Source organism: Leptonychotes weddellii, chromosome 1 (assembly GCF_054177405.1).
Source record: "Leptonychotes weddellii isolate Sample4059 chromosome 1, ASM5417740v2, whole genome shotgun sequence".
Classification (NCBI taxonomy): Eukaryota; Metazoa; Chordata; class Mammalia; order Carnivora; family Phocidae; genus Leptonychotes; species Leptonychotes weddellii.
This window is the reverse complement of record NC_138369.1, coordinates 75,907,595-75,979,683: the sequence shown is the minus strand read 5'-3', so window position 1 is coordinate 75,979,683 and position 72,089 is coordinate 75,907,595. Positions and strand designations below refer to the sequence as shown.

General features: G+C 39.7%; 1 protein-coding gene across 2 annotated transcripts; it reads left to right on the top strand.

Moving 5' to 3' along the window:
• The first annotated feature begins 17,189 nt into the window (after positions 1-17,189).
• On the top strand, positions 17,190-56,528 carry MRPL3 (mitochondrial ribosomal protein L3). 2 transcript variants are annotated; one of them, XM_081802147.1, is made up of 10 exons: positions 17,191-17,439; positions 18,449-18,633; positions 19,868-19,959; positions 21,863-21,961; positions 29,947-30,046; positions 32,130-32,190; positions 43,835-43,943; positions 48,952-49,029; positions 50,945-51,022; positions 55,810-56,528. In XM_081802147.1, the coding sequence occupies exons 1-10, from the start codon at positions 17,348-17,350 to the stop codon at positions 55,960-55,962; spliced, it is 1,047 nt and encodes a 348-aa protein (XP_081658273.1). In that variant the 5' UTR covers positions 17,191-17,347; the 3' UTR covers positions 55,963-56,528. The 2 variants fall into 2 exon arrangements, with proteins under 2 accessions (XP_081658279.1, XP_081658273.1); XM_081802153.1 differs by lacking the exon at positions 50,945-51,022 and having other exon boundaries at positions 17,190-17,439.
• Positions 56,529-72,089: the final 15,561 nt, after the last annotated feature.

The following is a 72,089-nucleotide window of genomic DNA, read 5'->3' as shown; positions in this document are numbered from 1 at the left end:
CACTCCCAGGAGCTGAGCGAGCCATGTGAGCAACTGAGGAGGAACAGGTTTAAACAAGGGACATAAAGAGTAGAGTGTGGTGAGGATGGAGAGAAACTGGAAAGCAAGTGTCCCAAAGAGGGTCCGGCCCCGGGGGCCCTGCACAAGTGTGGACCCAATGCAGCCAGCCCATCAGTTTCCCAAGTGAATTGGAAATTGTGGTATTTCATATTTATTCAGGATTCAACAATTGTTTTAAATACTACAAGGGCCAAACTGTAGGACTCAAAGGAAAAATACCTCTGGGCTTAAATTGGCTTGGAGGGCAAATATGGACCCATGTGCGGTCTGCGGACCACGGGCCCTCAGTTGATAACATACACTCCAAAATTCTTGGGGACCCCAAAGAGATTTTATTTCTGTGGTTTATATCTAGCAATATTTGCTGTATTCAAAATATTTATTAATTCATTTACATAACAATAATAAACCCATTACACACTAACATAAATAAAATATTCATATTTTAAAAACTATTTCAAAATAAAATAAAATAAAATAAAAAACTGTATTTCTGGGGTGCCTACTGGCTCAGTCAGAAGAGCGTGCAACTCCGGATCTCAGGGTCATGAGTTCGAGCCTTACGTTAGGCGTAGAGATTACAAAGAAATGAATGAATGAATAAATGAATAAATAAATTTTCAAAACCAAAAATAGCGAGGCAAGCAGCATTGTACGTCTTGCTTAATAAAAGCCAGCTGGATTCTCATATCTCCTTCTGCACTCACCCTGCTGTATAATGATGTTTTGGTTGAGGTACAACGAAGAAACTCTAGCCTTGCATGGCTAGGTATGTGGTAAGGGGAAGAGTATTTTCAGCCTTCTCAAATAACTGTGCTAATTCTTTTCACCACACCAAATCTCAACAAGTTTCTTAAAGGTTAGTTGCAATGTGAAATATGAAATCACGTCAATAAACCCTTCCTGGCATTTTCAATGTTCTTTTACCCATGCATGACTTTGTAACATCGTGCACCAGTCACTTGGGAAATATTGATCCGCTCACTTATTTAGATGTTCTAAATGCTTACATAGTTTAGTTTACCACACCAAAAAACTCACATTCTTTTGCTGCAGAACATCTCTGCTATCTCATCAGACAGACTATTGAGAATCTGTCAAATTATAGTGCCGGATTCAGGGTTTCCAAAATTCTAATCTTTGCTAGAAAGCTCAAATGTTTTCACCGGCAACAAATACTGTCAGTTGTTTTTGTTGAAGTGACAGATGCATTTCATTCATTTTCAAGAAAGTATCTTCCAAATACCCACATCTGAATAACTCTAGTTTATATCAGTCTTTTTTTTTCCCCCAAGTATAAATGGCGTTCTGTGAAAAAAACAAAACCAAAAAAAGCAGCCAGTTCAGGTCACAACAGGAAGGCACGCATGCCTTCATTTGAGGCAACCGTCTTTGGTCAGACTACAGTAGGTATGCTGTATGTGTGCTTTGCATTTTGTCACCCAGCATATGAAGAAGCCATGGACTCAAGGATCAAGACTTGATAAAACTACTCACTTTTCTGCTCCATCAAGAACATCCTTAAATGAAACCGTGCATTCTTTCCTGGTCAAGTGTGGTACCATCTTCTTGAAGTGAGCTCAGATTCCAACAGTTTGCCCTCCAATGCTTTTGCAACATTGGTACAAAGATCAGCACAGTGAAAAAGGCATTTTATATCTTCGTGTTATTATGAAAAGAGTTTTGACATCACAGACTCCCTGGAAGGGTCTCAGGGACCTTTGGGAACCACACTTTGAAAACTGCTCGCTCTAGACCACTTGACAAATAGTATATTAGTTTGCTCTTCCTGCAGTACGGATTACCACGAGCTTAGTGGCTTAAAACAACACATATTTATTATGCCACAGTTTCTATAGGTCACAAGTCCGGGAAGATAGCTAAGTCCTTTGCTAAGGCCTCATAAAGCTGAAATCAAGATGTCCACAGGATTGCATTCCTTACTGGATGCTCTGGGAAGGAATCTGTTTCCAGGTATATTCAGGAGGTTGGTTGCCGTTGTAGAACTGAGGTCCCATTTCCTTACTGGCCGTCAGTTGGGGGAGGGGGAGTGCTCTTGACTCCTAGAGGCTTTCCACATAACCCCTCCAGCACCGGTGGGTCAAGTATCTTCAAACATTGAATCTCTCTGACTTCTGTGGCATCCCTCTGACTCCAGCCAGAGAAAGTTCTCTGCTCTTAAGCGTTCACGTGATTAGACTGGACCACCCAGGTAACTCAGGATTCACTATCCTGAGACCAGTACCTTTAGTTACATCTGCAAAGCCCCTGATGTCATGAAATATAACATGTTTATAGTTTCCAGGGATTAGGAGTTGGACATGTTTGAGAGGCCATTGTGCCTGCCACAGAGAGAATGCAAGATATTGCCAGATGATTCAAAAACAAAATGTGGTGTGTTCAAGAACTGTAAAAGGGTTGCCCGTGGAGACAGAAGGAGACTATCGACGAGGTCAAGGAGTGGTGGTATAAATACCTGCCGATTCCAAATCTCTGCCCAGGAGAGCTCATTCTAAATATGTTTGAATAGCTCCCTTTTTCAGTCTTTCTAGCACTTGCTAAATACCAACCCTGCACTAGGCTTGAGGGCGAGGATGAGGAGTGGGCGGGGGGTGGCTTGGAAGAAGCAGGAGGAAAAATACATGGTGTCGGCTCTGCTCGCAACCTAGAGCTGCCTTCTGATTCTAGGACTTTGGAATCTTATTGCACATATTTTCCATGCCTTAGTATTTAAGACCTATAATATCTAAAGACTTCCTCATGAGGATGTTCTTCAATACTAGAAGTAGAAGAGTAGAGGGAGAAAGGTAGGGACGCATGTGAGAAGAAACAGCAAGCCTGCCAGCCATTTGCAGCATCATCCTCCGCTTTGCCCCACACGTGACCTAGACCTTCAAACTAGTCCTAAACAAAACTAAATACCTATACACTCTGTGCCCTCCTCTTGAGCACGGTTCAGTGGAAATACCGAGTGTTTTCAAGCCAGGGTAAGTGGATCCAAGTCCAATCTTTGCTACGTAAGAGTTGGATAATCTCTCGAGTCTTCAGTTTTCCCATCTGTGAACACAACATGCATCTGACGTCCACTGTCCCCTATCTGATCCTTGCCCACCTCTGGCCACCCCACCTCACACTGTGATCTAGCCACCTCTTCTCGCTGCATTTGTTGAAGCGTCCCCTGCCATCCCTTCACTCAGTTGACTTCTACTCATCTTTGAAGCCTCAGGTCAGGCACCAGCTCCCCTCAGAAGCCCCTGGATTTGGCCAAGTATCCCTCCTGCCCCTTCCCTCGTTTAGCCTGTACATGCCTCTCTCAGAACCTTTCTCTCCAACTAGAACTAAGTCTCTCCCACAGAGCAGAGCGCTGTCTCACCCACCTTTGCACCCCAGGTCTTATTATTGGTGCCAATTCATGATGAGAGCGTGCAGGAATAAATCAGGAAAGGGGGGTACATTCTGATGGGAGGGAACGAGGTGTGTGATAGAACCTCACTGAGGTCCTCTGAGAAATGCAGCTGCTGAGCACAAATCAGATTCTGGTGCATTAAGTTCCATTACACCAAAATTCTCAGTATAACACAAAGATTTTCAGGCAAACACCATTAAGGACAACAAACTTCCAAAACAAGAGAATGTAGCCAGTGCCTTAAGGTTTACGTAATGTAATTACATAATCCAGATGTCTCCCAGACTTCTCCAGCCTTTCATTAAAACCCCCAATAGAACAGTCATGGAAATGTCTTGGAGATGGTGGTGCACCACAGTGTGAATGCACGAACCGTCCCTGAATTGTCCAGGTTAGAATGGCTGATTTTCTGTTGTACGTGTTACTTTATGTGCATTTCACCTCAATTTAAATAATTTCTTTTTTTTTTTAAAGATTTTATTTATTTATTTGAGACAGAGAGAATGAGAGACAGAGAGCATGAGAGGGAGGAGGGTCAGAGGGAGAAGCAGACTCCCTGCCGAGCAGGGAGCCCGATGCGGGACTCGATCCCGGGACTCCAGGATCATGACCTGAACCGAAGGCAGTCGTTTAACCAACTGAGCCACCCAGGTGCCCATTTCACCTCAATTTAAAGCAAAGCAAAACAAAACAAAAAAACAAACGTTCTAATACCCCAGCTGATTAGATTAGCAGGCAGTCCAGCCACTCACCAGGCTGCCCTCCCAAACCCAGCCTCACTTCTCACTTTGGACCTGGCTCCAGGTCCTTCTGCTAATCACCTCCTGCCACCCGAATCTCATTAACACATTTCTGGGCTGCTGAATTTTTCTTTAAATCATACTTCACCCCCCACTCCCCACTCCCACCACCACAGACACAATTCCCTCGCTGAGCTCCCTGAAGTCAAGCCAAGAACACACAGCAGTTACTTAACCGAAGCTTTCCTGAATACTTGAACAGAACAAAGGAAATTTTAATGCAAAGAAGATACACTTAAAACTGGATACCTTGTTTGTGTTGAGAACTCGCGGATTATAGAATGCATCATTAATTTAACAACTCATTGGAGGAAAAGAAACACTTCATTAAATATTTACAAAAATTTCATATTCACCAACAATGCCACACATTTATCCTCACAATCCCATTCTCCTTTTTTCTTTGGTGTCAGAATACATCTAAGCCTTCTTCATATTGTGGCTTTAAAGGTTCTTCTGCCATTTGCAGTTACTCAAAGAAATGTTGGGATTTGTAACTATGCCTGGGACCCTGACCTTCTCGGGTCTTCAGGGTGAGTAATCTAACTCTGAAGTTTACCCAAGAATGCTGAGGTTTTGTATGCATTTCCTATTTGATTAAATTTACAGCGGTTTCTATTTTCAAAAGCCCAGTGTGGACTTACAAAGGAGCACCATGCTGCCATTCTACTCCTGTCTGTGTTTCTGATTCCTGGGAGCATAAGAGGATCCCAAAACTGCAGCCTTGTTGATGGAACACAAAAATACTTTTCCCCAGAAAGTAAATACAGCTTCAAGTTCTCGCATGATGAATAATGTCTCTAGTCTTACCCAAGAATTTCTGAAAGAAAAAAAAATAGCTTCAAATAGACACTGATTTCTCATAGTCTATGGAGTGCTCTTTCCCTTTATGCATATATGTATATATATTCATTAACTTTCACTTTTATAAAATTGAAAGCAGAACCCAAGGCTGGCAGGCTCGCTCTAAAATGAACAGACACAATTTCCCCTGTATCGCTCCTATCCTGAAGGCCAGGGTGAGATTTCTAAGAAAGGAAGTTCTTTTGCAGATGATTAAAAGGTATGAGGTTTTTCAAAAGGAAGATCTTTTCTTCTCTCTCACATACCAAATGATTTTTCCAAGTAACCTAGAAGTGCTAAGAGGGACCTCCAGCATTCATTAACAATCCAAAGGTAAATCCTTGGCAATAAGCTGGGATCCACTGGGATTGAAATCCTTGCATCATGGAAAGCAATCAGAACACCAAATGTCAAACCCAGGTGGATCGGAATGTGGGATATTAAAAATACGTACACCCAGAGAGACTGGATTAGGCTGAGAAAATAATTTCATAATTGCAACTAACTCATTTAGAGTTTAATAGAAATTAAATGAATTGAAAGTGGCTAAAAATATCATTAAATATAGCCACGGCCCAGAAATTACCACCACATTACGTCTATGTCTCTTTATTTAATATCCTCAAGATCAGAACAAGCTTAGCTGAGCTGCTATTCTGCAGATCTCAGTTCATCCTAGGATGCACATTTATCCATTCCAGCAAGGATAGTTAACAAGCTGGCCTGATCCTCCTAAAGAAGGCAGAACTGTGATGGTTATGAGCGAGAGCTTTGGTGTCAGGCAGAAATATGTTTCCCAGAGAATATTAAATTGAGTTACCTCCTCTGAAGCTCAGATTCCTCACCAATAAATGGAAGCAATACCCTCTACCTCTTAGAGTTCTCGTGAGGACTTAAGGAGATAATAATATCTTATAAATGTCAGGCTCTGGGGCGCCTGGGTGGCTCAACTTCTGCCTTCGGCTCAGGTCATGATCCCAAGGTCCTGGGATCGAGCCCCGCATCGGGCTCCCTGCTCAGCAGGAAGCCTGCTTCTCCCTCTCCCACTCCCCCGCTTGTATTCCCTCTCTCGCTGTCTCTTTCTCTGTCAAATAAATAAATAAAATCTTTAAAAAATAAAATAAAATAAAATGTCAGGCCCAATGGATGGCACACAGGAAGTGGTCTCTAAGTCGTTATTTATAGCATACCAGGCAAGTTGTGTAGCCTAGAAGACAAAAGCATGGCAATAATAATAATTATAATAATAATAATTAAGGTAGGCTAAAAAAAAAATGTGAAACCCTGAGACATTCAATGGTCCTCGTCACAGTGACTGGCTCAGGGATGTACATGTGACCTGAGCCAGGCCAAAAAATCCCAACCCAGAACTTGCTGGAGCTCTCAGCAGAAGGTAACTTTCCTTTGATGTGGCTACACTGAGAGGACAGGAAGCTGCGTGGGAAAGAAGGCATCCTGCCACCTTGTGGGAATGAGGCCAAAACAGAGGAAATTTTAAGAGGTAAAATAACAAAAAGAATAAGATATCCACTTGATGACCTCCATCAGCCTCTGGATCCCGCCTTGACGCTGGAATTTTCAGCCACCAAAGCCCATAAATCCCCTTTTCACTTAATCCAGTTGAAGTGGGATTTCTGTTGCTCGAAACCAAAGATTTCTAATGCAGCTTGACCTTGGGCAGACAGGGAAGATGGCAGGAGAGAGGGAGGGGGAAAGGGTGCGGCCCCGCCGTTCTTCTCTATTCCTACCAGCCACAAAGACAACCCGGTTCCCTGACTCCTTTCTGGTCGCTGAACTCTTGTAGGGAGGAGAGGTATCTAAATTAATACAATATTACTTATCCATTAATATTTTATTGTAAGTATTCTGCCTTAGGACATTGGAGAACAGGTTCGTCTTTGATTTTCCTGTAGGATTTAGCACACAGATAGCAGATGGAACATAGGATTTGGAACATGGAAAGTACTTGAATATTTGTTGAATGAAATGAACATTCAACCAGCCTCTACTTCCCTTCTTACATGAGAAGGAAAAGGAACAGGAGAAATGGATCATTTTGTTCCTAGACTGGATAAAATCATTTGAGTTTCCACCACAGGGAAAGGGCAAAAGGACAGGCAACTATAGTCCTCCACCTCTGGGAAACCCACTGTGTTCCTTCCTGATAGTCTATATCTAACCACTTCTTACTATTTCCCTTTGACATTCATTATATGATGAGCCACTGCATTTTTCATTTCAGGACTAGGAATAAGAGTACTCAGATTTATATGCATGGAACAATGGAGAGATTAAGATCAAATCTCTCTCACATTCTTGGAAGCAGAAGGGAAATGGTGATTAAGGTGTTCTCTAAATTTGCTGGAAGTTTGAGGCAAGGGGAAACTGAGGGAACTTTGAGGAAGAATGGCTCCTTGTCCTGTAGGCTGACCTTTTTTTCCTTGGGAAAGACCACTCTGCTTTTGAGTCCAAGAGAGCACCCATTATGACCGCCAACTATTCTGCTTGAAGCCTCCCCACTGCCCAGTACTGGGACCTTACCTGTGCCCCTGGGAGAAAGTGCCAAGTTTAGGTGACAAAATCAACTCCCCCAGGAATCCATTTCTAATGTATTCTATTTGGTTGCCTGACCAAGTCCCAAACTCCCTTTTGCAGAAGGACTTTCGTACTCGAAATGACATTTTACATTAGACACTTCCAATCTGTTGATATTTTGCTTTAAAGATCATTTTTCCCCTCTCCTGCTGGCCATAACTTAAGCAAGGAGACATTTGACAAATAACTTCTCCTTTCACTCATCCAAAACAGCAAACCAAAGGCCCAGAATCATGTAGACTGGAAAAATAGAATGGGAATTGGGAGACCTGGGTTCAAAACCAGACTGAACTAGGTCCATGGCTTTGTTAGGGATGTTTACTAGATATGTGATCTTGGACAACTTACCTAACCTTTCTGGCCACAGTGCTTTCCTCATAGATTGCTCTAGGGATTAAATGAAATAATATTTGCAAAATATTGAGCGTCACACCAGACACTATATAAATGTCCTTAAAATTAAATGTATTATGAGCATTTTTCATTCCTAGTATAACAGTAGTTTCATTTCTGGAGAACACATGTTCTTTCAAACACATGGCTGTTCCCATCATGACTGACTCCCTTCAAGGAGACTGTTTTCCTTTACGACAAAGTTTGCAGACCTACATCTAGCATTCTCTGTAGTGCTCCTGGACTGGGGATTGTGAATTCCAAGGAGAAAGAAAGGGATAGAAGGAGATGAAAGGAAGAGAGAGGAGTGGGCTTGGCATGAACACCTTGTCCAGATGATGACAATGGTGTCTTTAAATAATGGTAGCGTTATTCTTGTACATGTTACATCTCTGTAGTCTTAAGAGGTGATCAGCAAACATGGAGATAAAGGAACTTGAGGCCAAAGAATGATGAAGAGATCCCCTAACGTCTTGTTAGGAATCTGGTATAATTGCATCAAGATGAAATTGTTCGTGGAGAAAATACCAATGGGAAAGTCAAAAAAAGGATGAGTTGAGATTTTTCATGATTATTGTAATATCTAACAGAAAGTGAATGTGAATATTTTTAATAATAAAAGTAGTCAGCACTTGTTTTGTTGTTACTATGTGCCAAGTACTGTGTTAAGCACATTGTGTGCATCATTTCGTTTAATCTGTACTGTTGCCTGGGGAAGGAGGCATTTTTTTAAATCATATTTTACCAATGAGGAAGCTCAGAGAAACTAAGTGATTCACGCGCGTGCATGGAAATAGTAGCAGCAACAGGGTCTGAACCCAGACCTTCCCACTTCTAAAAATAAAGAGTGCTGCTAGCCATTACGTGGGTGTACCAAGTCCTCTGCTTCTCCTCCTGCCGGTGGAGGAGAAGGTGGAAGGAATATGTTAGACATTTGGTGACTCAAGGTCAGGCTCTCTCACCCCAGCCGTACACCTCACGATGTACGAAATCACGGCTCCAGTGTTGCCTGTACTCTGGTTGGCGTGGTAATTCTGGCCACTCTCAGGATTTCACATCCGATTTCCACAGATTTCCAAATTTCTTGTTAATGAGGTGTAGTTCACATCCCAGAGAATTCTCCCTTTCAAAGTGTACACTTCAGTGGTCTTTGGCATTGTCACAAAGTTAAAATTTCCGACTATTTCTGGAGCTTTTATTATAAATGTAGGGTTTCTGGGACAGCTGAGGAGCTATGCATGACCCTGCCTTTAAAGAGTTTGCAGTCTTGTCGCGAAGACTCGGTTTCTAAACTTGCAGCTTCTTGCTACTTATACTAAAGAGAATAATACCATGTAAGAACATGCATGCATAGGGTCAGGGCTAAGAGAGGAGAGGAATTCACTGCCAGGGCTGCCATTATGAGGGGATTGTCATAGAGGAGGCAGGCGGAAAGCAGACCTTGCAGATGAGGGAAAATCAAAGAGGTGATACGAGCTGGGAGGGTGTCAGAGGTAAGGGCTGTCAGGTTAAATGGCCCAAGCGGTCGAGTCTTGCCAAGCATAACTACTTGCCCTCTTGAGAGACTGGGGGAGACTTCAGTAGGAAATGGAAAAGAGACTGGATGGAGCCCAGTGATTTCAGCCAGAGATCGCCTGGTCTATTTGAAGGTAATTTATATAATAGTGACCAGCAGCAACTCTCAGAAACTCGGCGGTGATGCTCATTGGTCACAGCAGGATGCGTGCTCCATGGAGTGAAGACAGCATTTGGCCCTGGGTTGGAAATTCCTGCTTTAAAAAGCCATTTTGTTCCATTTTGAAATAAAGTGGGAGTGAAAGCCATGCCCCGTGATGCTTCATGGCTAATAAAACTGCAAAGGCATTTCTGCCTGGGCATAAAAGATTATTTTAAGCATCATCTCCCGGGCTCCTCGGTTACTAAGGGAATCCTGTCTCAGCTCAGCCACGCGGACAGGCGAGTTGCCATGACGACCCTGCCAGGCCTGGCTGGAGTCTAAATACCACAGAGAGAGGAACCACTGTCCCTTCCTGACTCCAGAGCAAGTCTGGCCGCGCCCTCCCTGCCCCTCGCAGTTTGCCGCTCCTCCTCCCGGACACAGCCCACTGCCCAGGCCTTGCCACCAGGGGACACAGGCACAGCTAGAGGGGCCCTCAGGGTCAGTGGCTCGCCCCGTTCGATGGCCAGTCTCCCCTTCTGCTCCAGAGTGTGTTGTTCACGTGGGTCATATCCAAGTCCTCTTGGGCACACACAGTCCTACAGGCCTTTGTCTCTCTGAACAGAGGATGTACTAGACTCTTACCCAGAAGCTGTACGAGGGAGCAGAGGAAAACCTGGAATAAATCTGATTTTCTTTCCTGTAAACCAGCCAGACATAATCTGGAACTTTTTTCCAGGGTAAATCTGTCATGGTAAATGTGTCAGCCACTGGTCAATTCCTGCAACTACCCAGATGCTTTCCTCTCTTTCACGTGGAAATAAACATGGTGTTTGCAGCAGATTATATTCTCAAAAGATGGCTGTCACAATGTCTCCCATCCCACCTGCTCTTCTTACAAGGTGATCTTGCCATGTTCACATTGAGGAGTGGGTTTATGTTCTTTCCCCCTGAATCTCAGCCGACCTGTACCTGAAGTGAAGGAATACCATGTCATTTATGACGATAGGTCATAAAAGGTGACACAGCTTACATCTGGTTCTCTTGAGATGCTTGCTCTTGGAACCCAGCCACCATGCTGTGAGGAAGCCCAAGTAAGCCCGTGGAAAGACCACATAGAGATGTTCCAGAGAACAGCCTAGTCGAGGTCTTGACTGATGGCAGCATCAAGCACCAAACATGGAATGAATGAGCCTTCAAATGATTTCAGCCCCTCAGCTGACATCACCTCCAGTCTTTGAGTCATCCCAGCTGAGCTCCCAAACATCAAGAAGCAGAAACAAGCCATCCCCTCTGTGCCCTTTCTGAATTCCTAACCAACAGAAGCCCCACAGATAATAAAATGGTGGTTGTTCTCATGCCAAAAACTTTGAGGTAGCTTATTACCCAGCAATAGTAGCTGGAACCATGTTCTCTTTACTTGGAATGTCCTTTCCCTACTCGGTCCCTGAGCACTCTTATTCTCCCCCTCAAGGAGTAATTCAGATGTTCGCTCCCCTGTGAGTATCCCACCTGGGGAACTTTGCACATATACCTTTGCTCTGGCACTTATCCTTTTGGTTCTTGACCTCCTCTGCCTTGCCTGCTGCACTGTGTTCTCCTCAAAGACTGAGCTTATTCTGTCTTGCTTATTTGAATTAAAAGGAAAAGAGTAGAATGACTGGAGATTTTGGAGTCAAACAGACCTAAGTTTTGGATTCCAGCTGGACTACTTACTAATTGGGCAAGTTATTTACTCTCTGAGCAGTCTCATATACAATCACCTATGTAAAATAGTGACCATGTCTATCACTATTGTCAGGAGCAATCTTGACGGTATCTATTCTGAGCCCAGTGTTTGGCATGTAAAATGCCCCATACAGAGCAGGTATTATCATTATTATTTTATTACTCCCTGCATTTAGTGCAGTATGATTTCAATTCATTTGATCATTCAACCAGTATTTGCAGAGCACCTAACATGTGCCAAGCACTATATGTTTCATAGTTGATATTCAATAAATATTTCTAACATATGTGTGTACAAAATAATGTAATTGGCAATGGACATGAGGCTTCTTACCAAGAATTCTTTTTCTCAGACTCAAAAGTAAACTTGAAGATACAACAGGGATTTTAATCTTTTTGTCACATCTCAAAATGGTCCAAAATCAAGGTCTGTTTATTCTATGAATTGTCAGCCTTTAGGACTTTGGGCTTAAATGTTTATATTCATTTTCTATTGCTGCCATAACAAATTACCACAAACTTAGTGGCATAAAATGACACAGATCTATCAGCTTATAGTTTTAGAGGTCAGAAGGCCAACACAGGTTTTACTGAGCTAACTTGCAGTTGTTGGCAGGGCTGCATCCATTTGTGGGTGAGAGCACCCACTCCTTGCCTTTTCTATCTTCTAGAGACCATTCACACTGCTTGACTTGTGGACTCCTTTCTCCATCTTCCAAACCAGCAGTGGCCGGCTGTACCCTTTCCACATGACATCTGTCTTACATTTTTTTATTCTCGCAGCCAGGAAGGTTCCCCGAATTGAAATTGAGAGAGACTCACGCGATTACATTTAGGGCCCACTTAGATAACCCAGGATGATTTCTACATCTTGAGGCCCTTAACTCTAATCACATCTACAAAGTCCTGTTTGCCATGTAACAGAACACATTTACAGGTTCCAGGGATTCAGATGTGGATAACTTTGGAGAGCATTATTCTGTCTCCTACAAAGAATTTCACTTAAAAAGCCTGGAAGGAGCCTCCGCCGGATAAACCCTGCTCCTCTACCATCTCACAGATGAAGAAACAGAGAGGGAAGTGACTTACTCAGTGTCACTTTGCTAGTTCAGTTTAGAGCAGAGGTTGGATCCCAAGTCTCTTGACTTTGAGTTCAGAATTCTTTCTGCTACTCAAAGTTGGTCTGCTCACCAGCAGCTACATACATGACCTTGAGCTTGTTAGACATGCAGACTTTCAGGCCCCACGCCAGACCTACAAAATCAGTCTCTGCATTTTATCAAGATCCTCAGGTAATTTTTAAGTACCTTCAGGTTTGAAAGGCACTGATCTAGGACATCACAGAGCCTCCTGTTTCTTTCCTGACAAGAAAGTTGTACACAATCAATAGGTAAGTATCTCAAGAAGTTTGGCCTCATTGCTCCCTCCTGAGCCCAACTGATTTTGATCCAGGCTAATCAAATCTCTAAAGATGCAGATTTAACACAACCATCCCCAGTCCTTGTTTGTCTGGGCAACCTCTGAATGCCAGGTTCAGCGTTCCAATGTCATGCCGTACAGCTTTCTCTTCTTGAGAAAGAGGCAGTACAACAGAGAAGTTGGCACTTGGGCTCTGGAGTCACCTTGCCTGGGCGCAACTCCTAAAACTACCACTTATTTAACAAACTTAAGGTCTGTGACCTTGGATGAGTTGCTGGTTTTCTCTGTGCCTCAATTTCCACATCTGCAGATGAGGATGAGAATATAGTACCTACATGATAGGTGAGTAGGGACTTGACATATATAAAGCACTTAGAACAGTGCCCGCCACTCAGCAAGAGTGATGTGTTAGTTCTTTCTCATTCTTCTGGGACCCCTTCCAAGAATAATCAAAATCCCAAATGAACTCAGTCTCTAGGAATTTCTCAAGACTCTGTATCTTCTGGGCTCAGAGGAGGCACCCTGACCATGGTTCCAGGTGACAAGAATATTCACTGGTTTAGAACCACACTCCAACCATCAGAACTACACTGGCATCGGGAGAAAGACCAGGAAAAAGGACCTAGCTTTGGGTTAGAGTATTTGGTCCCCTCGCATGTGATGTTCCACTGCCTATAGCTAACGCTTCTGTTCAGTCATCAAAGAATTTTAAAGCAACGTAGATGGGCTTAATTACATTACGTTTCAGAACAATTCTGAATAAAACAGAGGAGGGCAGGATGCTGAGAAACTTCAAACCCACATCATTACAGGGGCACACTCCTCTTTTTCCTCCTTCTCCTCCTCCTACTTTTACTCCTCCTCTCTTCTTCTTCTTCTTTTTTTTTTTTTTTTAGGCTTTCCAGTATGGTCATCTCTTGGATCCCTATAATATCTGGGCTGACTTAAGAATTTATAAATAAAAATTATGTTTTTAAAAGCACCATATCGAAGTTGAAAATTGTAACTTGGCCTTACTGGAGGACACTGAAACAGAATTCATCATCTTACTGAATGAGCATCTGTAGGTTTTGCAATATGGCCTTTTAAGTTTTCTATTCAGCTAGCAATGGAATCTCAATGTTCAAAACTTCTTAAAGTTCATGTTATCTATTCCCCCATCCAATGCTCAGATCACCTTCATAACATCTTTCTTGATTTTAGAACTTGCTAAATTCTCACAGCTTTTAGAAAAATGGAAGAAAGCCAAAGATAATTTAATGGAAAGTTTAAACTCACCTCAAAAAGATTTTTAATTTCAAATATGAGGCATGTTATGAACTAAGAGACAGCATAAATGAATGTAAAATGTAAGTTAAACAACAATGAATAATTAATTAGTCTGCAATAAGCCAACCATACAGGATATATCACAAACATTATAAGAACTAACTAAAGAGGAGCGCCTGGGTGGCTCAGTAGGTTAAGTGGCTGCCTTCGGCTCAGGTCATGATCCCAGGGTCCTGGGATCGAGCCCCGTGTCAGGCTCCCTGCTCCAGTGGGAGCCTGTTTCTCCCTCTCCCTCTGCCTGCTGCTCTGCCTACTTGTGTTCCCTCTCTCTCTCTCTGTCAAATAAATAAATAAAATCTTAAAAAAAAAAAGAACTACCTAAAGAGCCTAAAAGCAGAAACACGTAGAAAAGATATTTCTAATAAACCATTGGTTTGAAACCTACTGTGATGATTCCCCTTTGTTGGACATGGCTTCAGAAATTCAGAAATGAATCTATTCTTAATGTTTTACTTAAAAAGGGGAACATTTGTTAAATCAGCTTTTTGAATTATAGAATTGTAGTACTAAAAAGAGATTATAGAGGTTATCTTTGTTCCAATGTGGAACTGACGCCCCAGAGAGGCAAAATGGTGTCCGAGGTAGGGCAAGATCTGAAGGATGACATCAGAAAGTATAAGAATCTTGAGCATGGTCCTTGAGTGCCCTAAAGGAGTCCGGGCTGATTTCTTCGAGAACTGGGCCTGGTCATTGTCAATTAGCAGCATATTGCAGTGACAAAATCAAACATGATGCCATCTCCAGGCCCAGCTTGCAATCAGGCGATGTGTGCTACGTAACAGGAGACAAAGCACATTTTCCTTAGATTCAGTTAAGCAGTGGTGCCTGCTAAGGGTTTCACTGACTCAAAGTCTCTACTATGGACCTGGTGAGAAGTGGCACCAGGGGCAAAGGCTAGACTGAATGGCTGCCTCCTCAATACTCACAGACCATGGTGTATGATATGTTTACTTACTAACTTTCCCTTTTAGCCCTAGAGAGATTCTAATGCAGTATCTGTCACAGAGAGCCAAAGGAACTAAATGGCTAAGAGCACAAGCTTTGTGCTCACACTCCTGAGATTTAAATCTTGGCTCTACCACATACTAGCTGAGTGACCTTATTTAAGTTATGTAATCTCTCTGCCATTTTTTCCTTGACTGTAAAATGGAGATAATTATAGTATTAGCACATAAGGTTGTTATAAAGATTAAGTGGGAAAACAAACTGAAAGAGTGAAAATGAATTCTGTTAGTAATCAGACTACAGTGTTTATAATGGAACATCAATACAAATTTTCTAACAGACCATACCCAAGGCCACACCACTGCTATAAAGTGACTAACAGTTCCTTCTTCTGAGTGAGTTCTGCCCTCATACCAACATCATCCCAAGTCTCACTTTGTTCTTCCTGCCTCCAGAACAAAATTTCCCAGATGCCCAATTGCTGAACTGTCCTTGCTTCTTGATAGTGTCCCAAAATAAGTCCCAGCTTCCCTGATGCCAACTTAAAATCACCTGGCATAAGTCCAAATCTTATAACAAGCCCCTCCCAACTCATAGAGACATTGTCAGGTGTATGCTTTCTCTTGTTGTCACAAGCTTACTAAACTTAACCTTGTATGAACTCAGGTGTGCTCCCAGTGGTCTTTGATAGATTTCCACAAGAGTGAACACATTCCATATGCACAAGAAATGCTAGCTATTGGCAGTGACAGGAAAGTCGTCTTTCCTCCAGCTTTGTACATGTACCATGCCTCGAGGTATGCTTGTTCAATGAAGAGCCTTTCTTATGTAACTGGGAAGCCAGGTAGCCTGGCTAGAATTAAGAGATGCAATTTTTCCTCCAAGGCCCAAAATATTATTTGGAAGTGTCCAGGGTAACCGCAATAGCAATTGGTTGAATGGAAGAGCAAACAAAGCAAAGATTTTGAGCCTACTGAATTCCAAGTAGTAACCAGGAATTGCCCATTGCCTGGAGATTTTAAGTCAGGCTAGCCAGATCACTAATAAAAAAAGACAGTTGAAATAGCTAAATTCTTAAGTTCTTGTGTCCAAATTTCTACAAACACCCATTTAACAAATAAGGAAATGGACTCTTGGAGAAGTAGAATGAGTGCTGATTAGGCTGGGTCTGGAACACAGGACAAGGCTTTATTTCTATAGAAGGTATGTTAGCTACTTACTGCTGCATCACAAATCACCCTAAAACTTAGTCAAAATAAGAGTCGTCATTTATTCTCTTTGGCAATTTCTTCTGGTCAGGAACCTGTGAGTTCCTTGGCTGGGCAGTTCAGGCTCAAGGTCTTTCATGAGATGCAGTTATCTGAAGGGTTGCCTGGGACTGGAGGATCCACTTCTAGGTGGCTCACTTCTGGCTGGCAAAGAGCCTCTCCACAGGGTTGTTCGAGGGTCTGTAGGACATGACCGCTGTCTTTCCCCATAGGGAGCAATCCAAGGGACCAAGACAGAAGTAGCAGTACTCTGTATGATCCAGCCCTGCAAGCCACGCATCATCACTTTGGCCGTATTCTATAGTTAATACATGCCGGCCCGGTTTCAGTGCCAGCTCTGTCCGTCTGCCAGATGTACTATTTTGGACCAGCACCAAAAGTCTGAGTCTCTGTTCCCTCATTTATAATATAAAAATAACAATTTCCTTTTGGGGCTGTTTCAACATAAACCAGTATAACAATATCAGGGTTTGTTTAGTACAATGAGCTGCCCCACAACGCACATTAGTTAGAAGTGATTTCGCTTCCTTAAGGAGCCTGTCTCTAGTTCGCCTCATTCTTGCAAAGTTTTAACTCCAAACATCCCTTTTTTTCACCCCCTGGAGAGACAAATCAGTCGTCAGTCCCTGCCCAACCATCTACTGATCTTAACCCGGATCCAAGGTAGGACTATCCGGAAGCGGAACTCTAGTTCCAGGGATGACCCTGGTGCCCGGAATGCATTGGGAAACGGACCGGAAGTGGCTCCGGGGCTCTCTTCCGATCACTGAGGGCAGCGGGAGACACCGGGCGGGACGCTCCCGGGAGGCTGTGGCGGACTTGCGGCTGCAGCGTGGAAACGCCTTGAAAGCAGAGCGGCGGGGCGCCGGAAAGAAGAGCGTGACAAGCCCTCCCCGGCCACTCTATGCCTGGTTGGAGGCTGCTGGCTCAGGCCGGCGCCCAGGTGCTGGGTTGCCGCGCGGGCGGCCTGGGTGCTGCCCGGGGCTCGGCAAACAGGTGGGTGGGCTAGAGACAGGGTGTGGGGTTGTGGTCCCTGCAAAGCACAGACCTGGAACAGTGACATGGCCCAGTGCGGAGGGGTCTGCCCAGGGTGGAGGAGGAAGGGGCGCAGTACCAGAACGCAGGCACGGAGGAGTGAGGAGCGTTACTCCAAGGAAGTGCCCATTAAAGGAGTGAAGGGGTGATTTTTTGTTTTTAATGTTTATGAGCCAGCGACTGGTAGAGAGCATTACCAACAGCAATAATATCTACCAATTAGTGGGCGTTTTCTGTGTACTGAATGCTTTGTTAGGTATATTAGGCGCCTTAGCTCGTGTAGCCTCACGAGATAGAATTGCTATTGTTAATCGTTTCACAGACACTGTCATTATTCCGTACTGTCATGATTGCAGTTTGCAGGTAAAAGGAAAGCTTGGGGAAGTAACTTACCCAGAGTCACTCAACTAATTCGTGTAAAATTGGGACTCTAACCTGGATGTACCTGACTACAAAAGGTGGATAGGCGACAGAAAGCCTTACTTCTTTTCTGACCCTCCGTGCAAGAATTACATACCTCCTTCCCGACACAAGGTCTTCCTTGGTGTGTTCACGTGCTCAGAGATCATGTCTTTTATGGATCTTCTGAGCCTAGGCCTTGTCATTGCTGGGAAGAGGTGAGCTTATCAGAGATCAGCATCCCACATTCTGCCACCTCCACTGGATGTAAACTATTAAAGTACACATACAAATGGGTCAGCTGCTCCTCTGTCTAGGTAGGACATCTCTGTTAGAAATTCGTTTATTCCAGAGGAGAAGATGAAGACCTTTTACTCGAGTAATCATTAACAGTTAAAGTGTGAACCCCATTATTATCATAAGGAATGTCAGGAAAAAAAAAACTTGCACAGATACCAAATCCTTCCCTAAGGCCCAGACTACACTTTCCAACTCATGTGACCTCCCTTCCCCACATTAAATGGAGGAACTTTTTATATTGTGATTTCTTTTATAATTTTTATTTTTACAGAACGGTCATCTGGCTTTTGGTTAGAGGTCTCCATGGCAGGAGTGGTACTTGGTGGGATGAGCATCTTTCTGAAGAAAATGTCCCATTTGTTAAGCAGTTGGTCTCTGATGAAAATAAAGCCCAGTTAGCAAGTAAACTGTGTCCTTTGAAAGATGAGCCATGGCCTCTACATCCTTGGGAACCAGGTAGTTATTTTATATTTGATGGTTTCTCATTTCCTAGTTACTGTGTGGCTGGAACATTCAAAATCATAGTGACTGCTTGATGAATGTATCATCTCTTGAATTTACTTTTCGTGTCTTAAGTGAGTCTGTTTCATTGTGGTTTGGTTTGCAAGGTTATTTCTAGCATGCTAGTCTACTATTAGCAAATGTCTGATGGTAATCAAGACTTCCTCAAGAAGCTGTTTTGTAGGTGAAAGGAAAATCATTCTGCATATGTTTTCTTATTTCCTTCAGATAAAAAAAAGTTATATAAAATAAATCAGGGAAGAAAAGCTGGAGAAGTATGATCTAAACTACACTGTGTCACACAGATGTTTTCAGTTGGAATGTTCTAGCACTCCAGGTTTGCCAAGCATAACCCCAGAATCAGCTCCTTGTGCTTTAGTAGAGTAGTAAACCCATGTGTAGCCAGACCAAAAATAAGGCCTGTCCTTATTTGAGGTTGAGAGTGGTCTTTGCTTGGGGTTTATTGTGACAGTTGAATTATATAGTGATCAGAAATTCTAGGGATGCCTGGGTGGCTCAGTCGGTTGAGCATCTGCCTTCAGCTCAGGTCATGATCCCAGGGTCCTGGGATCGAGTCCCGCATCCGGCTCCTTGCTCAGCGGGCAGCCTGCTTCTCCCTCTGCCTGCCGCTCCCCCTGCTTATGCACTCTTGCTGTCTCTCTGACAAATAAATAAAATCTTTTAAAAAAAATTCTTAGTGGAGCAGCTTTACTAACTTAGGCAAGAAATCTAAGTGGCATGGTGGAGGCTGACATATTTTAGCAACTTGACCACTTTTGTCATCCCTTAACGCCAGCTAAGTTCTTAGATTTGAGATGTTTTCTAATTAATGACGTTAGATATGACTTGATACTAGGAAAGCAAAGCATAATGATGGATTTATCATGTCCTCTATTAATACCATTATTTTAAAACCAGAATATATCAGTTTACCTATTTTCTTTATTTTGTACAGTTACCATATATTTATTCATTATACAGAGATTTATTGAGTAACAGTGTGTTACCCAGCCATGGTTGAAGTCTTTTACAGCTCGGAGGAATAGTAGTGTTTTACTCTATGAATATATTAGCATGTTTCTTAACTGTCTGTTGCTCATAATGAAACCACAGTGTAGAAATACTGTTGCTTCATGTTGGCGAATGTTGAAAAAGTTTGTAATAACACTGATTTGTTTTTAATTACCAGGTTCCTCTAGAGTAGGCCTTATAGCACTGAAGCTGGGTATGATGCCTTTATGGACCAAAGATGGTCAAAAGCATGTGGTTACATTACTTCAGGTAAGAAAGAAACAGAGGATGTAACAGATCTGTATGTGTGCAAGATCTATTTGTGCAAACCTGCATGGACAGTATTTGTATCCTGAAATACATGACTGTGATGAAGAATGGGCTAATGTCAAGCATAAATGCTATTAAAGAACTTTACTTCTGTTTCAGTGAATGTTTCACTCTTGCCTGAGGGATGGCCTTCTTGATACTGGCATAAGGATAACTACAACCATGAATAAAAAAAAAGATTGTAACCTAGCTTCTTACAGCTGTACCAGTTGAATTTATAATTGGAAAAAATCTTAGTTCCATCTTATTTTCATTCTTTCAACTCAAAAATAAAATTTTGATCTCTTTGCTAACTTAGAATGTAACATTCATGTCTGGGGAAGCAGCATTTTGTTGTCTGAGATAAGACAAACTAATGGTTAAGAATGTGGTCCCTGAGACCAGAATATCTGACTTTAGATCTTGTATCTGCCACTTCCTCGCTATGTTCCTTGAAACATTCTGCCTCCTCTGCAAAAGATATAATTGTATTTGGTAAAAGAAATAGTTATTACCTACCTCAAAGGTTTTTGTGAGGTTTGCACAAGGTAATAAACATCAAACACTTATAACAGTGTTAACTGTCCAATATACGTTAGCTGCTGTTGTCTTTATGATTATTATTAGAGAAAGATTACTGAGTTAGGAGACCATCATTCCCCAAATCAGTTTGGACACCTGCGTTCATCTTTGGGGCCTAGTCTTAGACAAGTGATTAGACAGATGTTGGTGATCGAAATGAGAGCTCATGCACATAGGCCCAGGGGGCCTACAAGCCTTAGGACATTTTTATTAACTCCCAATGATCAAAGAGAAGATTACAGTTTCTAAAACTCTAATGAACTTGGGGAGCTTTCAGGAATGACTGGTGGAATTGTGCATTGGTACAACCACTTCAGAAAACAATTTAGCATAATTATGTGGTAAAGTTGAGATAGGTGAATCTTGTAGTCTAGAAGTTCCACTCCTGAGTGTTAATAGAAAACTTGAACTTTATTATTTTACAAGAATGTTTATAGCAGTATTGTTCTTAATACTCCAAAACTGGAAATAACCCAAATGTCCAATAGCAGAATGGATAAATAAGTCGTGGTATTCATGTAATGGAATGCTGGATAGCAATGTAAATGAATAGAAGAGAGTTACACACAGCAATATGGATGAAACTTAGAAATATAAACAAGTGAAAGAAGCAAAACATGGAAAAGTACATACAATCTGATTCTGTTTATACAAAGTCTAAAGTAGGCAACAATAAACCACATGCTTTCAAAGGTAGCAACTGTAAGGAAAAGTAAGTAAATGATTACCATGTGTCAAGAATAGTATTTATTTCTAGGGCAGTGCTTCTCAAACTTTAGCAAGCCTTAATCACCTAGAGGGTTTGTAAAACGAGATTCTGATTCATTTGGTCTGGGCTGGGCATGAGGATCAGCATTTTCACCAAGTTCCCAGGTGATGTTGATGCTGCTTGTTTGAGGACCACACTTTGAGAACCACTGCTCTAGGGGTTAAAAAAAAAAAAAAGGTGGGGAGGGAAATTACTAGAAAGAGACAGAGGCTTTGTGGATTCTACTTCTTGACCCCGGTTGGTGGTAAATGCGTATTTTCTTCATAAATACTCATTCTGTTGTATATTTATGTTTTAGGCACTTTTCTATATGTGTTGTCTGTATGCTCTGTCTGTGCTTGACATTTTTTTTTTTAAGTTTACTTCTATATTTTAAGATTGTGATTGGTGTTAGAGGAATGATGAGATAACTTTAGGGAATTCCTAATTGTCCTATGGCTTCAGTGTGACTGGTATGATATGTTAAAGTGTATCTTAGCACATACTTAGTTTTTTTTATATTTGTTTCCTTAGGTACAAGACTGTCATGTTCTAAAATATACTCCAAAGGAAAACCATAATGGAAAAATGGCAGCCCTAACTGTAGGAGGAAAAACTGTATCACGTTTCCATGTAAGGATGTGTTTTCATTCTTTAGAAGAGTACATTTCATTAGTTTCAGATCTGAGTTCTTTAGGTTTTGAGGCTATTCCATAGTCACAAATTTGTGTTTATCCATGAGGTACATTATGGATTTGAGGGAAGGCAGTCTAGTGAAGCCATTGAGCCCGGGATTCTGAGAGAATTTGAGTTTGTTCCAGTACCTCTCCTCAGTATTTGGAACAGTAACTTTACCCTCTAAGCTGAAGTATTTGCCCATCTGTACAATAGGGATAAAAATACTACTTACCTAAGAGGTTTGTTACCAGGATTAATAAGATTTTTCATATGTACCTAGCATGTCACAGACACTTAGTAGATGGTAGCTATTTTGTCATTTATGTTTAATTTCTCATTTTTTTCTAAGTTGTCTCAATACCTGACACCAGCAGCATGTGGGGATTAATTTGTATATATTAGAAAGAACTTTCTTTGTGTGTGTAATTTTTTTAATCTGAAATCATCACTATAAATATGAGAATACAGTACAGTATATCATACAATCAGTAAGTTGTTTTTATTTTCACTGTTGTACACTGTGTATAGTGACAAGGAAAGGGCAGTTTTGGAGGAAAGACGTGTGTGAGGTGTTTACAGAAAATTCAGGTGGAGTTGTCCTATAAATAGTGGGATATACTGATTGGTGAGTTTAAGGTGGTTAAAATCATTGGAGTCCTATAGTTTGATAGGACTAGAGGCCATTTAGGCCTGTCTCCTAAGTGTTAGAGAAGTTAGCTACTTTGCATATTATGGTAGTATAGTCTATATATATTTTAGTCTGCTATTGATTCTTGACAGTTTATTGCCTAATAATTTTAGGGTTTAAATAGTTTCACAGTAATGAAAAGCACAGTGAGGTATTTATGAAAACTGTAAAAAAATGTCAGATTTTTTTCAAATGTTTGAATTTTTTAAATGTGTAAATACATGCTAGTCTTCATGTGAATAATTCTTTGATTTGATAGGTGCCTGTTTTCTCATTGATTGTACTTCTGTGCTTTTGTTATGTTTAGCACAATCATCTTTATTTTCATTACCAATTTTGTAAATTCATGACTTTATTGCCTTGATATATGTAAATCAAACATGATGTTGGGGTAATCCATTCTTGCACCAACAGATCTGTAAACATTACTTCCCAGAACTATGAGATAGTGGAAAAACAAGTGGATGTGGGGTCAGAAGAGCTGAGTTCTAATTCTGATTTCTCCCATTAGCTCCCTTCACTCCACTTTTTTTAAATAACCATTTTCTTACACATAAAAACAGGGAATTGGACTTGATGGTTGCTAAATCCTTTTAGTTCTAAAAGTCTCCTTTGGTTCTCCAATATCTTAGTTCTCAAGAAAAAACAAAAGTTCCCCCCCAAAATGTATTTGGCCGCTCAATTTATTCTATTTTACTTAGTGAGGAAAATGTCCTACAGAGTTTATGAATACTAATAATTAAAATATTTCAGAAATGGGGAGCCTGGGTGGTTCAGTTGCTAAGCGTCTGCCTTTGGCTCAGGTCATGATCCCAGGGTTCTGAGATGAAGTCCCGAGTCTGGCTCCCTGCTTAGTGGGAGCCCCTCTCTCTGCTTGTGCACTCTCTCTCTCTCTCTCAAATAAATCTTTAAAAAAATTTCAGAAATAATAGTACTTTCATACTTGAGACTGTGGTCTACATATTTTCAGCTTTATTCTCTTTAGTGAATATACCGCACAGCAAGATGATTTGGATGCCTTATTATGTTGTGGTGGATTTCCACCCACTTACTTACACACATTTTTTATTTACTTCTCTGGTATGGAGAGTGCTACAAGGGTCTTTCTTGTTCTTCAAGATATACATTTTCTACGGGTGCCTGTGTGGCGCAATTGGTTAAGCAACTGACTCTTGGTTTTGGCTCAGGTCCTGATCCCAGGGTTGTGGGATCGAGCCCCCCGTCAGGCTCTGCCCTCAGCGTGGAGTCTGCTTAAGATTCTCTCTGCCACTCTTCTCTGTGCATGTGCGCGCATGCGCGTGCACTCTCTTTCTAAAATAAATAAATCTTTAAGAAAAAAAGAAGACAATAAATTTTCTGGGTCCAGAGGACATGTATTACAATATTAAGAAAAAACTTTGTCTTTGAATGACCTTTCTTCAGAATTAGATGTGAAAATGAAGTTTTAGAATTCTTCATAAGTAAAGAATTTTGGTTCAGAAAGGGAAAAGATTTTCAAAACTAAAAATATGCAAACTTCCTCTTGCATATTGTAACCCTCGGACAAACTGCAAGTAGATTGGTTATAGAAGGTTTTAAAAACAAATATACTGGGGCGCCTGGGTGGCTCAGTCATTAAGTGTCTGCCTTCGGCTCAGGTCATGATCCTAGGGTCCTGGGATCGAGCCCCGCATCAGGCTCCCCGCTCCGCGGGAAGCCTGCTTCTCCCTCTCCCACTCCCCCTGCTTGTGTTCCGTCTCTCGCTCTTGCTGTCAAATAAATAAAATCTTTTAAAAAAAACAAAACAAATAGACCTTTGAATATAAAATATCAAATAGTTAAGTATTCTAAAATGAATTGACTGAATCAGTTTTATTTATAATAGGGCTAGAACTGTTTTGTTTTGTTTTGTTTTACCCTGTAAAGAATTTAGACTTCCCAGAAATTACACTGTTTTGCTTTTGCTATTTTTGTAACTTATTATAAATATAAACATAGGAAGTTAAGTGGCCTTAAAAGTTGATTAAATCAATTCATCTTAGGAGCAGAGAAGCATTTTCATTGTGAGAAGGATAATTGCAGAGAACTTTGAAGAGGGAGAAAAAAAATGCAGCCTCATAGATGGGATTATCCAAGTGTGACACTGCTGTCAGTCTTTTAAATTGCCTTTTGAAATCATTTATTTGGAAGTTAAAAAAAAAAAACTTCAGTTACACTGCTGCTGCTTTCAACCCAACTTGAGCATTTGGATTTTCTCATGACTGATACCTAATTAGTTTTATGATATTTTGATTTTTAAAAGAAAAAATTATTCAGTTACAGTGAAATTGGAATATAATCAAGAGTACGTATTACCTTTTATGTCTCAGTCTGTAGTTACTTAGATCAAGATGTTTATCTTATCTGTGTTGTGTTTCTGAAAAAGTAAAAGTTTTTTCTTAGAAGCTTCCTCACATACTTAGAAACTGATATTAATAAAAGAATATGCTTTTAAAATCATCAGGTAGAATATGTGAATGTCAAAAATAAATTTAAAGTGTTCTAAAATGTAATAAATTTAAATCTGATACATCAGGAAAATAACTGCAAGGAGGCACATTTTTAAATGAGAACTTATGTGTTTGCTTTTGATGTGAAGGAAGTGTGCATGGTTGAAGATGAAAAGTAGGGGCCTAGGGACACCTGGGTGGCTCAGTCGGTTAAGCATCTACCTTTGGCTCAAGTCATTGATCCCAGGACCTGCGTCAGCCTCCTTGCTCAGCGGGGAGTGTGCTTCCCCCTCTCCCTCTGCCCTTCACCCTGCTTGTGCTCTCTCTCTCTCTCCTCTGACAAGTAAATAAAATCTTTTAAAAAAAGAAAAGAAAAGTAGGGGCCTTGATAAGGGTGGTGTTGACTATCAGTGTTAGATTTCAGCATGTGGGAGGCAAAACCATAGGGAATGACTGGGATGAACTTATGTTATTACTCTTGGAGGAAAGGAGGAAAGGATAACTTCTTGAGGGAACACTGTAAGGTACAAAACAACCTTTCGTGGGCATCCAGAGCAGGGCTTCTCAGCATCTGTTGCATGGGTCCACTGGAGGGCCCCAAGGACATTCCCAGGGCTTGTGGGCTGATCCAGAAATTAACTTTCTATGCTTACAGGCCAGTGCCACCCAATTTCATGTCAACCAAAGGCAGCCTTCTCAGTAAGTTACAAAGTGGCACTAACAGTTTACATTTTAAACTGAAATCATCAAGTAACTGAAGATTGCTACATATTCATATAATCTATAATTAAGACTGGCTGTGCAGATACACCATTGGATTGGGGCAGTGATGCTTGGTTATCAGTACATCATCAGCATCGTCTTAAGTTGGTTAGGGTCTTTCAATTGCTGCTGTTCTTGCTTTTTTTACTACAAATTACTCTTGGTTTGGTTTCATAGTAGTTTAGTTTCTTGAAGATTTGTTCATCCGCAGAATAAGATCTTTATTTTAGGCCTACAATTTTTTAATAACTAGACTTGCAAATAACATTGTAGGGTGCCTGAGTGGCTCAGTCAGTTAAGTGACTGCCTTCGGCTCAGGTCATGATCCTGGAGTCCCGGAATCGAGTCCCGCATCGGGCTCCCTGCTCAGCGGGGAGTCTGCTTCTCCCTCTGACCCTCCTCCCTCTCATGCTCTCTGTCTCTCATTCTCTCTCTCGCAAATAAATAAATAAAATCTTTAAAAAAAAAAAAAGAAAATAACATTGTAAACACAGTAATGTCATGTGCTAAGAACTGATGCAGCAGCAAGAGTGGAAAGGTGTGGTGACTTGGAGAGGCAAACCAGGACTTTACACCCAAATGGATGTCTGTCCTCCATCTTTTGTGTCTTCACCATTCATTTAGCTCACTTCTGCAGTGTTTGACTTGCCACTGTGCTTAGCTCTAAAGTTGTAGACACAGGTGAATAAAACAGTTTGCCATCCAGGTGCTCCAGCAGGCGAGCAAACATTCGTGTAAGTTGATAAGTGTTAAGGTAATATGGACAATAATTGAGATATAGGCAAGGTCTAGAGATAGCATAGACCAAGGAGTAGTCAGCTCTGGCAAGGCTGCCCAGGCAGGAATCTGGACAGGAAGTATTACTGGAGCTGAGACTAGACATATATTTGATTTTTAATGAGCTTTGGAGGTACAGGGGTGGGGAAGAATTACAGGCCAAGAGACGGACATAGGCAGACATAGGTAAGCATACATAGAATACTGTGGTTCCTTGGGGACCTGCAGGTGCTTCTTTTGTGATGAGAGGGGAAGTTGAAGGGGAAAGAGCATCAGGAAGATAGATACACCTGTGTTGGTTATAGTTCCATGAAAGAGGCACTATTCACATCAGGAAATATAAAGCGGTACAACTTTTTTGTCAAGTCTTCTAGCAGTCTGTATCAAGAGTCTTAAGAACTAAGAAAAGAAAAAAGACGCAGGACATTATTTTAAGGAAATGAGATATTCATAAAGTTTTCTATTCAAAGATGTTTTTTATTCAAGGATATTTACAGTACAGAAAAAAGGGCATGAGTGGAGGGAAAAGCAGGCAGCAGGACCTACCAGGAGCTGGGGATGTAGCAGCAACTAAAGTTTCTGTTCTCAAGAAGCTTACATTTTGGACACCTAGGTGGCTCAGTTGGTTAAGCGACTGCCTTCAGCTCAGGTCATGATCCTGGAGTCCCGGGATCGAGTCCCACATCGGGCTCCCTGTTCAGTGGGGGGTCTGCTTCTCCCTCTGACCCTCTTCCCTCTCGTGCTCTCTGTCTCTCATTCTCTCTCTCTCAAATAAATAAATAAAATCTTAAAAAAAAAAAAAAAGAAGCCTACATTTTGGTGGGATCAGGGATGAAACAGGGAGGCCGTGGCTTAGAAGATAAACAAAAAAAAAACACTTCTATTTGTATCACAACAAATAGAAGTGCTTTGTAGACTAATAAAGTAAGCTGAGGGGATTGCAAGTGACAAAGTGGTGCTATTTTAGATAGAATAATCAGGAAAGGTAAGTTGATATTTAGATGGAGGCCTGAATAAAATGTGGGAGCAAGTCCTGCAAAAATCTGAAAAGCATTCCAGGCAGGGGGAATAGTATGTGCAAAGGACCTGAGATTATTGTTTATTTTTATTTTTTAAAATATTTTATTTATTTGACAGGGAGAGACACAGCAAGAGAGGGAACACAAGCAGGGGGAGTGGGAGAGGGAGAAGCAGGCTTCCCGCTGAGCAGGGAGTCCGATGCGGGGCTCGATCCCAGGACCCTGAGATCATGACCTGAGCCAAAGGCAGGCACTTAACGACTGAGCCACCCAGGCACCCCCTGAGGTTATTGTTTAATGTGTTCTTGGAATGTGAGGAATGCCTTGTACCTGAAGCAGGGTGAGCCAGGAGGAGAGTAGTAGATGAGGTCAGATTGTATAGAACCTTGTAAACCATGTTAAGGATTTAGGATTGATTCTGCATGAGATGGAAGCCATTGTGGAGACATGATTTAGCTTGAGTTTTAAAAGGATCATGCCAGCCTGTGACTGGAGAATAGACCATAGGGTCAGGAGTGTGGAAGTTTGGAGACCAATTAGGAGACTATTAATATAATCCAGGCAAAAGATGGTGGTTTGAGGTGCAGGGGAGAAGTAATTGATGTGGGCTTTATTTTTAAATAGAGTCTGCAAGAACTGCTGGTGTGTGGGACATGGGATGTGACAGAGAAAAGAGTCAAAGGTAACCACAAGATTTTGGGTCCAAGCAACAGAAGTATGGAGTTGCCATTTATTGAGGTTTGGGAAACCAGAGGAAAGCAGGTTTCTGGGGGGGGGGGAGTTGAGTTCAATTTTAGACATATCAAACTTGAGTTGCTGTATGACATCAAAGTGAGATACTGAGTTAGCGGTTGGACGAATGAATTTGTAGTTCAGAGTAGAATTTGCAATGGAGGTTAGAAATGTGGGATTGTTAGCATATGAAAGAACTGAGAGAGAGTGCAAGTCTCAAGGAGAGAGTGGTCACCTGTGCCAAGCATTCCTGGTAGAGCCAATGAGATAAGTATTGACCTGTGTATTTGACCACATAGAGATGGTTGGTGACCTTGATGAGCACTTTGCATTGACTATTTAAGGGCTGCAGGCACCGGATTAAAGTGGGTTTGAGAGAATGGGAAGATAGAAAGTAGATTCAGCAGAAGTTTTTCAAGGAGCGTTGTCATAAGGGGGAATGGAAAGGAGACTATGTGGGCAAGGGAAAGTTTTGTTTTAATGTGAGTTATTGTGACATCTTTGTATACTGATAGGATAATTCCGGTAGAAAGGGGGAAATTGGTGATTCAGAAGGCAGTGGAGACAATTTCAGGAGTAAAGCCATTGAATAGGTGGGAGAAGGGTGGGATGAGTACATCGTGAGGGATTTGACTTCTAATAAGAACATGGACAGCTTACCTGTCATTGTGATTTCCAGCCCCAGTTTCACATCAGAATCATAGGGAGTGCTTAAAAAACACACTGACACCTGGATGACACCTTAGATCAGTGAAGCTGCAGTCTCCAAACAGAAGGCCCTTGGCATTGGCATTTTCTAAAAGTGCCCCATGTGCATCTCATGCAATCTGGCGGGGGGTGGGGGATGGCAGTAGGTAAGTGCTTGTGCAGGAAGTTTGATTGGGTGATAAGACCTTGGGGAAATGCTCCTGTTCTTCTGGTTTTTTAGTGAAATCTGAAGCAACATGGTCAGCTCAAAGAGGGGAGAAGGAGGGAACAGTGCTGGAGGTTTTAAGAGATTGTGAAAAGGGGCTTTGGAGAGTGTGAGAGGGATTTAAGTAGGGAAATGTAGGTTGGCCAGACCACGTTTGGGACTCACTTTGAAGTTTGTGATCATACATTTGAATGTGACCCGGTATGTTTTCTTCCAGCTGCTTGGAAGCAGGTGCAGAGTAGACAGAGTTGAATTTCCCAGGATTGGGGTTCTTGATATTTAGTCTCCAGTCAGAATTCAAGTATGAGCACAATTCTGTTTCTTTTCCTACAGAATAAAGGTCTTCCACCATGTAATGTATATGAGCTCCGCCATGTACCTGGTTGGATCCTGGGTGAAATGGATTATAGATAAAAATCTCACCTCCCTTAAATAAGAATGTGGTGCTCTTTATTCATTAGGGGAACAGAATGCTCTTAATGATTTGTTCTCTGGGTTGTTAAGGACTTGGTTTAGATCTCTGTGCATTGAACTCCACCTTTAGTATAATGGGTTACTTATGTATGCTGCTTTTCCTCTAGAAATCTACGTCTATATTGGAATTTTACCAAGAACTTGGATTGCCGCCAAAACAGAAAGTTAAAATCTTTCATGTAACAGATAATGCTGTGATTAAGCCAGGTAATCTGAGGCTGGGGAGAGGAGGGAGACAAAAATACCCAAATATGTGATTTGTTTAATGTTAGGCCTTTCAGTAAAGCTGAATCCACAATACAAAGTCCTAAACATTTATTTTTAAATACAAAGCGGTATCTGATTTAATCACTAGGGACAAACAAGCCTTTTTCTTTTTTGAGTGGAAAGAACTGTAGAGAACTCTTTGTTTTCATTAAAGAGGGAGGAGCGCTTTTGTTTTTAATGTACAGAGAGTTTCACATTTGGAAAAGCCACTCCAGATAAATACACTAACTTTTATTTTTTTATTTTTTAAAATACACTAACCTTTAAAATGTGAAGTTCACTCTGTGTAGGCTGTCATTTTAATGAGTGAAAAATAGCTAGACTCTCACTGAGATAGAATTTTCATGAAACAGGAAAGTGATTGACCATAGCACCTCGATGTAAAGATTCTAACTTAAAAATTTTGAAGTATTTTACCTACTCCCTGAAATGTCAAAAAGTAAGATTTCGCAGCATGGTTTTATTGGTTTATGTAGTCAACAGCATTTCGCATCTTTGAACTTAAGAAAAGCTTCCTGATCTCTTGAACTTGAGTTCTAACAAGTAGATAGTGGAAGGATGTTTTAAGATTTGGTATTTTAATATCTGAACTGAATTTCATGAAGTAAGTAAGCCTTGTTAATTGGAGTGATAGAGGATCAGCCTTGATTTAAGCTAGAATTAAAAGTATTTATTGAAGTCTAAGTTTTGTAGTTTGAAGCTAAAGTGAATGGAATTAAGGTAACAAGTATAAAAATTAAGTCCCTGTTAACTTTTGTTGTAGCTCAAACTGTGTGGAATTGTTTTTGTGGGTGAAAAGTGGTCAGGTATCAGCAGTTCAAGTTATTCAACCTCCTGGAAATTCAGTCAGTTTTAATCTCCCCTATTTTTCTTAATTCAGGGTTTTTCTTTGCCCATAAAAATCTAGGTTAAGTCCTACCCTCTGAAATCCCATAGTACCTTACTCCCTGTTTTAAGTAAGCCATAATTAGCATTCAGTTGCATTCTCTACTCTATTGATTATGGCTTTTTTTTTTTTTTTTTGAGAAAAAAGTCTCTGATGATGTTAATGTTGAGTCTTAGATAAATTCTTGAGGTCAGGAGCTTTGTCTTACCTTTTATATTTCTAACTGTACATATGGTAAGTGCCCTATTAAATATTTGCAGATTGTCAAATTAAATAGTTCTCATAGTGTTAATTCCAAATTGTTACAAACAAAATGTTGTGAAGGGCTTTCACTTACAAAATTCCTCTAAATAACATGTTTTCCAGTGCCTTTTAAGTAAGATTCTATTTACATACAACTAGTTTTGGAAATGTTAGTATATAAAACTAAGGGTATCAATAATGACAATTTTTCAGAATTCAAAATTATCCAGGCATGTGCTAGAATAACAGGAATTTATTGGCACAGTGACCAATCTACCAAAAATCTGATATATATGGGCTTTATGTGGATATCACACATACTGTAGTCACTGCCCAGTATACAATGGACCTGGGATCAAAACAGTTAAAAGTTAAAAAAAGTTCCTATTTTTGGATAACTTATCTCTAATGGTTAAAAAAGATTTGATCCAGCCGCAGCGTTTTTTGAGTCATTCTTTTGTTTTTATTTTGTTATATGAAATAGGAAACATATCTTAAGTCAGTATATTATTATTCACTAAAACAACAAAGAATCATCAAATTCGTGTATTTACCAGCAAGAACACTGTGTTTGTCTTGTGAATTGCCCATTTCAGCCAGTACCACGTTGCCTCTGTGAAGGCACAAGCCCATCAGCTACCCATGGTCTGTTAGCCTGACTCCAGCACCGTGGGCCTTGTCCTGGGATATGTTGTTCTTCAGCCCATGTACAGTCCATTAAGGCATGTTTGATGAACAGTTTTATTATTTTATTGTTGATGTTTCTAATAATTATAATTGTGAAGAGAATCTTCTACTTTTTTTGAAATCTGACAGGCTTCCTAGATGTAGTTTATGTTTAGTGAAGTTGGGCTGACAAATTTCATATCGATTGTTTGTTTTCTTTTCATAAAGGCACCCCTCTTTATGCTGCTCATTTTCGCCCAGGACAGTATGTGGATGTCACAGCCAAAACGTAGGTCCACATAACAGGTTCTTTTCCTTTTGTTTTCCTCATATATTAAAACGTAATGGAGCGAGTGAAAGTATAGTCTTTCAAGGCAGTGAATAAAGATTAAGTAACCATTATTCTCATTTGTAATTCTATAATGTTACTGACTATTCTAGATTTTAAATTGCACTGAATTAGTTGTATGTGAACATCAAGTTATAGGTTTGAAACTGAGATGTATGCTTCTTGAAATGGGACTACAAGAAAGGTCACATTACTTAGGTTCTTTGTGGGTTGGGCCCACTTCTATTTTTAAGACCAAAGGCTATATACAGTTTGATGGTGATCTATAAATGAACAATGCTATGGAGTTCTTTTGAGATTGTGTCATCTAGTAAATGCTGGTTCTTTCCAACTCTAGGAAGCATACTGTTTGTGATGGTTGTTGTGCTTAAGGTTCCCCTAGGGTAACTGTAAAACATTTTGTTAACTGTGTTAAGAGCCTGTCCGAAGCAGGAAGAAGTAGTGTTACACCTTAAGCCTCTGGTAGCATGGCACTGTCTCTCAGTACTAGACAAGTGAGACAGTGAGACTTCATAAAAACAAGATATGTTTTATCCGCAAACAAGGGTTTAATTTGGGAGAAATCAACACTTAATTACACTTAATCACACAAACAGAAATGCTGACTGTGAGTCATATTCAGACTGGGAGGAGAAGCAGTTTTTCAAAATTTGGTTAAGGTTACTTCACTAGAGAATGAAGTAACTGAGCCCTTATATATGTTTATGTAGAAATTGCTCAGTATATGTTAGTAGAATCTGCATGACTAGGCTAAACTAAACTCCAAATATCAGCTCTTGGCTATTCCTGTTTCTTGTTCCGTCAACACAGATGATGATTTACTTCTCTGTGTGCCTTGATTTCCTCCTTCTTTGTCATTCAACAAGGTCTGCAGCCTATGTAATTCTGACAGTGGTCCACATGTGCTCTGGGATTGTCTTACAATCACAGTGACTGAGCCAAAGAGCTTTTATCCAAGGAAACCAGAGCCAGCATTAGTTTCCTTAATGGAGTCAGTTAGATACACTTTTATTTCCACCCCATTATTGCCCCCACTTTCAAATATGAGCCATTGCAGATAGCTCTTACCTTTGATTAGCTGTTTAGAAGTGAAGTCAGATAGATTGACAATACAGTGGGTCCTCTTTTTAGAGATTATGGACTTCTCCTTTTTTTTTTCCCGCATCCTGATTGTTGCAGATTCATTCCTACTGACTGGGGCCTCTAAAATCACTTGGTAACTTTTCTTGTTCTGCCTTCCCTTGTCAAGAACTCAGAATATTAGAGCTGGAAAGCTTTGGTTTGGTTAGTCGGGGAGATGTGTGTGTGTTGTGAATCAGATAATTTTACTTTTTAATTTCTGAATTAATTATTACATATAATAAAGTACCTCAGTAATTCCGTTAATTTGCACAGAGGTAATAGTGTGTGAATTCCATTACATAGTTTACAGAATATATGAGATATTCCGAGAAGTCCTACAAAGTCAGAGACCTTTGTTAGCAGATGCTTTGTGGTGGGATTCATGACTAGCTTGGATTAGAGCCAAGCTTTTCAGATGCCTGTGTTCAGCAAATGATTTCATTCATACACTACCATTGGGTTTCTGGCTTCTTAAAAAGTTATTTTTAAAAACTTCATCCTTCTTCTTGTGAGTATAAAGTGAAAAGGAAAGTATTTTAGTTTGTTTTAAGATCATGTACCTAGAAAACAAGACTGTAAAGCCTGGTGCCAGCCTCGGGCCTAGGTAGCTGATAAGAGCTGGGAGAATAACTAGCCCTGGGATTTAAAGTAGTTGCCATACAACTCTGGAGAAGGGAGGACCTTCATTTGAGAAGATCCTCACTATTGTGTGGGCTGCAATACAGTGTTCTGTTGACTAATACCTGAGAATTTGCATTTCTCTAACAACTGCCCAGGTGATGTGGATGCTGCTAGTCCATGGACCACACTTTGAGAACCACTGGCCTGGAGAATAGTCAAGGGCTCACCAGTGGAACCGTTTTTCCTTCCTACTTCTTTCCTCAGCTTAGAATCCTAATCCCTTCCTTTCCCTAAACCTGTACTCAAATTATAACATTGAAACATCTGTTTTAAAGCAAGCAAATTTAATCAATCCAGTTTCAAATAACAGTGTCAATAAAAGTAGGCCTAGTTAGTACTCACATTTTAGTTAGCATAAAACTGAAAATTGGTCTCTTTAGTAATCAGTTGGCTTCATCATCATCTTTCCATTAGAAAAGAAAAATCTCAAATTAATCTCTAATTGAAAATCTTCATTTTTCTCATGCTGTAATAATTATATTTGTTAAATCTACACTTACATTTTGAGTATTTCAAGTTTTTTTACCTTATACCTTCAATTTTAATTGCTCGACTAAACGTATTTTAGAAATAACTAAGAAAATTTAAAACAAAATACCATATAATTTAAGAAAATAAAGTGTTAATAGAATCCACTTTGAGAATGACATCATCTGCATTTTTTTAAGGTGACCAGTGACCAACAGTAGCAGCTTCTTGAAGACTTCCCTAAAATTTTTAAATGTTTCTCTGTTAATAATTGATTGGGAACTCTGCTTGCATTGAAAGATACAATTTACCTGTGCCAAGTTTGTGTATTATTCTCTATACAACTAAGTATTTACCAGTGTTACTTTGGAGTGTGAGGTAAATACATATTTACCAGAGTTCATTTTAGTTTTTACTTTTATAACAAAAATAATTTTTCATCCAGAGGGTTTGAGAATCTAAATTCAATTTAGATTAATGGGAAAGATTTTTACATCTAATATATAAAACCATTCTAGCAGAATAACTTTTTAGTTGCATTATTCTGTTAACAGCTAATAAAGCGCTGTCTTTGAAATCTGACAGTTTTGTGTAAATCATTCTAAATAAATTTTAAGACTAGCATGTATCATGTGTCCCTCACACCCTCCCCTAGCACCCTTTTAAAGTTTCTATTCTTGTTCTGTAATGGCAGTTACATTCCGGCGTAACTTCTAATAGATGATGGTTTGGGGTCTAGTGTTCTCCTTTCTTTCACTCTCAGGTTTGAGGAGGAAACAGCTATGGATAATATATAAATAGTGTGTGAGATGGGGTGTGACTGTTGAGTCTATCCTCAACATAGCCCATTGTTTTCTGGTGAATCTTAGTGGTGCTTTTATTATATGTTGTAGGTTTTTTTTTATAAAAGGGAAGAAATCAGAAAAGAATGAAAGAATGAATAGACAAAAAGAAAACTGTAAAAATGCACTCTGCATTATTAGGGGGAAACGGTCAGGTCTTTGTCTGAAAGGACTTGAAGGACACCGATGGTGGTGATATCTCCGTAACAGTGGGTGTGGTGCACTTTCCTGCCAGGTCTTTTATTAAGCTTTGAAGTCATGACAGTGGCATACCTGAAGTAAGGGGTTTTTTTTCTGGTTGTCTGGAATTTATTTATTTATTCCCTTGTTTAAATTCTGAAGCCCACACTGAAGTCAGAAAAAGTTCATTCAGCTACTTTAAAAGATTCTTTTCTTTCTGGGTAAAGGATAATCTAACAACCTTGTCTCCAAGTCTGGGCTAATTAGGACTACCCATATATTTTCAGACATAATCTTATTACTTTAAAGTTATCAGTGCTCTTTCAATTCGTACTGCCCTTTGGCCTCAAAATAGAAAAATAGGCACTTACCTTGATAATGTTATCCCTGGTAGTAGAAGTGAAAGGAGTGGGGGAGATTAGATGACTAGTAGAGCACCTTTGCACATTTACTGAGATTTGTTTAATTTGGGTTCTTTCATTAAAATATCACATTATGTACAGAAATATGGTTGCCCATCAAAGTCTTAAGGTGATTAAAATGCCAGGTGGATTCTTAAAAGAGCAAAGACTCTTTGAGCTCTATGCCCAGTCCCTCCCTCTGTCAGAAAGCTTCCCCACTAGACCCCTGTTCTTCTGTTTCGCAGATGTTTGCTCGAACACTAGGAGGGAAACAAGGCGTGTGCCGCCTTCAGGACACTGTTGCTGTTTGGCCCTGTTCATTTCCAGTTTTATGTCATTTTTAATAAGTTACTTTATTTTCTATTCAAAGCAGTACATTTTTAAGCATAGTAATGAAACAGTTTTCAAAACGAGTGATTAAGTGTAGAAGGAAATCATCTCTATAAAAACTAATCCTTTTTAAATCAGTCAAAAGTGAATGTCTGTTTCAAGATAAAGGAGAGTTTGGAGGGTGGTATTTTAGGGTTATATTTTGTTCTTTGCTTTAAAAATTTGTATAATAATCATTTATAATAGCCTCACTTTTAACTATGAGATAGCATTTTTTTTTAACTCAAAACCAGCAAAATTAAGGCCTAATGAGAGACAGTATAGGGAATGGCTAAAAGGATGGGCTTTGCTTCTCAGTAGCTGTGTGACCTAGATGGCTTTCTCAACCTCTCTGTTGCCTCATCTTTAACATGAGAATAATTATAGCACCTGCCTCATAGCCATGTTGTAGACTGAATGAGATAACACACAGATAGCTATCAGCTCAAGGCCTGGCACATATTAAATGCTCAGGAGTATTGGCTACTATCACTATTGTTGATATTACTGCTTATCAATTTGTTTCAGATTTTAGAAGGAAAAATCTTTTTTTTCAATAGGAAATATCTTTTAAAATGAATAAAAAACATGAAGTCATTAGGAATTCTATTGTGGGATTTTCTAATATGTCTAGTTATTGCCTCCTTAAGGCTGACTTGTAAAGCAAAGTTGTAGCTTTCCAAGCAGTCTAGGTAATTTTAAGATTGCATACTACCTGCTACATCTAAATATTACTGAGTAATGAGGATGCCTTTGAAATAGCTTCAGGCCACTCCGATGTGCTGGACATTTTCGTATTTTTGCTCTAAACTGTTTCCCAAGAGGCAGTATGACCTGGGTTGAAAACATGGCCAGATGCTTCCATTTACCAGGGATCTGTCCTTGGGCAAGTGGCTTAACATGTCTGAGTGTAGATTTCATTGTCTTTACCATAAGGGCATGGGACTGTGTGGTTTCTAAGATTCCTTTTGTTCCAAAAAAATTATTTACAAAAAATAATCCCTCAGTTTTCCAAGTGGCATAACTCACTCTTATCTATATTAATGAAGAAGTAAGACATAACAGTAGATTCAACAGTACACGGCAGTATGGTCTTCTGGTCTATTGAAGAAAGTGGTGTGGCTAACAACCTGCAGAAAACTGTTATGTCCTTCCATGATATTATGAAATTATTTAGTTATTTGAGTTTTCTTTTTTGAGAAATGCACACTGAACTTAGGACAACGATTGTGGTTTTCTGGGTTTATTTAGGACAGCCAGGAAATGCTTCCTTTTTTAAGAGGACTCAAAGGAATCACTGCACATTTGGCTCTTTGTACTATTGAATAAGCTAGATTTGAAGTCGGGAAGCTATAAGCAGTGCACTCTTAGCAGTCACTTGTTGATAAAACTGTTCCCAGATATTGATGGGAGGTTTATGGTTTTTAGACAGAAACAGAATGCATTCTACATTTCAGGTCATGCTGTCACAAACTCATCCTAGAAAGTAACAGCTATACAGCTATTCCATGCCAGCTTTTAACTAAATGTGATAGAACACAAAGCAACTGACAAATTCCACCGTGCCTTACTTGTGGGCTCAGGAGCTGTACGTCACTGATTAAATAGGTTTAGACAACAGTGAATCGGTAGAAATTGACTCCCAGGGTTTGCAGGGGTCTTCAGAGAGATGCTTTATCCTTGGGATGTGTGGAGATGAAAGTAGATAATATCTATCTGCATGAGTTTGTTGAAATGAGAAGCTATAATTAAAGATTAAAACACTTGTGCCTTATTTATCATAAATTAAAAGCTAATCCTGATGGAGATAGTGAATTAGCTAATAGGGCCTTTTATATTCATGTAATGTATTTTAGTAAAAATTGCCCTTTTTTGTTTACTAGAAAAAAAATTTTTAATTGAAATCTTTTTGGGTGTTTTGACTCTAAAACATAGCAAAGTAATGTTAAATTATATCCTTCAAGAAATTCTTTTGATTGTTGATTTGTAATATTCCACATTACTTTTTCACAAATAAAGATACCATCTTACTCTAATCTGTTCTCAGTGGTTTAGCTTCATAAAGAAGCAGCCCAGTCGGGCGCCTGGGTGGCTCAGTTGGTTAAGCGACTGCTTTCGGCTCAGGTCATGATCCTGGAGTCCCTGGATCGAGTCCCGCATCGGGCTTCCTGCTCGGCGGGGAGTCTGCTTCGTCCTCTGACCCTATCGCCTCTCAGGTGTTCTCTCTCTCTCTCAAATAAATAAATAAAATCTTTAAAAAAAAAAAAAAAAAGAGGCAGCAGCCCAGTCATGATTTTGGCCAGAACCTGATGTGAATCTCCATTTCCCTGTATTCAGTGTTTAACCATAGAGAAGCTGGTTTTAAACCAATGATTTCTTCATCTTCCCATCCTCACCTCCATAAAAATATGACCTGATCTTGGGGCATCCTTAGAGAAGTCAAGAGTCCTCTCTTCCATTTAGTACTTAGTTACTGATTCTCTGAGAGATTATGTATGAGTGACTTAAACTTTTTACAGCTTTAAATCAGCTAAAGAGAGAACGTGAAAGCTCAATTTAGAAATGGTTCTGATACAAAAACCTCTACTTAAGAGTATGGATTTTGATTATTTTTAATAAAGAAAATCAAGTACTTTGTAGCCCATATGACGCTTGATGACAAACACTTTCGGTTATCTTTTCGTGGTAAGAGTAGAAAGACAGTGCAGTGAGATGGGCGTGTGAGGCTGAGGCAACAGAATGAGCAAAGACAGGAAAGAGAGTGGCATACTTAGGGGTTCGCGGAATAATCTGCTATGATGAGGAGTTGTGATAGGCAGCGTTTGAAAGGTCGACTGGACCCAGTTACAAAAGGCCTTATATGCCCCAAGCTAAAGAAGATACTGGGAACCACTTAAGGTTATGGTTTAGTTTGCTTTTTTGTTGTTGTTGTTGTTGCTGTTTTGCTTTTTAAAGCAGGGGACAGCTTGTGTGAAAAGACTGTCATCTTGGGAATGTCACTCTAGTGGCGAGGAAGGAGGATAGCTTGAAGAAAGATGTTATGTTTCTATTTCTGAAACATTATAATTGAATGGCTAGGGTGCTTCTGGTTGGATATGGTCAGTACATCTGTGGAATAGGATAGTAGCAGAATTCTTGCCAAAGGGCAAGGTTTGTGGAACTCTGGCTTATTAGTAATAGGCTCAAGAGTCAGCAGACTTTTTCTCAACAAGCCAGATACTAAATATTTGAGATTTACAACCATTATGTTCTCTGTTGAAACTACTCAGCTCTGCCATTATAGCTCCATAGTAGCCGTAGGCAATGAGTAAATAAATGTACAAGGCTGTGTTCCAATAAAACTTTATTTACAAAAACAAGTGGCCACTGCAGGCCATAGTTTGCCAACCCCTGATGTAAACTCTGTTGAAAAGAGGGTCAGCAACAGGTCTCTAAGTCCATCTTTTCATGTAGCAGCAAAGGGAAAGGAATGTCTCAAGGAGCATTAGGGAAGCAGGAAAATAGGGAGGAAATGATGATTGAGACTAATTCGGGAGAGGGTGGTAAACAGGAAGAATAGAGGACTACTCTTTCTATTTTAAAAAAGGCCATAGAAATTTGAATACTGACTAGGTGTTTGATAGTAAAGAATTACTAATTTTTTTTAGATTATGATAATGGTATTGTGGTTTTGTTCTTAAAAAGGATCCTTAAAAGAGACCCATGTTAAAATATTTTTGAATGAAATGATATGGTATCTGGGATTTGTTTAAAAATAATCCATTGGAGTTGCAGAGGAGGGGAATAGATGAAACAGAATAGGCCTTGAGTTGATAATGTTTGACCCTGGGTAATGGGGCACATTGGGATTCATTGTACTAGTCTCTCTGCTTTCCAGTTTGTTATTTCATAATAAAACATTAGTTTAATAAAAGGCTTTGGATTTGGGAATTAACAAAGTGGAGAAAGAGGGATACCAAGGAGAGAGAGATAAAAGAAGCCCATGTCAAGGGAAAGCCTCAGTGATGAGAATTTTAGGGGAAGTTTTCCAAGTACTCAGAATGAATCGAGTTGAGAGCACTCTTCACCTTTGGACATTTTGTTTTATCCCCTATACAAATATATCTAGAATCATGCAGTCAAGGGCACTTTCCCACAAAATGGGGAAATTCGTGATGGGTTTGTATTAAAACCTGTGTGTCTGCTGGTAGACATTTGTGCTTTTGACGCAGTGTACCAAGGGAATGAAATTCACATAGCAGTAATCTCTAGAGACTTCAAGAATGCAGTGGGAAACATGAAATTAAGCATTTTCTTCTGTGAGATACTTATGACTGTCATACCTTTAAGCCTCTCCTCCCCTTTTCTTAATACCATCTTCTTAAACTTCATAAAAGGCATTCGCATTACACAACATTTGAAAACTACAGGACAAAATAAAGGAAACTAATTATCTTTCTTCCTAAGACACAGCTATAGCCAGTAACAAAATAACTCTGACTTTTCTAGGTTGGACACAAGGGTTAAATAATCATAATCCCCTGCCCTTCCTGAGGTTAAAATGTACTCAGGGGCAATGGACTGAGAAACAAGGGCAATAGAGTCTCCTAAATTTAAATAAGATCTCTGAGTTTTTTAATGAATTTTTGGTTTATCAAGTATAAATGTTCTAAATATATTTTTATGTTTTCCTAATTTTCTGATCTGTCTCACTAAATGTGGAACTTCTCACATTGTTTTCTTTCTGACTTGAATTTTCCTTTATTTGACTTTTTTTCTGCTAACTAAAAACTGCAGCAGGAAAGGGGTAGGGGAGATAAAGCGTGTGTGTTATGTGCTATGTATCATTGTTATATAAAGGTTTTCTTTTATGTGACCTTTGAAAACTTTATATTTGAAGTGTGCCTGGGTATGCTAAGTATAGATCAGTTCTCTTCTTGGCTTTTGTTTTGTTTTTGTTCTCATGTTGGGTGACAACTGAGAGAACTAGTAGAATAGATACCTGAACCACCCATGGATCAACAGGTGCACTCTATTCTCCATAATCTGAATTAAGCCAATAATTTGTCATATCATTTATCCTTTTGTTTAAAGGTTATTTATTGAAGACGTTCCCATTGTACCCAGTATAAAAACCATGATGCATTCTAGAGCTAGATTGAAAAGCAGTCTGTAATTAGCTGACAGATAATTAGCCCTTTCAGGATACCACTTTCATCTTATAAGCATTTACTCTTAAAATGAGCTAAATTGTCTTCTGTAATTTACCTGGCATTTGTTTTAATGGTGTACACATGAGCGCTCTTTCTTTCTAAGTAAAGCAAAGCAATTTGAGAACTCAGAAGGTACCAGCAAACTTTCTACCAAGAATGGCCAGTGTTAGAATGTGGTATTTTTAAAACATGTTCAGTTTAGATTAGTGTTGCCAGTCCCCTCTTTTTATCTTTAAAGTGTTATTGGCCAGACAATATCCGTAGGCTACAATGACTTTATAGGTATTTCTTCTTTATTTTTAAATTGCCAAGCTTTTTATTTTTCAAATATGTTCTAAAATTCAGCATTAACTAGAAATATTTAAGTTTCTGAAGCAAACTTTCAGTAAAATATTTGCTTATTATAGTTTCTGTCCTTAGATGTTAATCTCCTTGCAAAATATATAGTGGGTTTTTCATTTAATATATGTTAAATTACTGTTTTAGCTCTTTGACCAGGAATAAGCATTATTTTGAGTTTTTGAGGCAGAGCAGAATTATGTGCACACCGTAAGTGATGGTTCAGTTGATTGATGTGAAGAAAATGATGTAAACTACATTTAAATTATTCATATACAAGTAACTTTTGACATGCAGTTTGATGATCTGCTGTTAGGTTCTACATATAGTTTACATTGTTTTTATGCTGAATTCTTGACTTATTTAAAACAATTGTTTGTATGGGCTTACTTCAATCCATTACTCTCTGATAATTCTTTGTTAAATGCTTAGCAAAGTCCTTGTGGAAATAAGATGGTTTTTATTATCTTGTACTTTTGGTCCTTTTTGTTAGTGGCCTGCACTATGCGCTGTCTTATAATAGCTTTGTTAGAGTTAGGAAATATGACATTAAAAATAGGTTGACTTCAGGGGGCCTGGGTGGCTCAGTTGTTAAGTGTCTGCCTTCGGCTCAGGTCATGATCCCAGAGTCCTGGGATCGAGTCCTGCTTCAGGCTCCTTGCTCAGGGGAGCCTGTTTCTCCCTCTCACACTCCCCCTGCCTGTGTTCCCTTTCTGTCTCTCTTTCTCTCTCTCTCTGTCAAATAAATAAATAAAATCTTAAAAAAATAAAAATAGGTTGACATATTATCTAGTGAAACGTGAAGAAGGTATTATCTTAAGAGTATAAAAGTATCTCCGGTACAGTCTTAGAGTTTATTCTAGCCCTTTTATTGTATCTTCGTACTGATATATTTGACAGAGACAAACTTTAATAATTCTTGAACCTTAGTATTTTCCGCTTTCTACCTGCATCACAGAATGCTTCTCTAGTTAGTGGACTTTGAAAATAGAGCGGTTTCATTTAAAAATTGAAATTCTAGATTTTTAAGAAATTGCTAGTTTCTGATTCTGTTTCTCTATTCAAACCTTGAGACCAAGATGTTTCTGATATCTTATAAAAGTAAAACTTGTCCAGCATTAGGGCATTATTATTGTTTTATTTATTGTTATATTATTTACTGCCACCTAACACATTACCCCAAAACCTAACAGCTTAAAACAACGAACATTTATTACCTCACAGTTTCCGTGGTCAGGAATCCCAGTACAACTTAACTGAGTGCCTGTGGCTCAGAGGTTTTTACAGGGCTGCCGTCAGGCTGTCAAGGCTGCAGTCATCTCGGTTCAACCTGGGGAGCACTGCCTCTGAGCTCACTAATGTGGCCTTTGGCAAGCCTCAGGACCACAGTTGTTGGCTGGAGACATCTTTGCCACATGACACTGTATGGAAAATGGCAGTTGACTTCCTTCAGAGCCTCAAAGGAAGAGTGTGCCAAGTTGGAAGCCATAGTCTCTTTATAACCTAATGTCAGAAGTGACATCTTACCATTTTGCCATAGTTTATTCCTTAGACATGAGTTCCTAAGTCCAACCGGAGTCCAGGGGAGGTGATTACCGAAGGGCATGAATACCAGGAGATGGGGATCTTAACGATTGACTGCTCCATAGTTATGAGTACTTGGGAATGTCTAAAAATTTACCACTTTTACTGTGTTGTTGCACAGGATTATGATGATAAAACTCCCTGCTCAGAAAGAACTCCCTTTGCTTAACTTGTTCTTATCTCATCATCTTGAATTAATCATGTTGTATGGAATGAGGCTCCAGGAAAGGGTGCAAACTAGGACATAGATAAAGAAATGTTCATTTGCAGTTTCTCTTGCTTAGCTTTTCCTAGGTATTTAGATAAGCAGTGTTGTTAAAACTCTAAGGTACTATTAAGAAAATGTACAATTGGGAATATTTTATGCTCTGTTTATTATGTAAATTCTAATGTTTATCTTGTTCAGTATTGGTAAAGGTTTTCAAGGCGTCATGAAAAGATGGGGATTTAAAGGCCAGCCTGCTACTCATGGTCAGACAAAAACCCACAGGAGACCTGGAGCTATTTCAACTGGTGTAAGTATAACTTAGTGGTCCCCCTTTTAATGCTAAATACTCAGCTTCTACACATAGAGTGCTTTAGTCTGTCCTTGGGGTCAGGTCACATAATTTTAATCTGACTCCAGGTGGGTCACAGTACTTGTCACATTTTTATGGGTCCTGGCCTCACTTACTTTCCAGAACCAGACTTGAATCATTTAGTAACAACCCCTATACTTACAGCCAGTATTCTCAGTACATTCCTGCCTACTTTCTCATTTCCATCTCTGTCTCCCATCCTACCCTCTGAAGTCAGCTGCAAGAAATCAGGGATTAGAATGTCCTTCCATCTACCCCACCAGTTCTTTCACAAATTAATTTTTGCCTAAAACAGACAGTTGGGAAAGATTGTCAAGGACAGTATCATGGTGCAAGGGAGAAGTAGTAGAGAGGAAATGGGGACACAAACAATAAGAGCATAGAAAATGGAGAAGGACTTTTGTATTCTGAAATAATTTTCTCTAAGTTGTAGGATTGAATGGATAAGTAAATATATTGATAATGGGAGCAAGTTTCTTACTGCTGGAAAAGGATATTCAGGTATGAAAAGGAGGGAAATTAGAACAAACCGTGTAGTGTTGAATTCAGATTGCAGGTATCCATCATTCACATTTACTGTATGTGTACATAAAGAAAGAGAAATAGATATAGATAGGTATGTGTGTGTATATTTATTCCTTAGCTATCTGCTGAAAGAACCTAAAAGCAAAAATATTCTATATCAGCAAGCCACACCTAGAGCCTAGATCTTAGTTTCTGAATATCATTGCCCACTGAAAGGAACTTGGACTCATTGGAGAAATGGCGAATTTCATGCACGGGGCAGGAAGAGTATAAGATGAACCCAAAATAGCTTGATCAAGAAAGTGAGGAATGTAATTTACAGCGTGGTAACTATAGTTAATAATGCTGTAGTGCAGGGCGCCTGGGTGGCTCAGTTGGTTAAGCGACTGCCTTCGGCTCAGGTCATGATCCTGGAGTCCCGGGATCGAGTCCCGCATCGGGCTCCCTGCTCAGCGGGGAGTCTGCTTCTCCCTCTGACCTTCCTCCTTCTCATGCTTTCTGTCTCTCATTCTCTCTCTCTCAAATAAATAAATAAAATCTTTAAAAAAAAAAAAATAATGCTGTAGTGCATATTTAAAGGTTGCTAAGAGAATAGTTCTTAAAAGTTCTCATCACAAGAAAAGTTTTTTGTAAGTATGTATGATAATGGATGTTAACTAGACTTATTGTGACCATTTCACAATATATACAAGTATCGAGTCATTACTTTGTACACCTTAACCTAACATAATGCTATATATCCATCAGACCTCAATAAAAAAAATAATTCTTTTAGAAATTAAAATAACAAGGAAGAAAGGAAGTGCTTTAAAAATGATGGCACATGAAAAGGACACAGCAGCCAGCTAAAATGAGCTCCCGCTTGTAAAGCTTGGGATGGTTTGATCTGGAAATGTAAAAAATGACAGAAAATGGAATAAAATTAGAATTGATGATCTCACACTGGTACAGATGCATAAAGTGAATGGATAGGTTAATAAATGGGGGAAAAGGGACTTCTCTTCTTTGCAGTATAATATTAGCAAATAAATGTACAAGGAATGATGGAGTTAGAATTTCATTTTGACAGCCATTGTAGGAATAATTGATTCAGCCAGGAATTATCAGTGGATGCTGAAACAAGTGCTGAAAACTTGATGGAGACGAGTTTATATACAGAGTCCCCAAAACAACTCATCGATTAATTACAAAGGGAAAGATAATAGCCTTAGAGTGGATTAACCTAGTGAACACAAAAAGAACAGAAAAGAACACATCATCATTTCTGTGGTGATTCCTGTCAAAAATGCATCACCTGAATCTGATCATGGGAAAACGTTAGACCCAAAGTGAGTGATAATTTACAAAATAATTGGCTTCAAAAATGTCAAGATCATGAAGGACAAAGGCTGAGGAGCTGCTCCAGATTTGAGGAGACTAAAGAGACATGACAGCTAATTACAGCGTAGAATTCTGAAGTGGATCCTGGACTTGGGGGAGCATTATTGGGGCAAAATTTAGAATATGGACTACAGAATAGATAATAAATTTTTTGAGTTTCATAAATTGTACTGTGGTTATATGAGAGAATATTCTTGTTCTTAAGAAATACACACTGAAATACTTGCGGGTAAAGGAGCATCATGTCTGCCATCAGATTTTTAGATAGTACAGGGGAAGATGTGCATATATAGAGGTAGAGTGAATGGTAGAGCAAATGGGGCAACATGTAAACACTTGGTGAATTTGGGTAAAGAGTATGAGAGTTTTTTGTATTTTGCAACTTCTTTATGAATGAGAAATTATGCAGTTATAAATTATATGAAAATAAATTGTTATAAAAATTAGGTGGATCATAGATGTAAATTTAAGAGCTAAACTATAAAAGTCTTTTAATAAAATGTAGGAGTAACTCTTTATGACCTTGGGTTAGGCGAAGCCTTAGATAGGACGCCATAAATACAAGTAACAAAAGAAATTACCGGTAACTTAGGCTTCATCAAAATGTACTTTTCTGTTGCAAACAGTACAATCAAGAAAATGAAAAGACAACTCACAGAGTGGAAGAAAATATTTGCAAATCATAAATCTGCTAAAATGTATAATCCAGAATATGAAAAGATAACCCAATTTGGGGTGCCTGGGTGGCTCAGTTGGTTAAGCATCCAACTCTTGATTTTGGCTCAGGTCATGATCTCAGGGTTCTGAGATCGAGCTCCACATTGGCCTCCACACTCAGCAAAGAGTCGGCTTGAGATTCTCTCTCTCCCTCTCCCTCTGCCCCTTCCGCTGCTCCTGCAAGTGGGCTTGTGTGCTCTCCCCCTCCTTCTCTCTCTCTCTCACTCTCTTAAATAATTAAATAAATCTTAAAAAGATAACCCAATTCAATCCAAAGGATTTGAATAGGTATTTTTCCAAAGAAGATAAAGAAATGGCCAGATTAGCATATGAAGAAATAATTAACATCTTTAGCCATTAGGGAAATAAAAATCAAAACCCAGTAAGCTAGTACTTCAGCACCTACTGTGATGACTAGAATTAAAAAGATAGATGGATAGTAACAAATGTTGGCAAAGATGTGGAAAAATTGGAACCCTCATACATTGTTGATAGGTATGTGGAAATGATAACAGCTGCTTTAGAAAAGTTTGGCAGTTGCTAAAAATGTTAAGTGTAAAGTTACCATATGACTCAGCAATTCCACTCCTAGGTATATGCCCAGAAGAAGTGAAAACATGCACAAAACACTTGTGCGTACATAGCAGCATTATTCAAAATAGCCGAAAAATAGAAACAACCCAAATGTTCATAAATTGGTGAATAGATAATTAAAATATGGCAAATTCATACAATAATGTTTAGCAATAAAGAAGAATGAAGTATTGATACATGCTGCAACATGGGTGAACCTTGAAAACAGTCACAGACTACATATTGTATGATTCCATTTACATAAAATGTCCATCCTAGGCAAATCTTCATGATGAAAGTAGATTAGTGGTTGAATAGAGCTGGAGTTGGAGGGAGTGACTACTAATGGATTTGGAATTTCTGTTTTAGATTGATGAAAATGTTCTAAGATTGCTTGTGGTCATACGCAGCTCCCTGTATATATTAAAATATTTAAATTGTATACTTTAAAAAGAGTAAAATGTATGGTATGTGAATTATACCTCAATAAAGCTCTTTTAAAATTAGGCATGTAGAAGAACTTATTGTTATGACTCAAGTTAGTCATTTGTCATGAAATGCACCATTCTGTGTTTGTAAATACTGCTATTAAGTATTAGCTAGTCAATACCTTTATAATCCTAAGAGGGTGTACTTTTTTTTTTTAACTCTATTTTGTTAGTCACCATACATTACATCATTAGTTTTTGATGTAGTGTTCCATGATTCATTGTTTGCGTATAACACCCAGTGCTCCATTCAATTCGTGCCCTCTTTAATACCCATCACCAGGCTAACCCATCCCCCTACCCGCCTCCCCTCTAGAACCCTCAGTTTGTTTCTCAGAGTCCATAGTCTCTCATGGAGTTTGTACTTTCAGTGAGAATGTAAATTTAATTGGGGAGGGCAGAATCCTTTTTTAGTAATGTGAAGCAATGTGTACCTATCACAGAGTATGTTTGTAGAATGAATAAGGGTGATATTTAGTCTATAACACACAGAATTGTCTTTTAACCTGAGTTGTTTACCAACTCTCATACTATGGTGAGCTACTTCCACTGAGAGTTTTACCTGTTGATGTCAGAGTAGTGATACAGAAGTGTTTATGTTCCAGGAATTCATGTGTCATGAGAAGCTTTCCCATTTTAGATGTAATTCAAATTTGCTTCTTTAGATACAGTATTATCCATTATCAAAGCCAAAATCAGAGAGACCATGTGAAGCTGTTTGATTTATGTGAATCAGAGACAACCAGAGCTAGACAAACAAACTCAATATTCCAATAACCAACTCTGTCCTTTAATCATTCCGGGGAAGGAAAGTAACATCAAAAGTGAGGGTGGAAGAGTAGGCCATCCCAGCAGCAGGGGTGTAGATGGAGTCCATTAAGTCAGTTAATGCAGAAGATTAGTGAAAACAGACCAGGCAGTCAAGTTTGTTCTTTGAGTGGTGGTGTGACGTGGGTTTACATTTTGTAATTCTTTTCTTTTCTACTTCTCAACCAGTATTAGCAAAGTTGCTACTCTCTTGTTACCGGTTTTTCTCCTACAGTTGTTTCTTAGCCTGTATTTATTTTGTTGCTCTAATTTAGAAGGGAAATCCTCTGGGGTAATTGTGTCCAAATCCACATTTAGTTCCTTACTGGGGCCTAGCAGAATGAGGAAAAAATAAAACACTTTAATAACTCCTATCTTGCTTTGCATTTCGGTTTGATCAGTGCTATTGGAAATTGAGAGTACTTAAAAGTGCTAATTTTGGTTTTCTTATGTAGGATGTTGCCAGAGTCTGGCCTGGAACTAAAATGCCTGGACAAATGGGAAACAAAGATAGGACAGCATATGGACTGAAAGTAAGTTTGTGAAATGGCTGTTTTAGGAATAATCAAATTAATACCTGAATGTAAAGGCACCAGAGGATGTACCGCATCTGTGTCTGCATAGGGTCGTTCTGATACCTGAAGTGTGTGTGTGTGTGTATGTGTGTGTGTGTGTGTGTGTGTGTGTGTGTTGTAGCCATAATCGTGGTAGTGTGTTCATTTAACACCCAAGCTATGGATGTGCAGTCATTGAAAAGAAAGTTAGTCATCTACTGTTTGATCTGGAAGATTTCCACAAGATGGTGCATGAGAAAAGTTAGATTCTAAAGCATTGTGTATAATACTATCCTTTTATAAAAGAATGAACAAAAGCTCCCTCTGTGTATATGTTACTGTGCCGTTATATAAGCACAGAGAAAAGTGGAATTCCGTGCCAGGGTATTTTGGATTATATGTCAAATGTGTGGGAAGATAGAAGTAGATGTGGAGGAGGAGGAGAGAGGGAGACCATGAAAACAGGAGGGAAAAGATCGTATTAAAGAAAGGATTGTGGTATATATCCATCTTTATAAAATAACTATATGTATTTAAAGGGGGGGAGTTAAATTCAGTCCCTACTAATTTGAGGAATTTGCCAAATAACTGATGTTTATATGTGTATGTGTATATGTTTCAAAGTATAGAAAGTACAAAGAAGAAAATAGCTCCTCCTAAAAACAATACCTGAAGATAAACACTGTTAACATTTTGGTTTATGTTCTTCCAGCCTCTATTCTAGATACATTTTTTTTTTAAAAGATTTTATTTATTTATTTGACAGAGATATAGCGAGAGAGGGAACACAAGCAGGGGGATTGGGAGAGGGAGAAGCAGGCTTCCCGCTGAGCAGGGAGCCTGACGCGGGGCTCGATCCCGGGACCTGGGATCACGACCTGAGCCAAAGGCAGACGCTTAATGCCTGAGCCACCCAGGCGCCCCTATTCTAGATACATTTTATTTATAAATTTTGACCAGCAGAGTTTTTTAAATTTTATGTAATTAAATCTAAGATTTTTTTCCCTTCTATTACTTTTACATCTATGAGAGATCACCTATTTGTATCTTTCTGTGTATTTTCTATGCGTGTGTGTGTGTATTTGCATGTGCATACGTGTGCAATATTTCAGTTTCCATAGTATTTAACATTTAGCCACTAGGAGCTATGAGCTGTGTGGGTCAGACTTGATTTTCCCCCCACATGAGTTGTTCTTTCACTACCATTTCTTGACCATCCTCCCCCATTTGTATAAGCTTTACTCCGCATGAAAGGCCACCCGCATGAGGACCATCTGCTCAGCACACTTATTTTGAAAATTAGACCCAGAAAGGTTGTGGCTTCCCCAGTTTCTAGTTGCAGCAAGCTAGTATTAAATAAAAATAAAATAAAATTGAATTTCCACTTGTTAATGGTGCCAGCAGAGTCCATTGAGATATCCAAGCAGTCTTGGTTGTTGAGTCACATTTATATTTAAAATGATGAGAGTTTGCGGGGTGCGTGGGTGGTGCAGTCAGTTAAGCATCCGACTTTTGATTTCAGCTCAGATCATGATCTCAGGATCATGGGATCAAGCCCCACGTCTAGCTCTGTGCTCAGCATGGAGTCTGCTTGAGATTCTCTCTCCCTCTCCTCCTCCCACTTGTTCTGTCTCTTTCTAAAATAAATAATCAAATCTTTTAAAATGAGTGTTTGCTACCACTTCCATAAGACATATTTGTTATAATCATATATTACAAGTCCTCAATAGGATTTGAATTTTTCCTATTCTCATTCAACATTTTGAAGTGCTAATATGATGATTACTTCATAGGCTACTTATAGCCTCAGTTTTTAGTAACATATTGCTTGTTTTAATACAAGTATATTCCCAAATTTTTAACTCTTAAAATTCGATTTCATTTCTTCCTTTAGGTATGGAGAATAAACACAAAGCACAATATAATCTTTGTAAATGGCTCTGTACCTGGACATAAAAATTGCTTAGTAAAGGTATGTATGTAAACCATCTTTATTTTCCATTGTTCGGTTACATGAATGTGTGCTATAAATTCTTCTTTAGCTCATAAATGTGGCTTGAAGATAAGGGGCCGTTTCTCCACATTATCTGCTAAATTAAATTTTTTCCACTTTTCAGTAGCACCTGACTGAAAAAATTGTACAAAATAGCCAAAACCTATGTTTGTAAAACCATGAATCTGCACAAAGGGTAGGACCAATAAATAGAGGCTCTTTAGAAATACAAAAAGGATATTAGGATAACAATTGCCAAAATATCAGTATCCTTCCAAAAAAGAACTTTTAATTTTTTACAAAATACTTTGACACAGGCACTGGAAATGCATGAAATGGAAATTCAGTGAGAGAGTCAACAAGATAGGTGATAAAAGGGCACCTGCCTGGCTCATTTGGAAGAGCAGGTGACTCTTGATTTTGGGGTGATGAGTTCAAGCCCCACATTGGGTGTAGAGATTACTGAAAGAAAAATAAAACTTTAAAAAAAAGGAAGGTGGTAAAAGTAGACATTTTAAGGAGAGATTTATTATTATTGTTACTAACATTGCTCTGATTATACTTTTTAGTGTTTTTCTTAAAAATATACATGTTCATTTTATGTTCAAAAACAAAAGAAGAAAAGAAATGTACAGGAAAATTTTGAAGAAAAACTCTTGCACTCTCACAGACTTACGCCTATCAAATAAAATAGAAAATAAATATTCTGCCTGGGATTTAGACCAACATAATATAACATGAGAAATCACTTTTGAAATTTGAATCTTCCGTTCTGAAAATAAATTTATAGTAGAAGTGATACCAGATATTCCCAGAAATATATTCTTTATTAATTTTCTAACAGTAACAACAAAAATAGGTTAAAAACTTAAACCTCAAATTTTTCAGATTGGGTCTTTATGTATTCTTTTCATTTCTCAAAGTAGATTCCATTACTAGTCTAAAGTATGATACTTGTTTTAATCTTACAGTAATTAAAATTCCCTTTCTTCAATTAACTTTTTGACTGGATTCTCATTTTTCTTAAAGAAAAAATACATCTTATGAATTCTTACAAGTTTTTCGGCTTTTTTTTTTTTTTTTTTTACTTTGCATGTTTTTAGATTTAAGTAGCTTTCCAGTCTCCAGGTGGCCTAGTCATAGACACAATGACAGGTTGTCAAGTTTGGCAGGTTGTCATTGTACTTCTTAGAACATATTGGCTTCATAATTAAATGTATCCTTCTACATTCCAGGCTTATTGCATGTTTATAAATATCACAACCTAATAAAAGAGAAAAGAGGGAAATGATTCTTTTCCATAATGAAATCATACTGTATAGCAGATGAATTTTTAAAGTTTGACAAAATGTTGTCACATCTCCCGTTTGTCCCCATTTTACTGCATACACGGTTCTAGGCTGGCTTTCCAGCTGCACCTTACTGCTGCTATGGCTTCTCAGGTACACTCCGCGTTTTCTTGGATGCCAAATATAGATGAGTAGGTCACCTGTCTTGAAAAACCGTAATATGTGCAGTGATATTCTGACTGGTTGTTAGAAACAGTTTATAGGCAACAACATTTAGTACTCTTCCACCTACTTCAACAAAAAAATTGCCTCCAAAAACTCCGCTTTCTGGAAGAATGATGGCTTGCCATTACTGAAGACATTCAGACGATACACCAAAGGCAATTCCAAAAGAGGAGTCCAAATATATTTCAAGAAGCTAGCATAGGGGCTCCTGGGCAGCTCAGTCAGTTAAGGGTCTGCCCTCGGCTCGGGTCATGATCCCAGGATCCTGGGATCGAGCCCCGCCCCTGCATCGGGGTCCCTGCTCAGTGGGGAGCCTGCTTCTCCCTCTGCCCCTCCCCCTCCCCGTGCACTCTTAGGCACGTGCGCGCACTCTCTCAAATAAAATCTTAAAAAAAAAAAGGGGCACCTGGGTGGCTCAGTTGGTTAAGCGACTGCCTTCGGCTCAGGTCATGATCCTGGAGTCCCGGGATCGAGTCCCGCATCGGGCTCCCTGCTCAGCAGGGAGTCTGCTTCTCCCTCTGACCCTTCCCCCTCTCATGCTCTCTCTCTCTCATTCTCTCTCTCAAATAAATAAGTAAAAATCTTTAATAAAAAAAAAAATCTTAAAAAAAAAGAAACTAGCATCAAAGAATGTCTAGTCCATTTTGAACTGTTAACACACTAATGAATGTATTTGCAAGAAACGTATTTTGGGGCTCCTGGGTGGCTCAGTAATTAAGTTTGCCTTCGGCTCAGGTCATGATCCCCCGGGGTCTTCGAATCGAGCCCCGTGTCCGGCTCCCTTCTCCGCGGGAAGCCTGTTTCTCTCTCTCCCACTCCCCCTGCTTGTGTTCCCTCTCTCGCTGTGTCTCTCTCTGTCAAATAAATAAATAAATAAACTTAAAAAAAAAAAAAAACCATATTTTGATGTTTAAAAACTCATTTTGAAAAAAAATCTTTGAAACAGAGTGTCTAAACAAGTGTCTTTTGTAACCTTACACAAATGTCTGTCCCAGACATTAAAGATGGGTTTGGTGAGTGTTTTGTGGGCTTGTGTTTTAAATGTCAGAAGTGTGGTACACTTTTTGAAAACATTCACCCCACTTTTTCTGTTCCTCCAGGTGATTCCATAGCAAGTGATAAAACCCCCTTGCCCATGGGGATTGAGGCACGTCCTAATGGACAGGCAGCCTCTTTAACATTCTCTCATCCCATAGGAGCTTTTGCACCCTGCCCCCGCCACCCTGCAGAGTACAGGGCTACCAATACCTTTTTTTATTCTAAAGTTAGTAAAGCTAGTCTTAGGGATGACCAACCTGTTTAATCAATGTAAGCATTTTTGTTGTTTGGATTCACTAAATCTATTAAGAAAGCCTAAAGAACTTATTTACAACATTGTGTAGTGTATGTTATTATTATTTGTGTATGCTCATTCCTATACCCTAATTTAGAATTTAAGTTTATTCTAGATTTCCTGGTTTGTGTGTGTGTCTGCTTGTGTGTCCTACCCCTCACCTTTCCTCAAAGGATTTGAACTGGTTTGCCAATATACAGAAATATAAAAAGAATGAGCTGGAGAGTTGAGGGAGTTTTGGCGAGGGCAGGGAAATAAGGAAGCCAGAGGTTAGATTAAGTGCACAAAAATACATACTATGGAGTCTTACACATTTGTTAAAGATGGGTTGCAAGCTTTTCGCCCTCAGCCTTAGAGCCAAGACAAAAGAGATTTAAATAAAATGTCATCATTTATGTTTCAAATCAATGAATTTATAGTACTGTAGCATTTACAATTAGAATATATAAACAGTGCTTTTATCTGAAATGTTCCTCAGGGAGGAGAGATCTATCAAAATGTAAAAGCAACTGAGAATTTGCTACTTAGATCATTTATGACTAAATTTTCACATTTATCAAATTAGCACAAAAAGTTTTACTATTGTTGGTTTTGTTGTTTATTTGCTTGGGTTTTCAGTTCTAAATTTTGAGACAGTTTAAATTGGTAGAAGAATAGGACTTTTTTTCCCTCAAGTTAAAGTTCAACCCAAGATTAGTGAATTGGAAAAAAAAAAAAATGAGTTTATTTTCTCCTGGGCAACTTACTGAAAATTTCTTGGAACAATTTTAATGAGAGAGATTAAAATAGATGTTTTTCTGTACTTAGCTGTTCTTAGCAGCTGTGTACTTAATTTCAACCAAATTATTCATTTCTTATTGCCAAAATGATTATGCCTTGTTTTACTCTGTGTGTATAATTACATGTAATTTTTTTTATTTCTCTCTGAATGAAAGCTGTAGAATGAGTCAGAAGCTTTAAAGAATCCAATAATGTTTTCCAAAAATAAAGCCCAACATTTTAGATCATATCAGTATCTGAACTGTTCCTTGGTTTACGAATTCACAGATATAATTAACATATTTTTAGAATATAAAGAGTTAATAGAGTTAATATAAAGACGTGTGGGTTATTTTTATTTTTGCTAAATACTATTTTGTCCTTATTTTCTCAATGATAATGATACTTGTTAAATGTAAGCTTATTTCCTTAATAAAACTTGATATTTTTGGTTATGTGCCCTTTGACTTAAGACTAACAAAAAGACTAGGTAAAAGTTATTTTTTTAAAACTCAACTTAAAACATCTATGATAGAGGGGCGCCTGGGTGGCTCAGTTGGTTGGGCGACTGCTTTGGCTCAGGTCATGATCCTGAAGTCCCTGGATCGAGTCCCACATCGGGCTCCCTGTTCGGCAGGGAGTCTGCTTCTCCCTCTGACCCTCCCCCCTCTCATGTGCTCGCTCGCTCTCATTCTCTCTCTCTCAAATAAATAAATAAAATCTTTAAAAAAAAATGATAGAAAATAAAATAATAAAAATATGTAATAGGAGTAGATAATAAAATCAATAATATGGTAGTAATAACTTTTAGGTACATAGTTTGGATATAATTGATATCTAAGTAATAGTTGTAAAATATAATTTATCCTATTGGGCAGTTCTAGAGATTTATAAGTTATGGATAAGATATAAATTAATATCAGTAATTTTATTTTGAGTAGATGATTAACTTGAGGAAGGCTGTATTTCTGTCATTGGATTAATTAAATTTATTGGAATAAAAAGAATACATTGAGTTCCTTTTACTTCATATAACAGTTGTGTTATTCACATTAGAAAATGTAGGAACACATATTCTTTAATTAATAATTAAAACAGACCTTATCTTTAACTTAATTGGTAATACTTATTAATAATATCTTTGTCTCCTTACCCCACAGATCAGAGATTCTAATCTGCCTGCATATAAGGACTTCTGTAAAAATCTGCCATTTCCTACATATTTTCCTGATGGAGATGAAGAAGAACTACCAGAAGATTTGTATGATGAAAATGTGTGTCAACCCAGCGCACCTTCTATTACATTTACCTAACCTCATTGGACGTGGCAGAACCTTAACATATTTTATGAGCTTTGATGAGCCAGAACAGTAATATAACCAGGAAATATGTTTTCCTTTCTTAATCACAATACTGTACTTGTCATCTTTGTCAAGGGCATAGATAGATCATTCATCCCCCAAACTAAATTATGTTAAAAAAAAAATTACCACGTTAAACAGATCAGTTAAGTAGATTGAATATGCCAAATTTAAATGGACTGGCAGTTTGCACATGAACAAAATCTTTGTAATTTGTGAGGTTCATTCTTTTTTTACTGCATATTTCTCAAGTTACCTTAAGATGCTTGTAAATTAAACTTTTTATTAAAGATTTGTCTGTCTTTGTGAAGGAATGGCTGTGGAACAGTGGCAAACCATTTGGGAGTTATGGTATAACCTATTCAGAAAAAGAAACCATTTCCTAAAATTCATTTTTATCATTCTTACTTTTAGAGCCCTAAACAGAGGAAGTAAGATTTTTATTTAAATTACAGAAATATGTATGTCATAAAGGCCTGATGAAGGAAAAACAATAAAATCATAAATTTTGGATCCTGTTTACACTTCTGTTGGGAGGAATATTTTTTAGTTTGATCACTCAACTATAGATAGGTTTAATCATTTTTCCTGATACCTTCCCAGAAGGATTTGAAATGGCCTGGGATTGTACATTCAACAAACTTGTGAATCACCTATTTCTGAAAATGTTAATGGCCCCTGGGTTTTCCTTCATTGTATGAAATTAAGATGTATTTACTAATGGCTACTTAAGCCAAATAAGCTTAACAATATAAGTATAAGCAGGCCTCATTGAACTCCCAGATTTCCTCTGTACCAGATTCCTGAGGACCCAGAGAATCCAACTTAACTCCAGACGTTTTCTGAGACTTGATTCATATGGTCACCCAAGAGACTTATTAATCATAATGTTAGGTCTCCATATAATTTCCTGATAACTAAAAAAGAAAGTATTTTTTTTGCTTATATTACGTTTCTCTCATTCTCAATTTTAAATCCAAATGTAGCCACATTTTCTTAAAGTTTTCATTTATTGTTCACCTAATTCCACTAAGATTTGTTGCAAATGACAGGAAGTCCATACAATAAAATAGTAAATGAAGAGGAAAAATACCAAGGATAATGTAAATCAGAATAGGTGGGAAGGGGTGCCTGGTGGTTCAGTCAGTTGAGTGTCAGACTCTTGGTTTCGGCTCAGGTCATGATCTCAGGGTCGTGAGATTGACCCCTGCACTGGGCTCTGTGCTCAGCACAGTGTCTGCTTGTCCCTCTCCCTCTGCCCACCACCCCCCCTCCACTTGCTCATGGGTGTGCTCTCTCTCTAAAATAAATCTTTAAAAAAAAAAATAGGTGGGAAGTTGGGAAAGAATAGTGACAATACAATACAGATGAGCAGAGTACGACAGAGTTACACTCAGTTTGACTCTGAGCTACCTGGGTACCAAAGTAGAACAACATTGATCTTTTACATATTTCTCTTTAATCACGAGTTCTCAAGAGGAACTCTTTTAAACTGGAGTACTCTTGGTCACTGTACCATTTTTTATTAAGAATAACTTATCAAACTAGAAATTCCTGGACTTGTTAAAAGATTATCTCAAATGTATTCAGGGATAAGATACTAGACACATTCTTGTCAGAGATCAAACAAGGATACCCTTTACTACCGCTATTCAACAATGTTCTTGGTCCTTGTCAGTACAATTACTAAGACAAGAAAAGTAATGATAAAAATATTACAAAGTGATAACAATATTATTTGTAAGAAATATCTACCGAGATCAAAGACAATCAACTGACAAGCCATCAGAACCAATGAAGACAGTTCGGAAAGGTGACCAAAAATAAGATTAATATCAGCAATATTCAATTGAGAAATTTTATGGGGTGGGGAGGGAATGGATATCATTCACAATAGCAGTTTTTTAAAACGTTACCTAGAAAAAAAAAGCCTAACGATTGTTCTGGGGTCCTATTGGAGAAGATAAAATTTTATTGAAGGATATAAAAGAAATAGTGGAGAAGAATACCATGGTTATGAGTGGGAAGTCTTAATATTGTAAAGAATTCAATCCTATTTTTAAAATCTCAACAGGATTTGCCAATTGAACTGTTCAAACTGATTCAAAAATGGATGTGAATGTGAAAATTTAAGAATAGCCAAAACATAAAATCATAACCATTAGTTTGGTGTGCCCCATACTACGCTTAGGGACTTACACTTACTTAACTTTGAAATTCGGTATACCATATGCCTAATTCTACTACTTCAGTTGCATTTGATCAAAAGATTTTAATGAACTTAGAGATGCGTGAAATTTGCTGATACACCAAAGGAAAGCAGGTGTTCCCTTGCAAGGCAAATGAACAATCATTGCTGGGAGAACATAAAATCTTGTTTCGCTCTAAAGTATTTGTGGAGATGGAGAGAAAGGAATCCTAGCACCTGAAGGTAACCAGATGACAGATGACGGGGAGAGCAAGGAGCCTTTCAGCAGTCATTTGCCCAGGACATGCAGTGTTTTGAAGAAGGCAGGGAGCCGTCTCCACTGGAGAGCCGGCCCTAGAACCATCACCATTTGTCTATAGAGTCTTCAAGTGGTCTTTGGATCTGCATTTGAGTTTTAAGGAGAAAACTTCTGATCCTCTTTTAGGATAATGAGCATGAACCCTATCTTCTAAGAGAGCCAGGGAGCAAAGCATCCGCTTCCACTCCCCACCTTCATCCACCTACTCCCCACTGCCAGGACCCTGAATAGATACCTTAGCTATTGAAGAAGATCTGGGCCCCGTTCCTGCAAAATTCTTCAGTAGCCCAGAAGAAGTAACACGAGTTGTAGTCTACTGACCCAAGTGGAAAGGGAAGAAGCCTCGACAGTTACGGCCATTTCCTTCCTCAGGAAAGCCGACTGGTCAAGGCCCATCTGCTTTACTAGTTACACTAAGCTTTGGTTGTCCTGCTTCCTTTCCAGGACCATAACCTTACTAGAGTAGCTGAAGCTGAAATGCTAATGCTCTCTAGTCCTGTCTCCACAGTGGGCCCTGGCATGGGGGGAAAATTGGATGGTGACAAGCTGTCACAAACACTAAAATGTCAAGGAAAGCATTTCTTACCTACAGCAGATGTGAGGATATAATTTGCAAGGAGATTACGTTTTTCAAAGTCAATAAATAGTGCTTTCTGTAACATTTAATGCTGAGATACAGACTTGCTTTTCAACTTTTCACAAGGGGTGGACTATGACTTTTACAGCTTATTTCCAAAGGGAAATTTGTGAATGGAACCCGAGTGCATCTGAGAAGACAGGATGAGATATGTACAGAACTACGGGGTTTGGGTTTTGGGGGCAGGGTTAATGTGAAGTGTTACGACGCACGTGAGCTAAAGCAGCCGCTCAGGTTTCCTGATATCGCAGGGTAAGTTCCACCAGTCTGTGGGAGCTTTGTCTCCTGTTCAGCAGCTTCTGTTTTAGTAATCAAAAGAACGTGTCTTTGAGGGAAAAAAAAGTGTCAAAATGAGAACCCTCGTTTCTGCAGTGAAATTGGACCTTGGTCCTAAGCCACTGCCCACGGAGATTGTGTGGGCTGTTTGCAGCCAAACCCACTGTGGGGGTAGGGGGGCATTCAGACCGCTGCCACCCGGTCCACTGTTTGGCTCTCTGGGATGGATACTCACGCGAATGCCTTTTTTTTTTTTTTAAAGATTTTATTTATTTGAGAGAGAGAATGAGAGAGAGAGAGAGAGCATGAGAGGGGGAGGATCAGAGGGAGAAGCAGACTCCCTGCCGAGCAGGGAGCCCGATGCGGGACTTGATCCCGGGACTCCAGGATCATGACCTGAGTTGAAGGCAGTCGCTTAACCAACTGAGCCACCCAGGCGCCCCAGGTGAATGCCTTTAAGCACCTGTATCACTCCTCATTCTCGTTCCAGGGGAAATATCCTGCCACGGCTCCTTGGGCCGTTCCACCTTGCAACGTGGTCTAGCCTGCAGTGTGATGCCTTCCATCAGCTACTTTGTAGTTTGCTTTTCCATGGCTGATTTCTTGCCCTTGCGATTATTCCACAAATGCCCATTCCTGCCTGTGTCGTCTGAGGTCAGTACTCTGGAAGTTCTCCCCAACTCTTGCAGGAAGCATGGCGGGGAGAGTGGACTTCAACTGTTTACCTTGTTTTTATAACTAGTTCTGTAGTGGAGCACTTTAGTGATGAGGAAGGCCATGTTGCTGATTTCAGTTTTGCTGAACCAAAAGCGAGCATTTAAATACAGACAAAGGTAGGTCACCGTGCCACGAGGCGCCTTGGGCAAACATTTTCAGGAGCTTTAGAATCACATGGGTCACTCCATGGCTACTTGTTTTCTATACAGGAAGCAGTTCTTCACATGAGATTTACTTGACTAATGATGGACAAAGTTTCTTCCGCTTTCAGGAATTTTCTTTTTTTTTTAAAGATTTTATTTATTTATTTAACACAGAGAGAGAGAGAGAGAGAAAGAGAGAGAAGGAACACAAGCAGGGGGAGTGGGAGAGGGAGAAGCAGGCTTCCCGCCGAGCAGGGAGCCCAATGCAGGGCCTCCATCCCAGGACCCTGGGATCGTGACCCAAGCCAAAGGCAGACGCTTAACAACTGAGCCACCCAGGTGCCCCACTTTCAGGCAGTTTCTACCAAGTTGACTCTACTGTAATAACACATTTCTCCCTCAGTTTCCAGTTTTACTGCCGTATATGCTTTTAGACCTCATCTGCCAGCTTCTGGTAATAATTCCTGGCTCTAGGAGGGAGCTTGGCCCCAGAAATGGCCATGGTCTCTCAGAGCATGCCTTACAAGACAAATGTGTCTACCATGCAGAATGCCATCCATTTTGCCTCTAGCACTTGCCTAGGAGTCCCTGAAAGAAGAGGACCCAATTAGGGTGTCCTCACCCCCTCCAGAAAACAGCCAGAGTCCTGAGTGTGTGGGTTGCCAGCCTTCATTTCATCCTTTGGTTTTCTGCTTTCAAACCTCAGAACTTAGAGGAGTCCACCTCATGCCTTGTTTTTCATTCTTTTTAGACTAATGAGGTGGCCCATGCAAGTTAGACAAGCCAAATTAATCTTAACGAATGCAACCCGTAACCCCATAAAAGCACATCAGTGACTTTAACTCAAGCTGGCCAAAGCATCTTCTTGGTGTGAGAGGCACCTAGTTGTTCTTTCCTGGCTTTGACTGGAGGAGTGAAAGGGACAGTTGTGACCTCGGTCCTCCTAACACGGACTTTATATGATCACCAAGTATGTGTTGGGACAAAAGTCCATTGTTTTTAAAGAAAAAGGGATAAGATATCAAGTTCAGACAGTGCATCAAATCTGCTTTGAGAAGGAACGAATTAAATACTCCATCACAAACTTCCTGACAAAGAGGCATGGATGACTGTATAAAGGGACTGTGTCAGGATGAACAATAAAAGATGGCTTTCTTGGGCATCCAGCATAAATTGCCTCATCTACAATGATGTGTTTCAGTGGTGAAGCAAAAATGGCCACAGGGCTGTTGGCTCATGGTCCATTTTGCTCTGCCAACAGCAGAAACACTGAAGCGATGCTTCCCCTCAAGCAGGAGAACTGGTGCCTATAAGGAGGGCACCCTTCCCCTCCTCGGAGAGTTTCACAAGCTGCTGGTAACAGCCGGCCTGCTGCCAAAATATCTATGAATGAGAACCAAGGCGACAGTATCCACAGAGAAAAATGGGTATTTAGGAAAACATGAATCAAAGCTGAGGAAGTAAGCAAAGGAAAAAAAACGGATAAAAAGAAAGTAAACAGGAAGAGACCTGTTCTACAAAAACTTGAACCTTGGGGCACCTGGGTGGCTCAGTCAGTTGAGCGTCTGCCTTCGGCTCAGGTCATGATCTCAGGTCCTGGGATCGAGTCCTGCATCAGGCTCCTTGTTCGGCAGGGAGCTTGCTTCTCCCTCTCCTTCTGCTGCTCCCCCTGCTTGTGCTCTCTCTCTGTCAAATAAATAAATTAAAAAAAAAAAAAAACTTGAACCTTTTTCTACCTGTAAAATTAGAACAGGGAGGCTCTCTTCCATGCATGCATGGCTCAATTCCCTAACCAGTCACTGATAAGGACACCTCTGCCTAGGAAGAAGGTTGTTTTAAAGATCCAAAGCCCCTTGTTAGACGCCACTTCCCATAAAGAGGCTCAAAGTGCTGTGGCCCAGGAGCCCTTGAGCTGCACAGTGATGATGAGGCCCAGCCAAACACCAGGACCCTGGAAGGGAGCCCATCAGGCACAGGTAATTCTCACAGTGGTTGACAAAAGCAGGTCTTACCTTCACTGGACACAGTGCTCCTCAACCCTGGCAACACATCAGAACCACGCAGGAGGCTTTGAGAAGTCCAGTCCAGTATTCTTGGAATCTCTGGGGCTCAACCCCAGACATCAGTATTTTTTAAAGTTCCCCAGGTAACACCAATGCACAGTCAAGGTTGAGAACCACTGGCCTAAAACAACATGATGTATAGACGGGCAAGTCATTTGTGGTACCAAGGCCCGTTATTTGGGAGCCTCCTTAAAGCCATTCACATTGGAGAAATGCTTATAAAAATGTAATACTAGTAATGTTTTATATGTGTATAGTACTTTATATTTTAAGGTGTTTTTATGTTCTTATGAGAGTACTGTCCTGGGAAAATGTTTAACATCTTGTAAAACTATACAAATGTTAGATACCGTCAATCTCGTATAACTGAGAAAATAAGCAGAATGAGAAATCTAGGACTTGTATAGGACCTCACTAAACAAGTGACGAGCAGAGCTTGTACTAAAATCAGGGCTTCTGATTTTCCCCATATCCCTCTACACAGCTGAGATTCATGACTATCTTTAAAGAGAACCTATAATATTGATATGTTTGGTTTCCTCTATTATGAACTGTGATTTAGCCTCATACACAAGTATGTATTAAATTGTTTCAGGCGCCTCGGTGTATCAGTTAGTTAAGTGTCTGCCATCGGCTCAGGTCATGATCCCAGGGTCCTGGGATCGAGCCCCGCATCGGGCTCCCTGCTCAGCGGGGAGTCTGCTTCTCCCTCTACCACTCCCTCCTCATGATCTCTCTCTCTCTCTCTCTCACTCACTCTCTCTCTCAAATAAATAAATAAAATCTTAAAAAAATAAAAATAATTTGTTTCAGCCTCCTTTGGACATGTGTTACTTCAGTATCTCACCTCAAGGATAAAAAAAATCACAAGTGAAACAAACTGTCAATCTTAGTAAGTCTGAATGTTTCAGTTAGTTATTGTTGTTGTCAATATTTGCTACTTATTTATTTCACTTGTCCTGTACCTGTAGCAAGTATCAGAGGTTCTGGAAAAATTACTGAGAGGAAATCTTGAAAGTGGAGAGAATTATATGCACAAACTTAGTTTCTTTTTCTACAAGTTGGGATAGATGAAGACTGTTCTTTTCTTTTCGTGGCTGAATGCTTTAGAACAACTCCAGAGAAGGTGATGTGAAGATGGAGTGTTGGGTGTAAGGTGAAGCTACACCAGCACATTCCTAAGGGTTGACATGTTGCTCAGTGAATCCTCCTCTCAGGCCACGTCAGGGCCCCTCCTCCTTATGACTTGAAGGTTAGCAGTCAGAGCTTTGAGACATTTCTTGAACACCCACTAAGTGTCAGATGTTGCACACATAGGGTCTCGTTCAGTCCTTTCAACCACTCTGCCAGGTATTTGTTATCACCTCTACTTTGTACATGAGGAAATTGAGACTCAGAGATGATATAGCATTTCCTAGTCCAATACCCAGGGAATGGCTGAGCTGTGAGACAGGAACTGAAGGTCACCTCCGGACTCCAAGTCATGCATTCTGGGCAGAGTCCAGCTTCCAGGCACCCAAGTTTCCTGACCATTCTGGAGGATACCACTGAGTTCACCCACTTTTCCACCATGAAGAGATAGGAGCCCCGTGTGCCTCCTCGCTGCACCTGTAAACATGTTTAGACAACTTTCCTGAGGAATAGTTTCTCCCACGCAGGGTAGAAGTCAGTGTGAGAGGAAGAGCGGGGTGTGAGGGTGGGGTCTTGCCACCAGACCGTGGAACCTTGGTGGAGGCCCCTCTTAATTACGACGGGGTGAAACTGCTCTCTTGACAGGGCTATTTTGCCATCCTCAGAGGAGAGGGTCGAGGGGTTGGGGGCATGAGAGCTTCTGCCCCTTCACTCCCAGGACAGGTCAAGACAATCGTATTAGCCTCTCATCCAGCTCCAGAAAGATTATTTTGAACTGAGCAAGGGTCTTAAGCCTGACTAACAGATATTGATTAGACCTGCAAATAGCTTCAGGCAGTAAGACAGTATGAAACCTAAAAAAAAAAATCCTGAGTTTCCAGAATATCAAAGAGGTCATACCAACTAAAACTGCTGAACCAACTTTTTAAAAAATAAGCATTGATTAAAAGTTTAATTGAATAGAGAACTCTCACAGCTTTTTACAGACCATATCCCAATTTTCTCTCCATCTCATGGGTGGTAAGGTGCATTGGACCCCTCTTCATGGGTGGGCAGGCCTAGGAAGAATGTCTGTGGAAGTCATTTCTCCTATTTATTTGGTAAGTTGGGTTGATCTAATTTATCCAACATAGAAGGTCAAGGATCTGGCAGGGTTTTAAAAAATGTTCTAGTGATCTTTTTCTTTCACCATCAGGCGGGAAAGCACCTGAACTTTCAGGATCTCGGTGCTCCCCTCAGCATGGAAATTCCACTGTTTCTTCTTTGCTGGTCTCTGTATGGAATTATCTGTCTGGCCAAAGTTGGGGTCCTCTCTGTTACCTCCTGGGATCTTGGTTTGTTGAGTCTATGTTGAACCAGGGTTAGTTTCCTGTTTTCACTGAAATGATAAAGAGACATTCAGAAAACCCACTGAATGAGTAAATAAAGATTGGGAAAAGGTCATTATGGATCAATCACCCAGTCTGATTTTATGGGGACACCAAAGCAAATGAGTAATAAGATTTTTAAAACAAAAATAGACTATTTTGCATTATAAAAATAATATTTGTTTATTGTGTAGATTTAGAAAATGAGAAAAACACTTCATGATCCCATCTTGCATAATTACCAAGGCTGTGGACATCTTCTAGAGCTTTCCTGCCTGCATATGTGTATGTTTGTATAATAAATAAGATTATACTGTGCATGCTATTCCATGAGTGTTTTATTTTCAGTTGATAATAGATCTTTTCGTGTCATTAAAGTTTGGGGGTTTTTTGTGGTTTTTGATTTTTTTTTTCCATTTGGAAACAATGCCATGATGGACATCTTTATAGCTAAACCTTTGTGGACATCATTAATTATTTCCTTAAGTAAATTACTGGAAGCAAAATCACTGGTTCAAAGGACATGTAATACTGAATTGCCCCTCAGAAACATTGTTCCAAGTTAAATATGTTCAAAATCTCCTCTATTTACTTAAGACAAAAATGGCTGGTCCCTCACTTCCTGACGTGAGGTGTGCACAGGCATCCTCCTCAAGCAGGCGCCCTAGTATTTCTCCCCTGGTTCCAGCTGGGGCTGTAGCTTCTATCCTTTCCTTTCCCAAGCGCCAGGGTAGTCAGTGCCCAGCCTTCCTTTATGTCACTCTTCTCCCTCCACCCCTAGGGATTTATCTCCTCAGTGAGCCACATGAGGTCTCTTAATACCAGTTTGGAATTTCCAGAATCTCTAGGAAGAGCCCATCCCTGAGTGATGTTATTAGGCCATTGCATGGCAAGCAGAAGGGAATGCAAAAGCACATATCACAACCTGCTGTGATATTGGGTGGATCCAAGTATCGCCATCAGAGCCCCAGGAAGAGCGAGGAGGAAGGACAGCTGGGGAGGAAGGAGGCTGGCTTCACAGGGCCTGCCTGGGGAAAGGCAGTATTCAGGCTGGCAGTGTTGAAATGGTATTAACCCTGGTGTGGGCTGAGTGTCTCTGCAGCAAACCATGTCTGTAAGGTCCAAAGAGGGCAGGTGTTGTCACGAGCCCTGCTGCTGAGGACAGTGTCCACTTTCATATAGAGGACGGCATGCTACTTCCCCTCAGGGAGTAATGTGAGGAAAGATCTGTTGCTCTCCAGTCAAAATGAGCATGATTCTTTGAATCAGGTAAAGGAACGTTTTATCCTTCATGTGCTTCTACCTTGACTCCCCCCAAAATAGTAAAAGTGAACTGACTATTCTTAGCCTGATTTCTGGGATAATTATCTCTCTTTACCCCCTCCTTCCTATCCATGTTGCATGCAACTAATATTTAGGTTTATACTTCCAGCTATATACAGTGCTACTCTGTATATATCTCTTAGGGTAAGTCATATCAGGTTCTCAAAGGAAGGAAAGAATAGTTAAGCTGGAGGATTTCCCGAGAGGTTAATTTGAAACTGAACTGTGAGTCTCAAGTTCCACTCTGATTTACTTAAATACTGGAAAGAATTTACTCTCTTCCATTTATCCAGAACTAGATGGACAAAATAAATGTTCATCAAACTCTTGTTTACTGAAGAGAGAAAAGCAAATAATATAACCAAGGACATGTAAAGACAGACAGACAGAGGGAGAGAGGGAGAGAGAGGAGACTCAAGACTCTTCAATATGCTAATTTTATTCGCTTACCAAATCAGCCTTCTGGAGGTTCTACACTATTCTGGAGGTTCTACACTAGAATGTTTCCTAAATATCTGTGGAAGGGAGGGAAGGAGAATTGGAAGGAAGGAGGAGGGAAGAAGAAAAGAAGGAGGGAGAAATAAGTTATGGCCTGGGGACCTCACCTGAAACCACAGATGGCGCCCAGGACTAGAATCATCACTGCATGGTGACCTGGGCCATTTCTCCCCACCAGGTGCATGATGCTTGCGTCTGGGAGCTCAGGCCTAGTCTGGTGGAGCCACAAGTGATCTGGGCCACATCCCAGGAGTTGACAGCCTCCTAAAAGGTGCTGAGAAGCTAAGAGAGCCAAAAAAATTTGCTGAGCACTTTTCAGACCCCTTCATTGTAATGGCCAGTGGTGTCCAACGATCTTAGTTGTGTATTGCAGAGCACAGAGAACAGAGGTCTGAATGCTTCCAGGTGATGCCCCTGGGAATCCCTGCCCTTTCCCCAGACAGCTTTGTCCCTTGGAGCAGGATGTAGAGAGCGAAACTCTCAGGAAGAGTTTCCAGATTTTAAATTATATTTTTCTCAAGAATATGTTAAAAAAAAATCATCATATATACTCTCCTCGCTTTTTTTCTGCTCCATGTGCTCTTATTTGGTATGTGTGCAGCTTTTCCAGGCTGTAACTTAACACATTATGAATTAGTCATATAACATTTTATTGAAGCTCATCATCAGACTACATTAATAATTTCCAGCCAGCACTTTACCACCTGCTGTGTTAAGCAAGGTTTCCTATTACCTGCCTAAGACCGCTGTCTTCAAGCTCCAGGAAGCCACACTATAGTCAAGACTTTTGAAATTTGATAGAGAAGTTCATGATCATTCTGTCCCCACTTCATTAGGTATCAACCCTGAGGCCCCTTAGTCTCCTGTGGACTCCCAGAGGCAAGGCCTGTGGTTTACTCATTTCTGTGTCCCCAGGGCTGGGAGTGTCTCAAGGGTGACATGGGGGGGTCTCCAAAAGGCCATGTACAAAAAGGGAATGAAATGGGCATATTGAAGACTTTGTTTTGCCTTCTATCCATTTGACTTTATTTACTTTTCTCTGGTCTGGTTTCCCCTCTGTGTCCCCACATCTAATACAATGCCCGGCAGGTGACAAGTAGAACCTCCAGAAGGCTGATTTGGTAAGCAAATAAAATTAGCATATTGAAGAGTCTCGAGTCTCCTTTCTCTCTCTCCCTCTGTCTGTCTGTCTGTCTGTCTGTCTTTACATGTCTTTGGTTATTTTATTTGCTTTTCTCTCGTTTGACCCCAGCACCATAGTGACAAAGTGACATGCTTGTAAAAGTCTGAAATCTTCTGAGAAAACACAGAGCAATAGCACATCTGTGTACCCTATGCTTATAGAAATGTGTTCATTATAAACGTTGTTGATTGGATTAAAACTTGAATTAATGGAGAGCAGACTTGTTCATGATGAAAGGACTACATGTCACAAAATTGCCTGTTATTTCTAAATTGGTTTGTAGGTCCAACACAGTTCTATCATAATGCCACCAGAGTTGAGGGAAGGCAGTGAAGAGAAAAGGCATAGGGAGTAAAATTTTGTAAGAAAGTTTCTAAAATTCATCCAGAGTAATAAACTGGAGGAAATATACAAAAAAATTCTAGATAATGAAAAATGGGAAAAAGATTTATCTTTTGAGACTCTAAACCATAGACACTGCTTTAAGAATGAAAAAAGCCCTGAGATGCCTGGGCATCTGACTCTTGGTTTCAGCTCAGGCTGTGATCTCACAGATCATGAGATCGAGCCCTGCATCAGGCTCTGCACTCAGCGGGGAGTCTCCTTGAAAGATTCTCTCCCTCTGCCCCTCCCCCAACTTGTGTGCACTCGCACATGCTCTCTCTCTTTCTCTCTAAAATAAATAAATAAAATTTAGGAAAAAAAAGAGTGAATAAGGCTCTTGTGATACTGGCGTAAGATATAAACAGATTTTTAAAAATTAAAACAAGTATAGAAAGATATTTTTGAAAGTCAGCTTATTAATTTGAAACCATTTGAAAAAAGTCCATACCAATAATAAATATAAGTAAGTGAGAGAAGGGAGGATGATCACTTGCAATAGAATGTTGAATGGCCACATTCAGTAAGTGAGGCAGGAGTGCCAGAGGTGGAAAATCATCATTTTATAACCAACACGATAAAGACCGGTTCAGACAAGAATCATCAAAAGATACTAAATCAAAGGGGACGGGGATAGGTTTTGATGGGGAGCAAGATATTGGCATGGCCTTAAAGTGGCTCCCCAGAGATTGCTTTAAATTAATTGAAAGGGGAAATACCAACTATAGAGTGATTGCCAGCTGATAAAAATGAACATCACCAATGACGGACAGATGAACATCATATGTCACCAGCTATAATACACTAAGAAGGACATAATATCATTTGTGTAATAGCCCAGCTGAGAATGCATAACCTGAATCTATTCATTAAGGAATGTCAGGCAATGCCTCCAAAAGAAATAAAGGACTGAATTCTTCAAAAGAAAATGTCTAATTTTATAAAAGACAAAAGAAAAAAAAGGGAGCTCACAGGAGCCCCCTGTGGTGGTGGAAATGTCTCATAGCTTGATCTCTGTAATGGCTACGTGAGTGCATATGTTTATATGTAAGAATGCCGTGAGTTGTTGACTTAAGATGTGTGTGCTTATACACATTATACCTTGGTTATAAATTAAATTTTTAAAAAATTTAATGGGGAGTTGAGAGCAAGTCACCTTATGAGAGGGTAGGAACAGGAAGTGAAGGATGCAGTGACGGAGGTGACATGATACCAGGAAATAATTACTTCAAAATTTGCCTCAGAACTTTCACACATGAAACAACAAAACTATCCTAGAGTACCACAGAACCATGTGCAACAGGATGATCTAGCTTACCCACCGCTGCTGAAGGAATCCAAGTCAGAGAAGGATGGGCAGGGAGATTGGTTAGGAAAATGTCCAGGGTACTTGCAGTGAGGCTTGGCCGGAAATGTAGGAGTTGGAGATGGAGAGGAGTGTACAGTATCCGTCTTCCTAATTTCCCTTCTTTGACCATTTATGTAAGATTTTACCTTTGGGTGGCTTTCATTTGAAACTGGTTTGGTCTTCTTTTTTAATGCGCAAATACAGAACTGAAGAAAGCCATACCTATGGGACAAAGAAATCAAAGAGCATATATGTTATCTCTCGAGAAGAAGTTTTTTAAAGGACTATGATGAGCACTGGGTGTTATACACAAACAATGAATCATGGAACACTACATCAAAAATTAATGATGTACTGTATGGTGATTAACATAACATAATAATAAAAAAGAAGAAAGAAATAGAAAAGAAAAAATACATGAGACATAAAATAGCAAAATGGCAGTTACAAATACATTTATATTATAATCAATAATTATATTAAATGTAAATGATATAAGCACTACAAAAAAAAATAGATGATCAGACTAGATTTAAAAATGGTATGGGGGGTGCCTGGGTGGCTCAGTCAGTTAAGCGTCCAACTCTTGATTTCAGCTCAGGTCATGATCTCAGGGTGGTGGGATTGAGCCCTGTGTTGGGCTTCTCGCTCAGCAGGGAGTCTGCTGGAGTTTCTCTCTCCCTCTTCCTTTGCCCCTTCCCGCCTCTCTGTCTAAAATAAATAAAGAAATCATATAAAGAAAAAAAAAAAAAAAGGACTATGATGATAGATTCTCAAGACCTGGGCTGCAAGAGAAGGCAGGCATTACCCAAGTCAGCATACTTAATTAAATCCACATTCATGGAGGAGCCTCTCCCATGTCCTCAGCACTGGGCTAAGTCTGGGGACAATGAGTGTGCTGTTCCCAGCCCCGGCCCTTGACGAGCTTACGCGCTCATGGGCTGATAGTACAAAGGGCAAGTTAGGACCTCTCAACAGCAAAGTTAAATGAGGTCACATTTTTCCCACCCCTTCTGCTCCAAAACACAGCAGTGAGAGTCAAAATGTGTAAATCGGTATAGCCGGGTTTCACAGCAAATAAACTAGAAGGTGGGGGGCGGGGGGAAACCAACAACATAGAACAGAGAACAAACCGAAGCATATGCCTCTTAAGATATGAATAAGAAAGAAAATGAGAGCATGGGGCTAAAGGGATCAAAACGCTTGCCCCAAGAGGGGAGACCAAAGTGAGCTTGTTACGTGAAGCTAGGGGAATGGCTTTCCCATTCCAATATCTTCCTCAAATGAAGACAAGGGAAAAGAAACACAAACAAAACTATTGTTTCTTATGGGGTGCCTGGGTGGCTCAGTCGTTAAGTGTCTGCCTTCGGCTCAGGTCATGATCCCAGGGTCCTGGGACTGAGCCCCACATCAGGCTCCCTGCTTGCCGGGAAGCCTGCTTCTCCCTCTCCCACTCCCCCTGCTTGTGTTCCTGCTCTCGCTATCTCTCTCTCTGTGTCAAATAAATAAAATCTTAAAAAAAAAAAAAAACTATTGTTGTTTATGACATTTGCTGTGTCAGAGATTCCAGTCTAAGTTTTATAACCAAGAGATATACCAAATTCCCCCTGGCCCAGTACCTGGATTTGCAACGTCTCCATTAGCACCAGAGATTAGGATCTTCTGAAATCATTTTGGATGAAGGGCCCAGAAGCAAAGTAGAAGCAACTACAAAACCATCAGATGAAGACAGATGAGCAATGAGGTAAAAATAGAAAGAAAAAATACATTTTTAAGAGGAAATCAATGAAATGTCTCCCTTTCAAAACCAAAATTCTAAAAACACAAGAAGAAACCAAACACTAAGAGAAAGCCAATACAATCAACAATCAGAATGAATCCCCCCAACACGAAATTAAAGTTATAAGCAGTACAACAAAAATCTGAAAATTAATGCATCTAGGATGCTCAAAGGGATGGCTAACATTTAAATTCTATTCAGCATGGTAAAAAATAACAAAATAAAAACAGACAGAAAGGAAACAAAAGTGGATTGCTTTATCATGACATGCTATGCACCTCACAATTTAATCCAGCAAAACAACCCTCCTATGCCTTCTCTCTGAAATGCCTCCTGGCCCTTTGCTGTGTGCTATTTCCCTCATTGCTACCGTCCACTAAATCAACTTTGTTCCCCAACAGTGTATTCCTAATGGTCCTTAGCTGGAGAGCATTGGCAAGCCCATTTAACAGATAAGAAAACTGAGGCACAGAGAGGCTAAGTAATTTATTCAAAGTCACACAGATGACAGGGCTACAATCACTGCTCTTCAACCCCACCTGTATATCAGCATCTCTGGACATGGGACCCAAGTAGTCATACGTATTACAAAGCTCCCTGCCGTGATAGCCAGCCAAACTTGAGAAACGCCAAGGGAGATATGCTTACCCCAGCACATCTCAAACTTTAGCATGTTAATTGCTGCCCTGGGAAATCTTGTTAAAATGCAGATTTTGATTCAGTAA

Coding starts and splice junctions, on each gene's coding strand:
- MRPL3 (XM_081802147.1), top strand. CDS start 17,348: ATGCCTGGTTGGAGGCTGCTGGCTCAGGCCGGCGCCCAGGTGCTGGGT. Junction 19,960..21,862: donor ATGTGGTTACATTACTTCAG/GTAAGAAAGAAA, acceptor TTGTTTCCTTAG/GTACAAGACTGTCATGTTCT. Junction 49,030..50,944: donor GGACAGCATATGGACTGAAA/GTAAGTTTGTGA, acceptor TTCTTCCTTTAG/GTATGGAGAATAAACACAAA.